The sequence below is a fragment of the Pristis pectinata genome, chromosome 13, assembly GCF_009764475.1.
Source record: "Pristis pectinata isolate sPriPec2 chromosome 13, sPriPec2.1.pri, whole genome shotgun sequence".
Classification (NCBI taxonomy): domain Eukaryota; kingdom Metazoa; phylum Chordata; class Chondrichthyes; order Rhinopristiformes; family Pristidae; genus Pristis; species Pristis pectinata.
In genome coordinates this window covers 45306683-45368485 of record NC_067417.1, presented here as the reverse complement: position 1 = coordinate 45368485, position 61803 = coordinate 45306683, and the positions used below count along the sequence as shown (strand labels likewise).

General features: G+C 44.3%; 1 protein-coding gene across 3 annotated transcripts; it reads right to left on the bottom strand.

Annotated features, from left to right (window-relative positions):
- Nucleotides 1-8361: 8361 nt before the first annotated feature.
- Nucleotides 8362-46400, bottom strand: LOC127577292 (endonuclease/exonuclease/phosphatase family domain-containing protein 1-like). Of its 3 annotated transcripts, none has more exons than XM_052028370.1 (8): nucleotides 46268-46400; nucleotides 38581-39503; nucleotides 33786-33837; nucleotides 24463-24573; nucleotides 21991-22125; nucleotides 17358-17478; nucleotides 14742-14933; nucleotides 8362-12032 (listed from the first exon to the last, which is right to left on the bottom strand). In XM_052028370.1, exons 2-8 carry the CDS (start codon nucleotides 39492-39494, stop codon nucleotides 11917-11919), a joined length of 1641 nt encoding a protein of 546 aa, XP_051884330.1. In that variant the 5' UTR covers nucleotides 39495-39503; nucleotides 46268-46400; the 3' UTR covers nucleotides 8362-11916. The 3 variants fall into 3 exon arrangements, 2 of the variants coding, with proteins under 2 accessions (XP_051884330.1, XP_051884331.1); XM_052028371.1 differs by having other exon boundaries at nucleotides 46277-46356; XR_007957352.1 differs by lacking the exon at nucleotides 17358-17478 and having other exon boundaries at nucleotides 11897-12032.
- Between the last annotated feature and the right edge of the window lie 15403 nt (nucleotides 46401-61803).

The window sequence follows — 61803 nt, the reverse complement described above, 5'->3', positions numbered from 1 at the left end:
TATTTATGTTATCGATCCGGAGGAAGGAACGGTGTGTAAGGTCTCCAAATTTGCCAATGATACAAAAATAGGTGACGTTGTGATAAGGAAACTTTGATTCTGCAATGAGATATAGATAGATCGAGTGAGGGCCAGAAGACTGGGAAACGGATTTTAATGTGGCGAAGTGTGAGGTCATGAACCTTGGTAAGAGGAATCTAAAAGCAGATTATGATCTAAATGGAGGGAGACTGCGTGAGCGAAGTTCAGAGGGATCTAGGTGTTCTAGTGCATGAATCACAAACAGCTGGCAGGCAGGTCCAACAAGTACTTGGTATTGGTATTGGTTTATTATTGTCACTTGTACTGAGGTACGGTGAAAAACTTGTCTTGCATACCGATCATACAGGTCAATTCATTACACAGTGCAGTTACATTGAGTTAGTACAGAGTGCGTTGATGTAGTACAGGTAAAAACAATAACAGTACAGAGTAAAGTGTCACAGCTACAGAGGAAGTGCAGTGCAGGTAGACAATAAGGTGCAAGGTCACAAGAAGGTAGGTTGTGAAGTCAAGAGTCCATCTCACTGTATAAGGGAACCGTTCTTTAAGAAGGGAAACGGCATTCTGGCCTTCATTGCAAAGGGGTTGGAGCTTAAGAATAGGGAGGTTTTGTTGCAATTGTACAGGGTGTTGGGAAGGACTCACCTGGAATACTGCGCACAGTTTTGGTCCCCTTACCTAAAAAAAGATACAGTAACATTGCAGGCAGTCCAAAGGAGGTTCACCAGGCTCATTCCTGGGATGAGAGAGTTTTCCTACCAAGAGACACTAAATAGTTTGGGTCTGTATTCCTCGGAGTTTAGAAGAATGAGGGGTGACCTTATTCAAACATATAAGGGGTTGACAGGGTAGATGTTGAGAAGCTTTCACTAGTGGGAGAGTCACGAACATGAGGACACAGCTGCAAAATAAGGGGTCGGTCATTTAAAACTGACGTGTGCAGAAATTTTTTCTCACAGAGGGTGGTGAATCTTTGGAATTCTCTCCTCTGGCAGGAGGTGGAAGCTGGTTCATTAGAAGTATTTAAAGAGGAGCTGGATAAATATTTGATAGGTTGGGGAATAGAGGGGCATGGTACAGAAGGGAAGTTGAGGCCAGCATAGATCAGCCACGATCATATTGAATAGTGGGGCAGGTTTGAGGGGCCAAGTGGCCTACTCCTGCTCCTGTTTTCTTGCGTTCTTGTGTTCACTGCAACTGCACAAGTTACAGGCAGCCTCCCTGGGATAGTCAGGACCCAGTTTGGGAACACCACTCAGGTAGCTTCCTTTTAAGTTATTTGCCTACCTCAAAGGGATTATGGTAATTTGCACAAGTACATGTGTGCACAAGTGCAATAAAAAACTTCTTTGCAGCAGCATCACAGGCAGATAGCATGAGATAAGCAGCATTCACAAGAAAAACATAAATTAAATATAAATTATACTCAATTTTTACAAGAGAAAACAAAAAAAATCGAAGTCCATTTTAGTGCAACATGATCAAAATGGTCAAAGGGTTGCTAAACTGTAGTGATTTGGGTTTTACCGGTTGGTTCAAGACCTATTGGTTGAAGGGAAGTAGCTGTTCGTGAACCTGGTGGTGCGTGACTTCAGGCTTCTGTACCTTCTGCTCGATGGTAGATGCGAGAAGATGGCATGGCCCCGATGGTGGAGATCTTTGATGATGGATGTTGCCTTCTCGAGGCAGTGCCTCCTGTAAGTACTACTGATGGTGGGGAGGGATGTGCCCATGATGTATTGGGCTGAGTCCACCACTCTGTGCAGCTTCTTATGTTCCTGCACATTCGAATTGTCATACCAGACCGTGTTGCAACCAGTCAGGACACTTTCGACAGTACACCTGTAGAAGTTTGTACTGTTAGTGTGTTCAGTAATAAGGCAAAACTCCTTAACCTGCTCTCCTTCATACTCCACCCCTTCCAATTTCACACTTCTCTCTGATTTCCCCTCCTCCAACCACTGATCTCCAGATCCCTGAGTTATCTAGACCGCAATCTCACAACTCTCCAGCACCTTAATCTCATGACCCATCTCCTGACTGCCAATCTCAGGAGCCCCCTGACCAACCTACATAAGATTCCATCTGCCTCAGCTTTTGAATCTCACTCCACCCTAACTGACAACCCATCTCCACCTGTGGACCTGACTTCCCTTAGCAGTGGAGTGGCTTATCCAACCTAGAGTTCCTGAACTTCAGAAGGTTATGATATGGAACTTTCAGTGCTTTCATTTCCTTGAGGCGCGAGGGTGGAACTGACCTGGGTCTGGGAGTCCCTTGCTCTTTAGTGTCACTACTTTACCATGCTGTTGGACCATGGTGACTGGATTCTGCACTCCCTCACTAAAGTCAATGGCTTGAGACACAAGACACTGCAGGTGTTGGAATCTGGAGCAGAAAACAAACTGCTGGAGGACCTCAGCAGGTCAGGCAGCATCTGTGGAGGGAAATGGACAATTGACGTGTGGGGTCGAGACCCTTCACCTGGACTCAAACAGTAGAGGGGAGATTGTCAGTACAAAGGGCTGAGGGGGAAGAATGGCACAAGAGCTGGCAAGCGTTAGGTGGATCCAGGTGAGGAGAGGTTGATTGGCAGATGGAGTCAGGTGGGGGAGGGAAGTGAATGTTTTGAGATTTCCTCATCCTGCAACGTAGGGAATGTACAAGATGGGAATCCTGATCTGACATATAACGAGCACTATCCATTTTTCTACCTAAGCGATCCATAGAACTGTCAACACACACTTCCCCTTCTCCCTCTAACTCCAGAGTGGCATGGCTAATGCTCTAACTGTTCTCCTGACAGTTTTTGTCTTCACCTTCATAGATAGTATGTGCTTTGTTTGTGCCTGCTGGGCAGCGTCTGTTTCTGTGGATCCTCATTTTACACCTCTTGGTTCTCCCTTTGTATTCTGATCCTGCATCTCTCTTTGAGGTGTCCCTGGGATCTACAGCGAACTGCCCAGCTACTCCCCCGTCTCTCTCTCTCTTAGATGTCACGCTGTAGCTCAAGGTCTTGAACGTACAACCTGCTCCACTGATACTTAGTATTGATATTTCCCTTACTAGCATTATCACGTTTTTGAATATTAGATACACTAACTTGGTCTAGGTGCTAAAGCATTAGGCAAAACTTTGCATACTTATTGCCTCAAGCTTATGCAGACCTCAGCAGGTAATGGGAACAATCGACAGACCTTCCTTCCTGTGCTTAGTTCTCCTCTGATCAAATTCTCAACTTTGCCCTCTATTTAAGAAGGGCTCCAATGACACTCTGCACTTTAATTAAAACAAGATTACACATCATTACTGCATGACAATTGATGCTTCCAACTGCCTATTATGCATGGCTCTGGTCTGTACAAGCAATGCACATACTCCCGAGCTACACAGTTTGCAGGATGTGTGAGTAGAGATAAAAATGAGTGGATGGCATTGACGCAGTGAATCAGAGGTAAATTGGCACCCATTGCTCTGAATAAATGATTGTATCCGATCCTAATGCCGAGAGTTGGATGAACTATATAAAGAAGTGGCTGCTTTGGTTACTTCTGCAATATTCATGCAGTATGACATTACTCATTGCCTATTTATATAGTCCCCATCTCTTAACTATTTGTCATCATAAAATAAGAAGAGTCAAATTCCACTGCGGAAGGTTCAGTATATGATCAAGACTTTACTTGCCCTGCTGGGTGGATGTAAAAGGTACCAGAGGAATATTTCAAAGACATTTGGAGAGGAAAACTACTGTGGGTCTTTAAAATACTGAATGGCTTATAAGACAATGTAACGGAAAATGTACAGCAGATCAGGCAGCATCCATGGGGAGAGAAAGGGAACTTCAGGTCAGAGATGAAAAAACAAGGGGGTGAAAGATTACTGTAGGCAGGCAGGAATAGAAAACAGTGGTTACAATCACATCAGTTATGATCAGATAGGATGGCAGAGGGGCCTCCTGATGGCAGTTATGGCAGCAATGACTAAACAACAATTGAACTGATGGCAAACAAGGGGACAACTAGGATGGTGTTAGAACAGCTTTAAGCAGCCACAGTAGGAGTACAACCAGCTGTCTGAGAAAGCGATAGTTATGTTCTGAGATTATGAAACAATGCTATTCCTACAGCTTCTTTTGAGCTTTCCTGGAACAGAGGCAACATTGTTGAAGGCCAATGTAAGAATGGGAGTGGGGTAGAAAATTAAAATACCACACAACCGTAAGTCGTACTTGCATACCGGCTGGAAGTGTTCTGTAAGGCAAGTTGTCAACTTGTAACTGGTGTCTGCAGTGCAGGGGAGCTTGCTTCACAAATAGTATGGGGGAGCTGAGAGGACTGTTGGCAATTGCTGTTACCCATGTGGGAAGTGTTTGGGATCCCCAGTGTTGGGTTGGGAGGAGGTAAAAGGGGATGACTGAAGAGTGGACCAGGATTTTGCAGAGGGAATAATTCACTCAGAATGTTGAAATGGTGGGGGGGGGGGGGGGGGGGGCACTGTGTTGAAAGTGTGGAAACATAAGCACAGAACCTGATTTATATTTATCCTGACTCTTGCTGACATCAAGCCAAGGACTGGCCTCAGCCTTGTCTTCCAATGAATCATGTTGAGCTGTGCTCACCCCATTACGGTTTGACCACATGAGCACTCGGGATTCATGCCTCATCATTCTCATGAGATGTGTTGCTCAAATCTGCAGGCAGAGATTTCACAGAGGGCGCATCTTAAAGGATCACAGTTTTCATCAAAATGTGCACAGCAAACATAGGCTTTTACAAAAGGTACAAGGGTCCAATCTGATTCCCTGAACTGGATTCATTCTGTGCCAACTTGTCACTCCTGCATGACCTCAATCTGGCTTTTTCACTTCCTGTCCAAAACTTACACAGATTTATCCTTGTAGAAAGTGCCTTGAACCAGGGATGGTGAAGATTAAACTGCTTTATGGCCAAGCCTTGAGGCAGTGTAGATATGAGCTGAAGCTTCTTTCCCCTGAGAAAAGTAATGAATATGTAGATGTGACTTCCCGTAGAAGGGGATAGGGCTGAAGAATATATGGAATAAGTAGTTGCTTGGCACTGAGTAATTCATTGAACCAACTTCACTATTCTCTCCCAGTCCAACAGCTCTGGAATTGAGGCCCTGGTCATTCTCTGGCTACATTGCACTACCTGCATTGACACCAGCCTCAAAAAACAGACACTTTATTCTGAGCTCTGTCACAGAAAAGATTACCAGGTCGACAGATGTGGGTCATGAAAGCTACGTCAAATAAATGGCATCTGCCCTTGAGTTAGAGTAGAAGAGAAGGCCGATAGTTTGCCGCAAAAGTGTTTAGGAGTATCTTAAAAGAGGGAAGAGTTTTATGAAGGGAATTCTAGAGCTTTGGAGCTTAGCGTCTGAAGGTAGAATAGTGGAACGGCATTATGCCACATTCAAAGATGTGCTCAGATCTCCTTGAAGAAGAGCAACATTCCCATCGACTCTGGCTCATGACCGCTCAAAATGGAGAAGGAACATTGAGGATGGTATTGAGAACCTCAAGCACATGCGTAAGGACACGTCTGCATAAATGGCAGAGGGAACACACCAGCTCAAAAATAGCACCTGCCTTGTGCCCACAGAGCATTTCGAGGTATCTCTGGAAGAGTCTGCAGTTCCCACATTGGTCTCATCAGCCACCTGAGAACCCACAGAACCAAAGTGGAAGTAAGTCATCCTTGAAGCTGAGGGACTGCCCATGAAGAGGGTTAGTTGTGGGAATGTGTTTGGGCAAGGGAGTGTGAAATACCTCGAAGTGCTCTGTGGAGGACAAGGGTTCAGGTTTGACCACTGGAGATATGAAGCTGATAAAATACTTTGGAGGGTTCAGTTCTCCATTCATATCATGGTTTACCCCAGGATGACAGTATGTGATGTTCAGTCCATGTGCCGGATTCCTCCCACAAGCCCTTTAACCCAGCCTCTATTCCATCTGTTTAACTCTGACTGTAGGAACAGGCAGAAGGTCGACCTGGCTGTGTGGTCACCTCTGGTTAACTGGCTTCCTGGAAGTTTCATCACATGACCACTCATTGCCAAACACCCACCTTGTCTCTTATATTTTACGCTCACTGAAGAATTACACACAATAAACACACCGGGAGGAGGAACAAAGAGTGGCCAGAATGTACAATGCTTCAGAAAAATCTGAACCAATGAGGGCAGGCACGGTAGTGTAGTGGTTAGCATAACGCTATTACAGCGCCAGCAACCCGGGTTCAATTCCTGCCACTGTCTGTAAGGAGTTTGTACGTTCTCCCCGTGTTTGTGTGGGTTTCCTCCGGGTGCTCCGGTTTCCTCCCACATTCCAAAGACATACAGGTTAGGAAGTTGTGGGCATGCTATGTTGGCGCCGGAAGCGTGGTGACACCTGCGGGCTGCCCCCCAGAACACTCTACACAAAGGGTGCATTTCACTGTGTGTTTCGATGTACATGTGACTAATAAAGAGATCTTATCTTTTAATTCTAGTACTGGCCAAGGTACAGGCAACAGTAAAACCAGTGAAACAACTCTCTCACTACAAATACCAACTCCAACTCACCACATATCATTGAATAACTTAATAAAAATGAACTAGATCTGATGGAGGTTTATAAGATTATGAGAGGCACAGATAGAGTAGACAGCCAGTATCTTTTTCCCAGGGTTGAAATATCTAATACCAGAGGACATGCATTTAAGGTGAGAGGGGGTAGGTTCAAGGGAGATGTGCAGGGCAAGTTTTTTACACAGAGAGTGGTGGGTGCCTGGAATGCTCTGCCACGGGTGGTGGTGGAGGCAGATACGATAGGGGCCTTCAAGAGGCTCTTAGATAGGCACATGAATATGTGGGAAATGTAAGGATATGGATATTTAGGCAGAAGGGATTAGTTTAGTTGGGTATTTGATTGCCAATTTAATTAGATCGGCACAACATTGTGGGCCGAAGGGCCTGTTCCGTGCTGTATTGTTCTATGTTCTAGATACAATATTACATTATGTTTGCATTGGTTGATATTTATATCTATTATGTAGTTTATTTTTTTCTGTTTTATAATGAAGATTGTACAGTTTTGAACATCTTGTGGAAGAGTTGAATAGTCTTCTAACTGCACCACTGCATTTTCCACTCCATTTACTGTTCCACTTTAAGACTATTCCTTCACTGAAGATAATGAGTTATTGCCAGAACATAGTTCAAAGGAATCAGATTCGCTTCCCGCATCCAAGTGGACGCTGTTTGTTATTCTATTGAAAGGGAAAGAATCACAGTTGACTCCTTAGCTAATGTCCACCAACATCTTCCAGCAGTCATCATGGTTTGCAGTCAGCAGTGAGATCCATGGCCAATTCCCCTCGCTCTGCTCCCACACTGAGCCAGGACTTTAAGCAGACATATCTCATTGTGACTTTTCTGCACCTATCTAACAAATCAAGATTTGCAGCTAAGCTTGCTGTCTAAGTCTCAACACGTATTGTTCAGTGAGCCTGAACAATGCTTACCAGGACAGCCCCATGGTTTATTACCTGGTTTTGTTGAGGTTGCTGATCTCAGTCAGGCCTCCAAAATGGACAACAGAGTGGCGCAGCCAGTAGAGCCACCACCTCCCAGTGCCGGAGACCTGGGTTCAATCCTGACCTCGGGTGCTGTCTGTGTGGAGTTTGCACATTCTCCCCGTGACCGTGTGGGTTTCCTCCCCTATCCCAAAGACGTTTGGGTTGGTAGGTTAATTGGCCGCTGTAAATTGCTCTGGCAGTAGAATCTGCGGGGGAGTTGATGAGAAGGTGGGAGAGATAAAATTCGGATTATTGTAGGATTGGTGTAGCACTCAGTGGGCTGAAGGGCCTGTTTCTGTGCTGTGTCTCTCTATGACTCTAATGAACTCCGTCACTCCTGAGTGTTCGACTGAGGGTTTCGATCCCGATTACTATCCAAAAACCTCTGACACTGTTGCTGGGTTCTCCCCCCCCAACCCCCACCCCAACACAGATTGTCACCACTCATATCCAGGAGTGCTGATGGAGGGTGATCAACTGAGTGAGGGACCAGGGCATTGACATCGTTTGCTACCACCCCTGTTCTGAGGGACGGAGAAATAAAGCTACTTATACCAGAACTGAAGGTGGTTCATTTTCAATAAGAATAAGCACCCCACAAATTACTTTATAGATGCAAATCCAGGAGATTCTGTGTTGTTTGTGCCATGCATATATCACCAGGGACTTCAATCTAATTCAGCAGTCATTTGCAGAAATGCCTATTTTCTAAAGACTGGTGTTTGCTGAGCATTTGTTTGAGAGGGCCGTGTGCCTTTAAGACAAGTCCCCCGTGTAATCTGTGCCTTCAGCTTGGTGCATAACGTCTCACGGGAACGGTGAGTCATGGAGCTGGAGTGCTCATGTGGTCAAACTGTCACAGAGGTCAGTCTGATTTATTGGAAGGCAAGCCCGAGGCCTTCAGGCTGAGTGGTTGGATGTGGGTGACCGTGCGAGCTGGATTAAATGTCAGTTGTGTCCACACAGAGGCTGGTGAAAACTAGGAACAGAGGAAATAAAAAGGAGAATTATTGCGGGTTCACATCAGGATAATGGGCGGGAATGAGCCTTGGCGATATTTTCTATAGTGCTCTAAAGAAGTACAGGCCTGGCCCATAACACTCGAAACTGTTTTTGACCACAAGAATCTCCTCATGGGATGTCCTGTTGCTAGTGGTCAATTACTAAAGGTCTCAGATATAGAGTGGTTGAAAGTGAGAGTTTAAGGCGTTGGACAAAAACAGCAATTTTCATTGATACAGTGCCATTTAACATGGTTAAAAATGCCAAGATGGGTTGCAGAAGCTACGTCAAATAAACGGCATCTGCCCTTGAGTTAGAGTAGAACAGAAGGCCAAAAGTTTGCCGCAAAAGTGTTGAGGAGTATCTTAAAAGAAGGAAGAGTTCTAGGAAGGGAATTCTAGAGCTTTGGAGCTTAGCGCCTGAAGGTAAAATGGTGGCATGACATTATGCCAAAATTGAGGGGAGAGCAGGTGGTCTCAAATTTCTGGTGCAGAAGGTAAAGCAGTGAGAGGAAGGGCGATGTGAAAACAAGGATGAAGGATGTAAAATTGAGGGCCAGGAAGCAGAGTCGGAGAGTAGGCACGGAGGAATGGGTGAACAAGAGTCATACAGTAGGGGAACAGGCCCTTCGGCCCACTGAGTCCACATTGGCCATCCAGCATCAATTCACACCAATCCTATACAAATCCCATTTTATTCTCCCCACATTCCCATCAACTCCTCTCAGATTCTACCACTCACGTAGGCACTAAGGACAACTTACAGTGGAAAAATTAACCCACCAAACCACACCTCTTTGGACTGTGGGAGGAAACCAGAACTTCACACAGGCAGCATCCGAGGTCAGGATTGAACCCAGGTCAATGGAGCTGTGAGGCACTTTGAGCCAGTCAACAAAAGGCCAGCTGTGTTTTGGATGACTACTACTTTGTGTGGAGGAGACATCCAGAAAGTATTGGAATACTTGTCTTGAAGTAGCAAAGGCTTGTATTCAATAAAGAAAATATGTTTCCATGTACTTGGTGGTGATGGTGACAATAGCTGACTTCCTCACTACATGTCACAAGCAGCAATTGTACCAGCTCTGCAGATTAACCCTTGAAGTTGTCAATGTTACAAAGTCCAGTATCTCCCCCACTGTCCTCCTGAGCCAGGGCCAAAGCATAGAGTCGTACAGAGACACAGCACGGAAACAGGCCCTTCAGCCCACTGAGTCTGTGCCGACCATTAACCACACTAAGAATACATTAATCCCACACTCTCATCAACTCCCCCACGATTCTACCACCCACCTACATACGAAGGGCAATTTGCAGTGGTCAATTAACCTCCCAACCCACATTTCTTTGGGACGTTGTTGGAAACTGGAGCACCCGGAGGAAACCCACGCAGTCGCAGGGAGAACATGCAGACTCCACACTGACGGCATCAGAGGTCAGGATTGAACCCGGGTCTGTGGTGCTGTAAGGGTAGTGGCTCTACTAGTTGTGCCACTGTGCTGCCCCTTCAAAGGAAATAAATCAAGGTGGTTCCTACAGTGGATGCCTGGGTGAAAAGATAAAAATCTTGGATTCACGGTCTCTTTTCATTGGTTTTGCTTTAAAATTGAATGAAGAATTCAAACTGCCTTTCTTCAATGTAGCTTATCCAACTTTTAGTTTAATGCCTATATACAGTTCACTATTTTACACTGGGCCAAAAAGTTTTCTCTCAGCTCCTCTTTCCAAGGGTTAAAAACTCAACCTTTTGCCAGAATTCCTTCGGTTGTGACTCCGTTTTTTAAAAATCTGTTAAACAGATATAATGGTGCTTTTAGCCAAATGAGCAGTATAAGGGTTGCTGATTCCACCTTTGAACTACCAAGGCAACTCGAGTGATCCTGCAAAATTTCAATTTACCACAGGAAATGGAGACGGTGCAGCTCATAAGAATGGCATTTCCTGTTGATCAGGAGTAGATTCTGCTTATAAGAAGACACAAAGAACATGCTTATAGAATGATCTGCAACAAATTCCTGTCCCTGATTGAGGCTGCAGATTACACAGATTTGAAAGATGTCTCTATAGCTGAATGCATGACACGATATACTGTATATGCAGATCAAGCATAGTGACATTAATATATCTGGAAGTATAACCCACCATGAGCCTCAATGCAAAGGGGTTTGGAGAGCCTTCCCAGTTCAATGACCAGGCACAACTTGGGATCAGCCTACAAGTGCTAACACCCAGCCCACGTAGACTGATCCCAGGAAATCAGCTTGGTCAGTGGCCTTGGTTTCCTGTGGGACAAGTGGCCTGTGTTGGTTTGCCCTGACCAGGCTGATGTCCGGCAGAAAGCCTGAGGCAGAGTTAAAATGGCAAACATAGATTAAAGGCAGCAAGTAGATTCCAAGTCGGAACCAAGGCTGCATGACATGTTTGAGTCAACTTCCGATTAGAATTTGTAAAGTTATACAGCACAAAAAGAGGCCCTTCGCCCCATCATGTTCATGCGGAGCCACCTACTCTAATCCCATTTTTCAGCACTTGCCAATAGCCTTCCATGCTTTGGTGTTTCAAGTGCTTGTCTAGATACTTCTCATGTAGATGTTGTGAGACTCCCTGCCTCTACCACCTCCCTTAAGGCAGGTGGGAGATGAGGTAGGAATTCAGCCAGATTCAATTCACTATCTAGGGCAGCACAGCGGCAGACCTGGTAGAGCCGCTGCCTCACAGCTCCTACGACCCTGGTTCAATCCTGACCTTGGGCGCTCCCTGTGTGGAGTTTGCACCTTCTCCCTGTGACTGCATGGGATTCCCACGGGTGTTTGGTTCCTTCCCACGTTCCAAAGCCATGTGGGTCGGCAGAGTAACTGGCCGCTGTAATTTGCCCCCTAGTGTAGGTGAGTGGTAGAATCTGAGGGCAGTAGTTGGGAGAGTGGGCAGAATAAAATCGATTAGGCTAGCAGTGTAAAATTAGGTGCCTGATGGTTGGCACTGACTCTATTTTCCATCTCCAAGATGAAAGTGAGGATCCAGGATATGAGTGACTCCTGATTTTTTTCCCCCAGAATTTTGCAGCCATCAAAATTATAATGGATAACCTTTTGGAAGAAATCAAGAGGAGAGAGATGCATGAATTAGAAGGATCAGCTGACCCAACAGATTTTGCAAATGACAGATTGTGCCCCACAGTTGAATTACTTTGTTGGCTTGGAAGCAAACTGAACAACTGTTTCGAGTAACTCAGTTTCTGGCCATTCTTAAAGCAGATTTGTCACACAGTCCAGAATACTATTTCTAGTTTGTCGCTAATCAATGAAGAACTCAATCCAGACTGGACAGTGCTGAGATACATTTCCTCCCCATTTCCATCCATCTGGTATCCAGGGATTGCTGAGGCCTTGCCGGATCACTCCCCATCTCCCTGTGAAGAGAGGAAAGAAAGAGATGAGCTGCCTCCAGTAGGCTGAGGTGATTGGGAGATTACATTCAAGGCTCTACATAGTACTCTGTCAAGTTCATGACATCAATTAACTTAATTCAAGTCATCACTCTGAATCAAAGGCTTCAAGGCTCAGCCAGACACGATGCCTTAGCGCTTCGGGGCAGACGGCATTCCTTGGACTGTTAAAGAGTAGCATGTTATTGTATCTTTCCATTCATTCCTCGAAGAGTGATGTGAAGTGGCAGAGATTTGTAAGCTGATTAATGGTCCGAGATACAGGTACAAAAGATAGAGACGAACTGGAAAACAGAGGCAGCATCACGGATGTCTTGTACAGGACCCTTAGCCAGAGGAAAGAAGGTCTTAGAGCATAATTTTCCATCAAACAGTTTCCTTTAAAAGTATCTGCATCTGGTGAGGTGTTGTATAAGTAGTGCAGAGCATGGCAGGGAATGATGCAAACACTTCTTCCTTAACCATAACGATCTCTATGCCAACTAATTGAGTGATCAGCCCATCAGACCAGATAGCTTTAGAATCTTCTCCGACCCATATAAAGGAGAGGGACCACCCATATCTACTGGACGAGTGTCCCGCTGATGTTAATCTGGAATTCAGAGGTGGGAGTCTAGTCCCTGAACTCCACTTACCTGGAACCCTGCACCTTGTGACTGAGAGGTGAGGTGCCACCACGCAGCTGAAGGCTTGTTCCAGAATGACAATGAAGATGAACACTTGTGTTTGTGCATCTTCAGGCTTTGGTGTGAAATGGGCGATGAGGGAGAAAGTGACAAGAGTTCTTACTTCTCATCAAAACAGTTTTCAGTGAATGGACAACATTCCCATAATCTCACTGACTGAGCTTCAGTGTCTGTACAACATCTCACCAGATGCAGGTACTTTTAGATGAAGCTGTTTGATGGAAAATTATGCTCTCAAACCTTCTTATCTCTGGCTAAGGGTTCTGTAAAAGACATCGGTGAAGCTGTCTGTTATCCAGCTCATCTGTCTTTTGCACCTGAATGCTGGAATGACAAAGTCAGGTACAAACTGGAGATCAGATCCCCTCCCCACTCTGTCTCTGGATGTAGTGGTGACCCCGGTGGCAGAAACTCACTGGGCTGAGGGACCTGATACACTTCACATCTGGCCCCTCAGCCTCACACAAGGGATGGCTGGCGTATGTAGCCAGTCCCATTCACTACATTGGGGTCACCAAGCTTCTTTAAAATGGTACTTCCAAGTGGAAATAAAAGGATCTCGTTTTGGTTGGTTACCGGTTACTAGTGGTGTGCCGTAGGGGTCGATGTTGGGACCGCTCCTTTTTACCTTGTACATTAACGATTTGGATAATGGAATAAATGGTTTCGTGGCTAAGTTTGCGGATGACACCAAGATAGGTGGAGGAGTAGGGAGTATTGAGGAGATAGGAAGGCTGCAGAGGGACCTAGACAGTTTAGGAGAATGGGCAAGGAAATGGCAGGTGAGATTCAATATTGAGAAATGTGCAGTTGTACACTTTGGAAGCAGAAATAAGTGGGCAGATTATTATCTAGAAGGAGAGAAAATTCAAAGTACGGAAGTACAAAGGGACTTGGGGGTACTCGTGCAGGATACCCTGAAGGTTAACCACCAGGTCGGATCGGTGGTAAAGAAAGCGAATGCTATGTTGGCATTCATTTCGAGAGGTATAGTGTATAAAAGTAAGGAAGTGTTGATGAGGCTCTACGGGGCACAAGTGAGGCCTCATTTGGAATATGGTGCGCAGTTTTGGGCCCCACATCTTAGGAAGGATGTGCTGATGTTGGAGAGGGTTCAGAGGAGATTTACGAGGATGATTCCAGGAATGAAAGGGCTTACGTATGATGAGCGTTTGTCAGTTCTTGGACTGTACTCACTGGAGTACAGAAGAATGAGAGGGGACCTCATAGCGACATTTAAAACGTTGATAGGAAAGGACAGAGTGGATGTGGCTAGGCTGTTTCCCTTGGTGGGTAAGTCCAGGACCAGAGGGCACAATCTTAGAATTAGAGGGTACAGTTTCAAAACAGAGATGAGGAGAAATTTCTTTAGCCAGAGGGTGGTGAATTTGTGGAACTCCTTGCCAAGTACAGCAGTGGAGGCCAGATCAGTGGGGGCATTCAAGGAAGAGACAGATAGATATCTAAATAGTCAGGGTATCAAGAGATATGGGGATGAGGCCGGAAATTGGGATTAGAATAGGGTTTCTTTTTCCCCACCATTCCCCATTTCTTTTTCCCTTTTCCTTGGAGCAGACTCGATGGGCCGAATGGCCTGCTTCTGCTCCCTTGTCTTGTGATCTTGTGATCTTGTGATGTGGTTTGTGGATTTTTATGCTTTTTAATTAATTTCCTGTAACTTAAGCTATTTTAAAGTTTTTTGGTTGCTTAACATTTTTAAATGTTTCTGATTCTCAGAGATTTGAAAGAAGTTCAAAAGGAGTTTGAAAACAATGCCAGGATCTGCCACCTGAGGCCTAGTCTCCGCAGGATCCTGCTCCATTTCAAATGGATGGTACAGCCAGACCTCGAGCTCAGTTGGAAGCACAAAGCTGCAAATAGCATATGGGGCTGGAGGGAAAAGTGGGCAGTCGGTGAGGTAAGTGTAGGTCGTGGGCAGGATTGAGCAGCACCGGTGCACTACCTGTCACTGATGGGGAGTGGGTACCTGTGTAGGCAGCCTGTGCTGGCTGGTTCCACCAGATATTGTCCCGAGACACATCACCATTCTTGTCCTTGCTGATGTTGGTGAAGGTGTCACTGGGTACACAGTGCTGGAAGTGGTGGTCTCTTAATAGGTTGAACTCAGTGGCATCGGGCTGCAAACCAAAGTGTCCCAGAATGATGAGCTGCTTCTGTTCTGGAAGACAGAAGAGAATATTGCTCACTTCAATGATGTAATTCAACTAGAAGAACCAGTCACAGCATCACTTAATAAAACCTCAAACTCAACCTTCAAAATTCTTTGACTGATTTATCCCCAAGCCCCAGCTCTTGCTGCACAACATTTGGAAGTTATTATCACACCCATTTCTCTCATCTTTTCAGGCTGTTCATTCCACAACAAATCACGTCTTGGTGCACGAGACAAACTCCGCGTGTGCTGCCTCTGGTTATCGTAAATCTTTAACCTTTTTATCTGCAAGTCTGATGAGCGTGTCGCAGACCTGGGATCAGGTTTGGTGTTCACCTTTTGTACCCAGAGAGCAGCGAGTACCCGGAACACACTGCCTGAGAGAGTGGTGGAAGCAGAGTCACCGACAGCATTTAAGGAGTGGACAGACATGCACATGAATCTCCTGGGCATAGAAGAATGTGAACCAAGGAAGATAGGATTAATGTGGAATGGTGCCCATTGGTTGGCGTGGACGTGGTGGGCCGAATGGACTGTTTCCATGCACACGACTCGATGACTGTGTATCTATGAGGCAGTGTGACAATGGGAGTCAGGGGACCCCAAAACCCAATCCGTTCTCCCTTCCCCTGAGAGCTGGTAGTGGCAGAGATCCTCACGCTGATCACTACATATCAGTCAAAATTGCAAAGCTTGTCTGATGTTTCCCTTCTCCACCCTGGCGATTCCGTGGCCATCTGTCTGATCCTTATCGCTGTGTCGTAAGGGTGTAGTTAACAGAACTCAGCTTGAACTGGAATCAACATTGATTGGCATGAGCACTGAATTCTCCCACTTTAGGTAATCCCCACCCGCCTTCCCCACAAACCCCCCCACACCACTCTTCTTCTCTTCTTCCCTTTCCTAGCCTCTTTTTTTTCTACCTTTTCTTTCCCTCTCTCTCCTTACCTTTGAGCCATCCCCCGGTGGATCTGCTCTCCCCTCCTCCCCCACACCTGCCTCTCACCGTCTCTTACCTGCACCTACCTATCACCACCCTGTGCCCACCCCGCCTCCCCTCTTTGTCCACCTATCACTGCTCTGCTTTTTCCTCCTATATATTGGGCTTCCCCTTTTCCTATCTTCAGTCCTGAAGAAGGGTCCTGACCCGAAACGTTGACCGCCTGCTTTTCTCCACGGGTGCTGCCTGGCCTGCTGAGTTCCTCCAGCATCATCATGTTTATCACCTGGATTCCAGCATCTGCAGTCCTGTGTTTCTCTGGAATCAACCTACTCTGTGTGGTGGTGGGATGGACTTATACTCCAGGCCACAGAAACATGCAGACATGTGTTGATCCATTGGATGAGAACAGAGGCGAGGAGATAACAAAATTCCAGTGCGCTTTTGGAAGCAGACCAAAAACTTCCAGAGAAATGACACCGATCTCGTTCAGCCACTTACACAGTATTGGATTCTGACCATCTCCAGTTTGGGGATGGCAGAACCCCAACTATTTCAGCTGGTGCAGCTACACTGCTGTTGGAGGGGTTTGGGATAGTATACGATGTTTGGGTGAGGAAGAGTGCGGAATGGAGGCTGGACGTTTGTGGTGTGGCACCTTTATACAGTAATGAATAAATAACAAAGATGCAGAGGTCAAATCACTTAGTGGCCATCTGTCTATGAAGGAACTAAATTTTAAATTTGATTTGAGTGACAGCCTACGAACATTGATTGGCAGACGACAGTGTTTATTGAGCAGTCTAATTTTCTGTTTCTGGCATCCTATGCTCGATGATGGCAGATCCCTTTACGTTTCAATAAAATCAGAATTCGTACCACAGAAGGAGGCCGTTCAGCCCATTGGGTCTGTTCTGGTTGGAGAAAGCCCTCCAGCAAGATCCCGCCTTCTAGCACAAGATCTGTAGCCTGAAGATCACAGCTGTTCAAGTGAACATCGAGGTGCGGATTAGATATGCTGAGGGTCTCTGCCTCCTCCACCCTTTCAGGCACTGAGTTCAAGACCCTCACTCCCCTCTGGGTGAAAAGCAATTTTTCCTCACCTTTCCTCTAATCTTTCTACTAATTACTTTTATCTCTCTGCCCCTTGACTCTCTCCCAAAAGTTCTTCACTATTCTCGGAGCCTCTCACCTTCACACCTTTTCACAATTTCCATCTGCTTTTAAAATCTTCTCAATGCCCACCTCTCCTGTAACTCCTCTTAACTCACCACAGCTCTGCTCAGGCTGTTCCTTGCTTCTTTCTGTAAATTATACAAGCTATTTAAATGTATCCCGCTGTGTTCTCCACTAAACACTGGGCTGCTCCAGTCACCAGACCCATCATGACTCCTTCATTCCCGAGTGACGTAGTGAAACTGGCAGGACCTTTGCTTAATTTTCTCCAAACTATTCTCTATTCCCATTTTCACGGAATGGATGGGAAATACCTGTGAGGTGTGGCCGGAGGGTGTCCATGTCCAAGGCTTTGTTACCGGTGCCTGTCGTGACTCCAAGTGTCTGGTTTGCCCTCAGATGGACATTGATGAGGTTGAGTGGGAGCTCTCCCATCTGCACAAGTCAGACCCAAATCAGACAGATGGAAAGTCTCCACTAATCCTTGAGAACCAAAGACTCGACAAAAACATATGCACTTTACTGTAAAGATAAGAGGCCCCAAATTTCCATGGATGGGAATCCTGTTAATTCTGCTCACAACTGTCCACCAGCCCACCAATCAAAGTTTGCCATATGCCAGGGTAATTTGAACAGCACCCCTTTTACATGGGTACAACCACCATCTTGAGACTACCTTTCAAGGATGGCCTACCCTTGCCGATATTTTAATGAAAGCAATAACCATTTCCACCACCCTTTCAGACACCGAGTTCAAGACCCCCACTACCTTTTGGGTGAAAAGCAATTTTCTTACCTCCCCTTTAATCTTTCCGTCAATTAATTTTGCACTGTCTACATCTTCCTGCTGCCTTGGGAAAGCAGCCAACATAATAAAGAATCCCTCCCAAACCAGTCACTCTTTCTTCCCCCTCCCATCGGGCAGAAGATACAGAAGTTCGAGAGCATGAACCACCGGGCTCAAGGACAGCTTCTACCCCGCTGTTATAAGGCTATTGGATGGACCTCTTGTACAATAGAGATGAACTCTTGATCTCTCAATCTACCTCATCATGGCCCTTGCATTTTATTTGTCTACCTGCACTGCACTTCTTTCTCTGCAACTGTAACACTATATTCTGCTTTATTTTTTCTTTTGTACTACCTCAATATACTTATGTATGGAATGATCTGTCTGGATGGCATGCAAACAAGCTTTTCAATATATAAATTGGTAAATTGGTTTATTATTGTCACATATACCAAGGTACAAGGAAAAACTCTGTTTTGCATGCCATCCATACAGATCACTTCATCACACCAATACATCGAGGTAGTACAAGGGAAAACAATAACAGAATGTAGAATATAGTACTACAATTACAGAGAAAGTGCAGCGCAGACAGACAATAAAGTGCAAGGCCATGATGAGGTAGATTGTGAAGTCAAGAGTCCATCTTATTGTACAAGAAGGCCATTCACTGGTCTCATAACAGCAGAGCAGAAGCTGTCCTTGAGCCTGGTGGTACGCGCTTTCAGACTTTTGTATCTTCTGCCCATTGGGAGGGTGGAGAAGAGGGAATGTCTGGGGTGGGTGGGGTCTTTGTTTATATTGGCTGCTTTACTGAGACAGTGAGAAGTGTAGATGGAGTCCATGGGGGGGGAGGCTGGTTTTTGTGATGTGCTGAGCTGTGTCCACAACTCTCTGCAGTTTCTTGTGGTTTCGGGGCAGAGCAGTTGCCATACCAAGCCGTGATGCATCTGGATAGGATGCTTTCTGACGGTGCATCTATAAAAATTGGTGAGGGTCAAAGGGGACATGCCGAATTCCTTTAGTCTCAATAATCCGCTGCGCGATCATTTGGAAATCCTGTTGGTTCAGCCTCTGACTCAGCAAGTGATGTTTGTTGCACTTCCTACCAGCTCACCGGGCCCCAGTTCCTGGCTCCCCTTCCACTCACTGGGCACTAGTTCCCGCACTCCCTTCCCACTTACTGGGAGGCCACTTCCCCCAGTCCCACTCCCCAGGGCTCCAGCTCCTCAACTCCTTTTCTACTCAGTGGAGCTCCAGTTCTCAGCTCCCAGTTAATTCAGCATCACCACGGAACCCAAGCTCTCTTTTAAGTTAACCAGTGTCTTGTTTCCCGCACTCCCTCTAATTTTATCAGGTTCACTAGGAAATTTATCATAATACTGTGTATCATCTAAAAAAAGTGAACTAAAAATGTATTGGGGTGTTAATAGGCATCTAGTAGCCCAGAAAATATGCTAGTCCAGTTCCATCAAAGCCCCAAGTGTACCGGATTATCAGAGTTTTACTGTAAATAGAAAGCATGGAATTAGCAACAAGGGGTGCCCAAAGTACACCAGTAATAAGGGGCTTTTGCAAATCGGCAACAGGACTACAGGACATTAGATTGGTCTAGACTTTTCCCAAACCTGGGAATGACCTGATCCACCTGTCGGTTAAGGATCTGATCCGGGGAAAAATGTTCTTCCTCTTTGTGGACACAAACTATTTGCGAAGCGGTTAGAGGGTGAGAATATAGACAACATAAAGTAAACAAAAAACATGCAGGAGCTTGCCCACATTCTCACTCTCTAACTGCTCCCAGTCACTCACTGACCAGATAACTTTGATTACACCTTATCCCCATAGTCACCTCGGTTTTATACTATCAGAGACATCCCCCTCCCCAAACCTCCCTGCAGGCAAATGAGCTTCTTTCGTTTCCTTCCCAGTCTGATGAAGGGCCTTCAACCTGAGATATTAACTCTGTTTCTCTCTCCACAGATGCAGCCTGACCTGTTGAGTATTCCCAGTGTTTTCTGTTGTTATTTTAGATTTCCAGCACCTGCCGCTTTAAAATTTTCATGGGCTCCCTCTGTACTTTCTTTATACAAACTGTACGCAATATCTGCCAACTTTACAACTTCACTGTAGTTGATACAATTAATTGCCTATGAAGTTTTAGTTTTTTTTGAGAGAATTAAGTGCTGTGAAAGCTGAAGAATTTCCTTTCTCCCTTCATGTAATTTTCTTGTGTTCCAGTAGATGGCACCATCCACTGATGGTCCGTCCTACAGCAGTGAATGGGGGTGGATAATCGTGTCACAGAGTCACACATCATGGAAACACGCCCTTTGGCCCAACAAGTCCTCGCTGACCATCAACCTCCTGGTTACACTAATGCCTTTTTATTCTTCCCACATTCCCATCAATTCCCTCCAAATTCTACCACTCACCTGGACACTGGGTAATTTACAGCAGCCAATTAACCTCCCAATCCACAAGTGGGATGAAACCGGAGCACCCAGGGGAAATGCGCACACTCACAGGGAGAATGTGCAAAACTCCACACAGACAGTACTGGAGGTCAGGATTGAACCTGGGGACGCTGAAGCAGTGAGGCAGCAGCGTTACTAGCTGCGGCATTGCCAACATGGGTGGTGCTATTGTGGTTAGTAATTTAGCACTGTTGTGTTATCGTGTTTAATACGTTAGATTATTAAGGAAAGGATTCCAGTCATTCAATGTGGGTATCAACAGCTAATGAAGAACATTATGGCATCTGCTGTATACACCAACAGATACCATGGATAAATTTTGATAATAATGAGCTTTAAACATAGCTTACAAAGCAAAACATAGCTTACCTAGCTTACAAATCAAAAACATAGTTACAAAGCTTTAAACATAGAAATATGCTTGAAGATAATTCAATGAAGGACAATATTGAAAAGGGGCCAATATCAAGCCATGACAGCAGAGAGAGGAGAGGTAACTGCTTGAAAGTTTAAATTGAATGGATCCTTAGGGACAGAGAAGCAAATGGTGAGGTGGGTGGGGTTTCAGGAAGGAATTCCCAACACTGGGAAGGCCAGAGTGAGGGGATACGGCTGGGAGAAGTGGGCGAAAGATTTTAGGAGGTTGAATAGGTGTTGTGAGGCCAGACCACTGGGGGGATTAAAGACGAACGTAAGGCCTTGAAACTCCTTGTGGTGGTCAGTGAGAAAATGGGGTAGGCTGAGAAGCCATGAATGTTTAGGGCATAATATAGAACAGTAAGGAGGTGGCCAAGGTTAAAGTTAGAGGACAGGCAAGAAGGAGAGTCTTGGAAAAATCCAGCCTACAGGTGAGAAACTAGGGAGCAGGGCTAGGAAATGAATACGGCATGTATGGAGGTTCAAATATGGTTTTCTGCCCTCTCACCCTCTGATGCCATGATCAGGGGTGGACAAGGTGATGATGCTACTCAGGTATACTTCAAGATGCACCCCCTCCTCTACTTCCTCAGAAGGCTAAGGAAATTCAGCACGTCCCCATTGACCCTTACTAATTTTTACAGACGCACCATAGAAAGCATCCTATCCGGATGCATCACGGCTTGGTATGGCAACTGCTCTGCCCAGGATGACAAGAAATTGCAGAGAATTGTGGACACAGCCCAGTCCATTACAAAAACCAGCCTCCCCTCCAAGCACTCTGTGTACACTTTCCATTGCCTTGAGAAAGCAGCCAAAATAATCAAAGACCCCCCTGTCTTCGGGCACTCTCTCTTCTCACCCCCCCACCCCTTCCATCAGGCAGAAAATACAAAAGCTTGCAAACATGCACCACCAGGCTCAAGGACAGCTTCTATCTCGCTGTTATGACTCTTGAATGGATCTCTTGTATGATAAAGATGAACTTTTGATCTCACAATTTACCTCGTCATGGCCCTTGTACATTATTATCTGCCTGCACTGCACTTTTTCTGTAACTGTAACATTATACTCTGTGTGTCATTATTGATTTTCCCTTTGAATGTTTTGAGATGATCTGTATGGATGGCATGCAAAACTAAGTTTTTCCACTGTGCCTTGGTGACAATACTAAATCAATTACCAATTACAAATTACCATACCATTCCTTGATGCATAGTGGATGGGCCTGATAGCAGCAGGGCCTCTTAACCAGAACCTTACCTTGAAGCATGCCAGCACAGGTTGATTGTAAGGCTGGTTTCCGTTGTTCTGCTCCAGCAGCACCTCTAGGCTAACCGCCTGGTTGAGCTCAAGGCCTGCGCTACTGTCCCAGAGAAAGGCCACACGTTCTATCTCCTGTGGGTGTGGTGGAAGAACAATTGAGATCGCCACGCTTTTTCTTAAAAATAAAACATCGGAGATGGTTTGCAGAGAGTGGGGCTCAGATGTCTGTCTGATGAACAACTGTTGACCACATTACTTCTAATGACTTTAGAACCTTGAGGAACTCATCTGCATTCTCTGTGGAGGCTTCGTCCCTAGATTTCCACCCAAAGGAAGAAAGTTGAGAGGCAGATGGTGTCTCAGAAAGGTAGCAGCAATGACAGAACACATCCATGTACAATAAGCACGAAATAACATTGAGTATTATAAACCTACGGAATTAAATTTAAAGTTGGAAAGTCAGGAGTTTCCCTTCAGTGGCAATCAATGACCCTTTGCCATGGACTCTTCCTAAAGTGAGGAGAATGGAATTGGATACGAGGCTGCAGTTGAGGTGGGTGTTTTATGAAGATTAATCATACTTTCCTTGCTTTTGTACAAAGGACCTTGATTTATGAAGACCAGGAGCTCGCCTGTGTTCTCAACCTGTTCTACCATCTTCAAAAATTTGTGCACATAAACACCCAGTTTTACCTAAACCTGTATTCCCTTCAGCATCCTCTATGATGAGCAGGACCCAAATTAGCCTCATTCTTCCTCCAATTATGTGTCTGCCCATAGAAGGCCTATCGGTTTCCTTTCAGAGTCACAGAGTTATAGAGTTGTACAGCACAGAAACAGGCCCTTTGGCCCATCACAGCCATGTTGATCTTTTTGCCCTTCCATACTAATCCCATATAAGGACAACATCCTTCCACGTCTTGCCTATTTAAGTGTCTGTCTGAATGCTTCTTAAACATAGTAATTGTATCTGATTCTGCCACCTCCTATGCAGAGTGTTTCAGATATCAAGCACTCTCTGTGTGTTAAACTTAACCCTCAGATCCCCTTTAAAACCCCTTCCTCTCATATTGAATCTATGCCCTTTTGATTTTGATACCACTACCATGGGAAAGAGATTTGGACTATCTATACCTCTCATTGTCTTATATACTTCTATCAGGACAACTGTCTGTCTCCTTCACTCTAGGGAAACCAAGCCCAGTCCATTATGTTAGCCTTGCATTTATTTACTCTCTGTGTCCTCTGTACTTCACCAGGTTCTCACTTGTACTATCAACCTGATACCCATCGACTTTCCCTTGTTCTGCACATCTTACTCTCTCTTCTTCTTCAACCAGGGAGCTGCAGCATTAGTTACCCTTGTGCAAATGACCCATCCCCTTGATAAAGGATGCTCATTATCCATTTAGTATCGTCCCTGTCAAATTTTCATTCCAGTGTACTTTGGCTGGGTCTAATATCAACTCTCCTAGACTGGCCCTCCACCACTTAAGTATTTTTTTTATGCTAGGTTGCTCTGCAGACATTTCTATTGCTAACCTAAACTTTGTGATACTGTAACTACCATTCTTTATATGGTTCCCCCACTTGAAACTTGTTCCATTTGACCAACCCAATTTCAGCACATCTTTCTTCCTCGTGGGTCCCGTTAAGAACAGACCAGAAGTCCTCTCCTTTCTCTGATCTTTATACTATTACAATCCCAATGTAGATTAGGAGAATAGAGGTCCCCATTACATCTATTCTATAGCTGTTATAACTCTAATTTGCTTTAACATTTGCTCATCTGTATCCTCCTGACTGGTAGATGCCCATTGAATACAATGACATTGTTTCTTAACTATATTCAAAGAGATTATTCCTTTGAATGCCTCCAGGACATTGTCGCTTTGGCCTTGAGCCACCTTAAGCTCTAAAATTCCCTCCTTAAACCTTTGGTCTTTCTACCTTCCCCTTCTGCTCTTTAAAAGAGTTACTGCCTCACAGCTGTATGGACCTGGGTTTGATCCTGACTTCTGCTGTTGCCTGTGTGGAGTTTGCATGCTCTCCCTGTGACTGTGTGAGTTTCCCCTAGGTGCTCCAGTTTCCTCCCACATCCCCAAAAGACATGGTGTTTGGTAGGTTAATTGACTAAATTACCCCTAGTGTGAGTTGGTGGGGCATTGATGGTGGTTACAAGGAAATGTGGGGGGAATGGGGCTGATGGGATTGCTCTGAGAGCTGCACGGACTGGATGGGCCAAATGGCCTCCTTTGCTGTCATGAGGAAATATGATGATGTAGAGCCTGTTACTTCAGTGCTTTCCCTATTATGACTTTACATGGATCAATGTCAAACTTTATTTGATAATGCTTTTGCCTTAGTCCATTTTACCACATTAATTTTCTAAATAAAGACAACATGTTACTGTTTATTCAATTAGGTGGAGCTGATAATTTAGGCGAATAATTTTAACCTTGACAGTACCTTTTCCTCCTGTCCAGGTGGGTTTTCCAGCACAACATACTTCCAGCAGCCACGGCTGTCTTTCCATTCCTGCAGCGCAGTGATGGTGGGCTTCTCGAACTCCAGACATACCTGGGGAAAGCAAACACTGGAGTCAATTAATAATGTAACACACGTGGGAGGTGGTGAAGACCGCAGTAAGTGAAGGAGAAAAGATCAGATGGAACTAGAGAGGGTACAGAGGAGCATATAGGAAGTAGGGAGATGAATCAATCATTTCGCCCCAAGGGCCTGCTCCATCATTCAACAAGACCATGGCTGGCCTACTTCAGACACCATTTTCCAGCCTTATCCCTTGATGCCTGTAATAGCAAGAGATTTATTGATCTCTGTTTTGAATGCAATCAGTGACAGATGATTCAGGAGGATGCTGTCAACACTGGAGAACTTTACTGACGAGGAGAGATTGGCTAAGCTGGGGTTGCTCTCTTTGGAACTGTGGCAGCCAGAGTGTTGCCAAGTATCCCACCAGGCTTTGGGAGGATACGCTGCATCGTAGGAAGCGATGTTGGAAACTACAGAGCAAAGAGGCACGGTGAAGGAAGTTCATGTCATCAACATATAGTCAGTATCAAGTGAGAACATCGCTGAGACAGCTTTACAGCCCTGTGGACTATCCCATCGTAAACATCCCACTGTGGGCTATCTGGAAGACAGAGCAAGCAGATGGCGGTGCTTGGGACCTGACATCTTGTGGAAAACTATGATTTGATAGATTACAAATCTAAAATAAACACTCTAGTAATTTAGGAGCCAAATGGTTAAAGTAATTGAAGCATGGCACGAGCAGCAATTTGAGGAAACACATGGTTACATGGATAGGGATTGGAATGAAGGATGTACAAGGCAATAAAGGACAAGGCAATGATTGGGAGGTATGTGAGGAAATGTATAGAAAGTTGCCTTATGAGATGACCAACAGCAGCGACCCTGGAAGCCAACCTCTGAAGAAGACGACCCTGAGTCAGAGACTCAGAGAACAACTCCCCAAGATCAAACCCCGGCCAGGCTCATCAAGAGTGGGTGATATCAGAATACAAGTAGTGGGTTTTGGGAGTTGTGAAAGTAAACTAAAGAGTTTGTAAGTAATTAAGTGAGTTGTGAAAGTAACAAGTTAATCAGTCTTGTTTGAAACTATGTAGGGTAGCATGGTAGTGTAGCAGTTACTGTAATGCTATTACAGCGCCAGCGACCCAGGTTCAATTCCCGCTGCTGTCTGTAAGGAGTTTGTACATTCTCCCCATTTCTGTGTGGGTTGCTCTGGTTTCCTTCCACATTCCAAAAGACGTACGGGTTAGGAAGTTGTGGGTATGCTATGTTGGCGCCAGAAGCGTGGCGACACTTGCGGGCTGCCCCCAGAACAAACTACGTAAAAGATGCATTTCACTGTGTGTTTCGATGTACATGTGACTAATAAAGAAATCTTACCTTAGTGAATTTTTGAGTTGTTTGAATCAATCGTAATTAATAAAGGGAGATTGTAGTTAGGCAAAGGCTCTGTCTGGTGTGTTTTATTGTGTGCTGCATTTACTTGGCAACAGAACAAAGGAAGTTGAGAGAGGATTTAACTGAGGTGTATAAATTATGAGAGGGTGAACAGGAAGCACCCATTTCCCCCCAGCTAGGGATCAATAACCAGGAGACACAGACCGAAAGCACTTGGTAGAAAAATTAGAAGAGAACGGATGTCATTGTGGGGGTCTGGTACTCAGTGCCTGAGTAGGTGGTGGACGTAGAAACCCTTAACACATTTAGAAAGTACTGGGATGAGCATTTGAACAACTAATCTGCAGGACTATAGGTGAAGTTCTGGGAAGTGGGATGACCTTCAGGTACTCTATTTGGCCAGCATGGACATAACAGCTTCCTCCGGTGCTATTTTCTCTGATTCTATGGAAGTTTTGTCTCCCTGGAGCTCTTTAGGTTTCCCTCACAAGCAATTTAGTTGCAGTACAATCACTTTTATGGAAGGAAACAAGGCTCACACTTTGCAAACAGCAAATTCCCATGAACAGTGGAGAAATTAATCTATCTTAGATAACAAAAATCTGTCTGTGTCAGAACTGGCCAGTCCTCCTCTAATATTGGCTCAGTTTTTCTCAGCCTGACCTGCTGGGCATGTCCTACAGCCCTACTCTTCACAACTTTTATGTTCCTTTGTTTATGTTTTCTCTCTAACTGCCCTTACTTTGTAGCTTTTAAGCTTCTGTGTTCTTTTATGCTCTCGTTCTCTCTAATTCTCACCGAATCAGAGAGATTCTCTTTTCCCTATCCAGTCATACTCCCCACCTTCTTAGCAACTCAAAACCAATTGTTTTCTCTCTTTGCAGTTCTGCGGAAGGGTCTTCAATCTGGAACACTATTTCTCTTTCCATAGATGCTGCTGCCTGACCTGTTTCCAGCATTTTCTGTTTTTAAATCGCATTTTGATAATATTGGTTTAATGGATCAATATAGCTGGTTCACTAGGAGGACATTCTGGTCTTCTTTGAATGAATGGGTGCTATCAACCCAAAAGGATAGTTAGGACCTTGCTTTAACTTCCCTTCTTAGGATACTACGTCTGCCAGTAATGCTCTAGAGTGTCAAACTAATTTAAATGTGCAGAATATTCAGATATGGAGGCAAGATTGCTGCCAAATCTCTGTTGTCCAATCACCAGCATCAATCCACCTAATCCTTCTTGTCCAATCATTGACTCAAACCCATTCACAAAATCCCTCTCATCCAATAATTGACTGTAATCAATCCACCAGACCACTCTTGTCCAATCACTAACTAGCACCAATCCACCGAATCCCTCTTATCCAATCACCAGCTGACACTGATCCATCAAATCTTCCTCCATTCTCCAGAGGGCATTGATCCACTATGTCTACCACAAATAACCAATGAACTAAGAAAATCTTGTCCAATCACTGATTAGAACTGACACACTAAATTCTCTTGTCCAATCACTTACAGGAATTGAGCCACCTTACCCTTCTCATCTGATCACCAGCAGGTACTGAGCCATGAAACCCTTCTTGTGCAATTGCTGACAGATATTAATCTGAAGAATTCCTCCCTGCCATTGGGAATTTTATTTGTTGACGATCAGACTAATATTTATTTCTCCTTACCTCTCTGGCCCTGTCCCACTCCCACAAATCCTGACAACAGGACTGGAGGGTGACCTTCTCCAAGACCTTTTCCAGTGATGCTCTGTAATCGGTCAGAAAAGGAAAAGCTGTGAGACAGCAGGAGAGGCAAGGAGATGACTTAATCCTAAGAATTCCCCATCCTTTGTGGGTGGAAATGTCTAGTTTCTACTCCACAGTTCCTTATGCCAACAAGATTAAGATTCAGATTTGTGGTGGCATGAGGAAAATGTAACCGCTGAACTCACACTGTGGAGGTTCAGAGTCTGCTAGGTCACTCCATTGTATGTTAATATCTTACAACACTCAATAATAAGATTCCTCCTTAGCTGGGCAACACCCTCACTGTGTCAGCGCCACTCTGCATACACCTCTGGCAACACAGTACCTCACAGTGACCTTAAGCCCCAGTTTGATTTAAATCCCCTTTGAGGAGAGATGAAACTTTTAACAAGGGGTAAGAAATAGGGAAACTCATCCCTGGCCACAGCCTGAACAGGTCCACTGATGAATGTTTGCTTGCTGAATAGACTTGCCACCTCTCTCACATTGTTTAGTGGGCAGGCTACTAGAGCTGGCTAACTTCCATAGAAATATAGAGAATAGGAGCAGTAGGCTGGGTCTGCTGCACCATTCTATGTGATCAAGGCTGATCATCCATATTTACGGTAGTGTAACGGTTAGCATAACGCTTTACAGCGCCAGCGAGCCCGGTTCGAATCCGGCCACTGTCTGTAACGAGTTTGTACGTTCTCCCCGTGTCTGCGTGGGTTTCCTCCGGGTGCTCTGGTTTCCTCCCACTTTCCAAAGACATACGGGTTAGGAAGTTGTGGGTGTGCTATGTTGGCGCCAGAAGTGTGGCAACACTTGCGGGCTGCCCCCAGAACATTCTACGCAAAAGATGCATTTCACTGTGTGTTTCAATGTACATGTGACTAATAAAAAAGATATCTTATCTTATATCTTAACTTATCCCGTGTTCCAGCCTTCTCCTATATCCCTTGATCCCTCCAGCAATTAGAACAGTATTTACCTCTTTCTTAAACATATTTCATGTTATGGCTTCAAGAGCTTTCTGTGGTAGAGAATGCCACAGGTTCACCAATCTCCAGAAGAAGACATTTTTCCTTAGTCTAAAATGGCTTACTTCATACCCTTAGACTGTGACCATTGATCCTGGCCCTCAGGAACATCCTTCCTGCATTGAATCTGTCCAGTCCTGTTAGAATTTTGTAGGTTTCTATGAGTTCTCGTCTCATTCTTCTCTTGAACAAAAGCTGAATTGACCCAATCTCCCTTCATACATCGTTCATGCCAACCCAGGGATCAATCTGGTGAATCTTATTTGAATACCTTCCACAGCAAGAACATCCTTCCTCAGAGTAACTCTGCTAATAACTTGAACCTCAACACACAAACTGCATAAAACTTTGACCTGAAGCCAGGGAAAGACGAGGTCACCGTCTCTCAGGAACTGTGCGGGAAGGAACTCTGTGTTTTGGTACGGCACCGATGGCATTTCCTGTTCAACCATTCACAAGTCCAGACTGTTTGTGGTGCGCTGCATGGCTGTCCATGTATCTGTTTGCAAGTGGATTTTGTTTTATGCTATTTCAGCCCTTCTGGATCACATGTGCTTAGCTGTAGCTCGCCTGCAGGTTTCCCCTGAAATAGGGAAGGTTTACCCAAATCCTGGCCACTGGTCAAAGCCTTCTGCTGGACAAGTGTAGATGTTAGATGAAGCAAATGGCTGCAGATCTGCAGATCCACTGAGACTCACTGGATAGACTAACTTGTGAAGAACAGTCACTCATTCAGAGTGCCAGAGGATAGCTGGTGCTGGTAGAATTGCACCCCCACAACAGGGTGTTGGTTAGTGGAGGAGCTGAACAGCAACACAAGTGTTACAGCCCGGATTTCCCACTTTAGTGGGGAACATGAGGAACAAAGATCAGGGAAACCGGTTCTCTGAATGGTGGATCGCAGCCTGGGAGTCTTCCACAGATTGGAATCTGTGCTCCAGGGAATGCCGAATTGAAAGACTGAGGCCTCTCCTGCTCACTTCCTCTTTGAAATCATTCTAACTGAGATAATGAGAGGAATGCAGCTTTGGATTCCAGGAATTAACTCAGGAATCAAAGGAGAAGAAGTAAACAGCTATGGTAGATGGCAGTAAACACTGCGCAGTGCTTCAAAGGTATGATAACTATGTTGCATCTGAATTTAGCACTAGATTGAGTTTCAGAATGTGCCACTAATGCTGGAAATCCAAATAATTACAAGGAGAGCACATTCAGGGGCAGGGGTGAATGACCTGAATTCTTGCTGGATATTTTTACAATGAAGTTGTTTTGGGTTAAATGTGGATCACAGATCTTAGGCCATCGAGGTCAGAGTTCAAAGAGAAAAATTTGTGCTGACCAGAGGTTAGGATGGAAGGAATGTGAAATGAAGGCAACAGATGAGGTAGTTGGGGAGTTTGTTTGTGTAGAACACGCCAGGGTGAGACGTTAAACTCAGAAAGGTCACTAACTCCATCAAGCCCATTCCTTCTCCACTGTCATTCATTTACTTCATTTGTTCAGAGACAGTTCTGTTTGCAATGCTTACCAAAGCCTGAAGCAAGATATTTCTTTGTTTCTTACTTTTTAAGGTTGCTTAATTGCACATTCCGGTGTCCCTGATTGATCCAGATACACTGGGCTGGAAATTCATGCGCACTGGACTAAAAAAGTGTTGCGAATCGCATCATGGCAGAGTGAAGTACTTTTCCCATGTTTCTGGGTTCCCAAGTGCTGTCTATCCAGTGTTAAACTCACCCTAATGACACTAACAGAAACACAGCACCCAAAATTTCCTATCATTGAGATTTTGAATCATATTATTCTGAAAGTGACAGTTGTTGTTCAGTCACAGAAAGATCCAGCTCCTGGGGGCTGTGGGCTCAAAAACAATGGTGTTTAAAGGGCCAACCACACAATACAGGCATTTATAATCAGACTGCCACACAGCACTTCAGCTCACAGTTTACTGTGCACACTGCTCGGACTGAAAACTGAGCCTTCCTTGTGTTTCGAAGCACTATGCTGCAAACAAAATTGATTTGCAAAGGGCATGTGTCTGGATCTATCATGGATGTCATGCACCTGGAACACCTTCCATGGCGACCACCTCAGCACCCAACAACTTTTCCACTCAGAGGGAGCTCACACTCAGCAGAGAATACAACGTCAGGAAAGCCATGCAAGGACATTAGTTCAGAAACAACCTAAGTCGTGAGTACTTCCCTGGTTACCATCCTACGGTACAAAAGTAGATATAAGCATTAGAAATGGTGCATAGGAGATTTATGAAGAATTGCCAGAGCTAGTGAATTATCGTTATGAAAAGAGACTGACAAGGCTAGGATTACTTTCATTTCAACAATAAAGAGCAAGAGAAGATTAAGGTGAGATGTATGAAGTGATGAGATGCAAAGGTGGGACAAACAGAAAAGTTCAGAGGTCTCAATGGGACACAGATTTATGTTAATTAGTGGAAGAATTAGAGGGATGGTAAGGAAATTTCTTTCAGCCAAGATGTACTGGGTAACTGGGACTCAGTGTGCCTGAAAACCCCTCCACATCTAGAAGGTACCTGGATGAGCACCTGAAGATCTATTGCTTTACAAGGCTACAGAACGAGGGCCAGAACGTTTAAAGAGTTTTACTTTTGGCTGGCTTGGACACAATGGGCTGAATGGCCACTGTCTAAACTGCAAATCCTGCCCCACTATGGATTCTTTACTCATCCTTTGAACTCTGTACTATTCCCCCTTTTCCTCTATTGCCTCTCTCTCCTCAAGATTATCTACCCCCATCACTACCCTCCATAACCCAGAACAGTTCACCTCTTTCAAAGTTGTGCTGCCCATTGGACTGCTTCTCTGTAATCCCCTTTCCCAGCTGCCTCTCTTAATGCTTTATGAATGCCCCCCCACCACATTCCCCAAGGATTACCTCCTCTCTTCCCTGAAATCGTGCCTTCCTGGAGACTTAAATCAAACTGAAGCTTTCAGTCATAATGAGACAACTGAGTTCCCTGGATCCCCTCACCCCAAGTCAGCTGAGATTATACATAGGCCCTCCTCCAGATGCCACCCTCCTTCTGCAGACTCAAACTGCAGAGCGTCTCAGTGTGGGAACTTGATGCACGCCATTGAAATCTGAGCTTGTAGATGGCCCAAGCTTCCTTGGAGCACCTCTGACAGGGCAACACCTCCTCTCTTCGAACTTCAACCACTGCTTGTCCAGAACACAGAATTAGGTATTTTTGAACTTCCAGGAATAAAGGTTTTGAAACTAGAAAAAATTTACTTTGTGAATGCACTTCTCATTCAGTGAGAGGTCATTGACAAGGCTCCCCTCTGATGTGATGTCCATCACAGTTTATTCTGGAGCTGAATGTTGCATAGTTCAAACAGAACTGCCAGACAGTCAAAATTCACTGTGTAATAGGTGAACATTACTGACTAGGCAAAAAAATAACAGAAATGTTTTTTGCAAAGTGTTATACCGTGATGTCCATGCATAACCTCTCTCTGATACTGGGGTGCTTGGAATAAGATCATAAGAACTGGGAGTAAGAAAAAGCGATCTAGTCATTTGAACCTGCTCTATCATTCTTCACTCATCCCTTGGACAATGTACTATTCCCTTGTATCGCCTTTCTGTCCTTAAGATCACCTCCCCAACCCCTTCCCCCCATAACACCAGAATTGTCTTACGCCTCTCGAAGTTGTGCCACCCAATGGATCGCTTCTTCCTAACCTCCCACCCCAACTGCTCCCCTTAACACCTTAAAAATCACGTTTGATCTTCCATCTCTGTGCTATTTTACTGCACACACCCCATATCCCTTGCTTCCCTTATTGTCTAGAAACTTACTAAACTCTGTTTTGAATGCATTCAAAGATTGAGCCTCCACAGCTTTCTTGGATAGAAAATTCCAAAGATTCACCATTCTTTGTTAAGAAATTTCTCTTCAACTCAATCCCAAATGGATTATCTCTTACTCTGAGACTGTGACCCCCACCGGTTCTAGACTCCTTGGACAGAGAAAACAACCTCCCTGCATCCACCCTGTCGAGCCCCGTAACAATTTTGCGTTTCAGTGACATCCCCTCTCATTCTTCTGAGGTTTAGAGAACACAGGCCCATTCTGCTCCATTTCTCCTCAGACAGCAAATCTGCCATCCTGGGGTGCTGGTCTAGTGAAGCTTTATTACACTCTCTCCCTGGCAAGTATGTCCCTTTTTAAGATAAGACAAAAAGTGTACACAACACTCCGGGTGCAGTCTCACCAACAGTAGCTCAAGTTTCAAGCTCAAGTTTGAAACTTGAATGGTAAATATAATTGCAGTAAAACACCTATACTCCGGTACTCAATTCCTCTTGTAATGAAAGCCAACCTACCATTTGCCTTCCTTATTACTTGCTGGACCTGCATGCTAGCTTTCAGCTGTCTTGTGTACAAGCACACCCATATCCCTTTGAACATCTGCATTTCCTAGTTTCTCGGCACGTAGAAAGTGCTTAGCATTCTTGGTTCATGAGCCAAAGTGGATGATTTCAATTCCATGTGACCTCCTGTATAGGAACCTTATTGAGATTCTTCTGAAAATTTAAATACACTACATCCACTGGTTTCTCCTTATCTATCCTACTGTTCACATCCTCTAAGAACTCCAATAGATTAGTCAAATATGATTTTCCTTTCATAAGTCCATGTACAATCCTGTTAATCTTTTTTTCCAGGCATTTTGTTATCACATCTTTCATTATAGATTCTAACATTTTCCTCACTACTGATGTTAGGCCAACAGGTCAGAAGGTTCCTATTTTCTTTTGTCTTCCTTTCTTAATTAGATAATATCTCAATTTCTTAACTCCCATTACTTCATACTAGAGTGTACCATGTGGCCAAAAGCATGGAGATAAAACACCCAGCGAAAGAAAATCACAGGCTTCTTAGAATGTTTGCTGAGCAAGATTTCGCTTTCAACTGAGTAAGCTTTTGGAATATTTCCAAATGCAAGACCTTCTGTGTGTTTACAGTAAAAACACCCTATGTGTAAAACTAAGAAAGGCAAGCAAGTGAGGTTACCTTATCTAAAGCATCTTCATGCAGCACCTCCTGAATGGCCAATAGCTTGATCCTGCAACAGACATAACCTGACATTAGTCACATCAACTGACAGCCAACAAGTCCTCATCAAGTAAACATTCTCAGCATTGCAGAGAATACAGTCATTTGGCCCAAACTGTCCATTCTTACAGCATTTGATCCTCCTCCTGACCAACTTCATCTAATCTGATCAGCAAATCTTTCAATTACTTTCTCTCTTTTGTGATTATTTCCTTTCCCTCAAACGATTTCAATCCTATTCACCCTAAACAACCCTTCTTATTAATCTTACTTTTATTCTTGTTTAGTAAATAACTATATCCAGGACAATACTAGATCTCATATTGGGATGCATGCAAAGGGAGAAATTATTGAACATGCTTGAAGAACAGAAATGAAAATGATTCTGATATCAGAGCAGGTGTCAATTGCTCTGGGGAAGGGAGCGCACAACTTGAGCCGCATGCAATGCTCACAGCTTTAGAGGAGCTACATAGGGTCTACGTAAAGAATTCAGTGAATGGAGGGATAAGACGGAGATTGAGACTTTTCCTTCTCCTTCCCCTCACCTAAAAAGTTACCACAAGCTCTTCTCACTGCCAGTGAAACCCAGGCTTTATTCACCATAACGTTCAGTTTATTTGCTATTCTATTCTGCTGGTCTTTCGTGACAATACCAAAGCACCAGTGCCGTTTGGCCAGACATGTTGCATAGGTGCTACTTTCAGCCCCCTTGACTTTATTTACGTATAGAACGGAGGCAAAGAAATAACATTTTCCTTTAAATGATAACTAGTAACTCATAATGGAGGCCCAGTGGTTAAACACCAGAACTAATGCTCTCATCGTAGTACTGATGGAGAATGTAATCACCAGCAAGGAGAGGTTCAAAATATGGCTTGTCATCTTGCTGTTGGTTCCTGTGATGGGGGGAGTGGAGTGACCATGTCTGGTCCAGAGTAACAATAGAACTGGGCGTGATTGTGTGGCACATGAAGCCCAATAGCATGTCAGTCCTCACTGTACGGACTCACGCAAAGAAAACCAATCTATTAGACTACTGTCCATGGGACTATTTCGTGCAGACATGATATTCTTTGGAAAGGATGTGGGTAAGGAGAGTAATTCCGTTGGAATGCTGGTGGACAGTGGACCTGAGAAATAACAGCTAAATAGAACTTCCAGAAAATATGATCTTCATTTGTAGACTTCCCCAATAAACTAATGTCTAACTTAGTGTTTCCAAAGGCATGAAACTGGATGAGATTGCAGGTTATGAGAGGAATGCAAAGAGGCTTCAAGACAGATTCCTAACTACTAAGTGACTGAAAGCAAGACAGTTGAGTGATTGGGCAAATACACGTCAGATTCAGAACAACATATATAATTGTGAAGTTAGACTCTGGTAAGAAAACAAAAAGGTAGAGGATTATTTAAATGGTGATAGATTGAAAAAATGCTGATATACAAAAGGATGCAAAGCAAACATGCAGTGCAGCAAGCAGCTAAGAAGCTAACAGAATGTTGACTTTCATTGACTTTCAAGAGGTTTTGAATACAGTGGCGATGATGTCTTATTAAAATGGTACACATTTTTGGTGAGACTATACCTGGAGTATTGTGTGCCGTTTTGGTCTTTTTATATTATATTGAAAGATATCTATAGATATACGATGGAGAGCATTCTGACTGGTTGCATCATCACCTGGTATGGAGGCTCCAATGTGCAGGATCGCAAAAGGCTGCAGAGGGTTGTAGACTCAGCCAGCTCCATCACGGGCACAACCCTCCCCACCATCAAGGACATCTTCAAGAGGCAGTGTCTCAAAAAAGCGGCATCCATCACTAAGAACCCTCACCATCCAAGACATGCCTCTCCTTGTTATTACCATCAGGGAGGAGGTACAGGAGCCTAAAGACCTACACTCAACAATTTAGAAACAGCTTCTGCCATCAGATTTCTGAATGGTCCATGAACACTACCTTGTTATTCTTTTTGCTTTACACTTTTTATTTATTTTAGTAACATAGTAATTTTATGTCTTTACACGGTACTGCTGCCACAAAACAAATTTCATGTCATACAAATCAGTGATAATAAATCTGATTCTGATACCTAAGAAATAATGTACTTGCCATAGAGGACATGCAGCAAGGCTTCACTAGACTGACTCCGGGCACAGAGGAAATGTCATACAAGGAGATGTTGAGTCAACTAGGCCTGCCTTCACTAGAGTTTATACGAATGAGAGGGGATCTCATTGGAGCATAAAATTCTGACAGGGCCAGATAGACTGGAAGCAAGGAGATTGTTTCTTCTGGCTGTGGGTTCTAGAATGAGGAGTCACTGTCCAAGGATACTATGCAATACATTTGGATAAGGAGACGTTTCTTCATTCAGTGGGTAGCGAAGGGTCTGGAGGCCAAGTCATTGCATCTACTGAAGAAGGAGGAAGATAGATTTATGGACACGGAAGGTTTTAAGCTAAATAAGCTAGTAATTACTGGGTTGGCCTAGTTGGTCAGCTTACTTTCCGAAGAGCTGAATGAAGAAAGGGACACAAAGTACCACCAGGGAGGGCGTTCCAGGATGTTGAGGTAGTGGTGATGATGGGACAGTGGTACATATCTGTACGTTGCAAGAAGTTCTTCACTAAAATTAGTGATAATAGGAAAATACACCTTTGATTCACTCTCTGCACCTTACTAAGTAAATAGCTGCACGCCTTGAGTACCGGTAGCACCACACCTGCTTTATTGAAACAGTCACTCGATAAATATTGACCTTGAAACTGGTTTAAAAAGGACTGTTCAGAACTTTATGTTACCCAGATAACACTGCTTAGTCATAAAAGCAGATTTGCTTTCAGTCATTTAGAAGTTAGGAAATCAAATGCATTACCTAACATTGTTAAATCCACTTCCTGTAAAGGGAGGATTGAGATTGGTTACTGTTCAGTTGATCTAAACACTCACTCTCTGCCATTAGCTCATCGTGGCTGCAGTGTGTTCTAACCAAAGGATATACTGCAGCAATCCATCGACACTTTTTCACCAGTCATCACAGCTTCAGCTATCTGGGTTTGCTTCTGAACTCTGGTGCTGCCTGTGTGGAGTTTGCATGCTTTCCCGGTGACCATGAGGGTTCCCCCCTCCCCCCGTCTGAGTGCTCCAGTTTGCTCCCACATCCCAAAGACATGCTGATGAGTTAACTGACTGCTGTAAATTACCCCTTAGCATCGATAAGTGGTGAATCCAAGAAGGCATGTGAGAGAGAATAACTTGCAGGGACACAGGGAGCAAAGAAGAAGAATATAGGGGCTGATGGGATTGCCCTGCTAGGAGCTGCCCTGGTGGGCTAAATGGCCTCCTTTTATGTCACTGCAAGTAGGTACCTCCCAAACCTGCAGGGCTAGCAGGGACAGCATCTTTTACATATCGCATTATCCTGCCCTTCGCTACCACAGGGTCAAAATCCATAAGCACCCCTCAACTGCAGCCATTTAAGAAGGAGGCTGAACACAGCCCTAAAGATCAACCAGGGATGGGAAAAATCAATGCCAATACTTACACGGATAAAGGAATAATCTAACAGACCTTTGCTTGAGGTGTGACTGAAGTGTGTTTTTGGAGTTAAAGTAGTAGAAACTATTTTATGCAGGATACCTTTCAGAGTGTTTGCATAAATAATTTGCATTTGAGGATTGGAATAGTTTCAAAACTTGTGGATGATGAGTTATGCCTTATACAGAGGAGTGTGACAAAATGAAGGAAGACTAATGCATCTGCAGAATGGAAGCCTAATTAGGAATTGAACTGCAGTGTAAGTAAAGTGCAAAGTTTTGGAGAAGACTCGTGCAGAGAATAAACACAGGTGTGGATCTTTTGAACTGGATGTGCTTTTTCAGTGCTTTAAATACGTGAGAAGACTTCGTAATACTGTTTTCTATATACAAGGTAACATAAGAAGCTATTTGTCATAGGTAATGAGCTCTGCAGGCTTATGGCCAAACATTCCTCATTGTTAGATTAACACAATGTCCTCTTGATTTATAGTCATATAGTTCCCAACTGGTCCATGCCAACCAAGATGCCCATCTAAGCTGGCCCCTTTGTCTATGTTTGCCCCATATCCCTCTAAACCTTTCCTAACCATGTACCTGTCCAAGTGTCATTTAAATGTTGTTAACTTGCCTGCCTCGACCACTTTCTCTGGCAGCTTATTTCACATACGGACCACCCTCTGGGTGAAAAAGTTGCCCATCAGGTTCCTATTAAATCTCTCCCCTTTCACCTTAAACCTATGCCCTCTAGTTCTTGATTCCCCAACCCTGAGTAAGTGACTGTGTGGATTCACCCTGTCTATGCCTTTCACAATTTTATGCACCTTTATATGATCAACCCTCATTCTCCTATGCTCCAATGAATAAAGTCCTAGCCAGCTCAACCTCTCTCTATAACTCAGTCCCCAGAGTCCTGGCAACATCCTTTTAAATCTTTTGTGCACTCTTTCCAGCTTCATGGATCTTCCCCACAGCAGGGTGACCAAAACTGTACACAATATGCCAAATGCGGCCTCACCAACGTCTTGTACAAGCTTTGCAGCGAGGAGTCTGCAGACCAAGTTTCCAGTTGTCTGTTTTTAGTGAATTGACACACTTAAGGGGAAGCTGAAGGGATTCTAGGGATGTGCAGATAGAGTGAAGTATGAACACTACTATGGAGCTGATAGGTCATATGAGGTATTCAATGAATGAATGAAGTTATTACAAACCCGTGCTCGAGTAGGGTCATGCAGATGACTTCCCTTACTCCAGGGTTGTTGACCTTGTCCAAGTTGAGGCCCTGTAGGTTCCAGGTACCGACACGAATGACCTTCCTGCCACCAAAGCAGCCGGTGAAGGCTGCATGGGGGGCGAACAGCAAGGGGGTGCGAGGCCGGAGGCCGGGGTTCAGGCTCAGGTCCTGCAGACTGCAGAAGGAAGGTAGGGGGATGCACGGCTGTGGTGTGGTGGTGGTGGTGGTGGTGGAGGCAGGCCTCGGGAGGGCAGCGCTGAGCCTGGAGCTAATGGGGGTCAAGGAGAAGGCGTGGTGCCCAGTCACCCGCAGCAGGTCGTCGGCACGCCGGTACGGCCGGTGGTGGACGATGCGGCGGGCCATCTCCTCGGAGACTCCGAGCAAGGTGGTGAGCTGCTTCTCTGAGGCCAGGTTGATGTTAAGCTTGGTGCAAGAGAGGAGGTCGAGGTTGTCCATGGAACGGGAGCGCCCTCGGTTCCCCAAGCCGATCTCGGGCCTAGCCTGCGGCCCAGTGGCCCCCACTCCGACCTCGGGCCTAGCCTGCGGCCCAGTGGCCCCCACTCCGACCTCGGTCCCCGATTGCAGTGGCCCCGTGTCCCCCACGCAGATCTCAGGCCTCATCTGCTGCAGCCTGGTGGCCCCAACTCCTGTCACCAGTGCCAGGTCCTCGATCTTGCGGAAGCCCCCGATCCTGTTGCGGTACAGCACCATGTTGTGGGCCAGCGTCCGGTTCATGCCTGGCAGGGTCATCAGCTCCTCCTCAGTCGCCGTGTTAATGTTGACCTGGTCACTGGGCCGGCTGTCCGGGGGGATGGCTGGCTGCCCCTTCTGCCGCTTCCTCCCTTTCAGGTCCCGCTGGGGCCGATGGCAGCTCAGGGGGTAGCCCATCATGTAATCTTCCTGGGGAAATTCAAACACGCCATGGTAAGGACCTTCAACGTCTGTGACACTGGCTGCCCAGTTCAGTCAATTCATTAACACAGGCAATGATCTGAAAGCTTCACCCTGTTTCTCCACATATGCTGCCTGATCTGCTGAGTGTTTCCAGTTTTTTTTCCTGTTTTAAAACTTATTTAGACTCCTACAGTGTTGCTCTTCACAAAAGATCTACCTTAATGGTACTAGTAAAGTCTAGTTCCATTTTAGCAAGCAATGAAATGGGAACTAACAAGAAATGGTTGTTAATGAGCTGATTTATAAGTCACTTTCTCCTTCCTACTCAATTAGTCTTATGAAGGGGATGTATCCTGCTTCAGTGGTAACATATTTCAGATTTTCTTATGACAAAAGGAGGCCATTTGGCCCACTGATTCTACACCAATTCTCAGAGCAACCACATTCCCTCACATACTTCCCTCTATTCTGTCTCACATATGCCTCTCCCCCATCAGTTCCCACACCAGCCATCTACACTCAGGACAACTTTCAGGAGCCAATTAACCTACAAATCTCTGGGATGTGGAAGGAAACAGAAGTACCTGGAGGAAAACCATGCAGTCACAGAGAAAACATATCAACTCCACAAAGGCAACACTGGAGGTCAGGATCGAACTCAGGCTGCTGGAGCAGTGAGGCTGCTGCACTACCCACTGCAACATTGTGACACAGTTAGTGCAAATAAGAAAAGGTGGGGAATCAATTGATCCTATCTCAGGTCATCTGTCCTGAAGGATCGCATAATTTCTCTTCCATCTCATTGATTTTAAATTGATCTTACAAACATACAGATCAGGAGCAGGCCATTTGGTGCCCAGTCTGTTTTTCTATTCAATGACATCATGGCTGATTTGAATGTAAACATAGTTCTGCAGTCCTGCCTATTTCCTCTCTTGCTTATCAAGAATCTATCTACCTCTGCCTTAAAAGCAAATCAGAGAATTTTCTTCTACTTCCCTATGGGGATGAAAGTTTCAAACATTCACTATTCTCAGAGAGAAAAACAAATCACCTCACCTCTGTCTTAAAAGGACATCATCTTATTTTTAAACAAGCTTTCTAGATTCTCCCAGAAGAAAACATCTACCCCACTTGCAACTTGTCAGGACCCCTCAGTATCTTCCACTGTGGTACCAAAGCCCCATTCCAAAACTGACCACACTTAGAGCAAGTTTATTAACACCAACAGCAATACCAATATAGCACCTTCAACAGAGGTAACTGTCTCCCAAGGCAGTTACCATGCTTAAAGTGCAGAAGAGGTGCTCAGTGAGAACCTGAATTAAACATTTGACTCCTCTGACACACTCAAATGAAATTTGTTATTGGCCCTAAGATTTCTTTACAAGTTTGAGCCTTCATCCTTTGTTCTGCTGTCCTAGTGGATCCAATACCTTATAGCAGATAATCTTAGCGATTCTACTAAATCTACCATCGTTCAGGAACAAATAGGGAAATGTGTAGCTGATTATAAATATTTCTCCTTTTTTAAAAAATCAGAATCCTACACCAAAATCTTCTTCAATAAAAATAGACGTCCGATGACATGGTTGAGTACCTCAGGAGCTTTTATTTCATCTATCTGTGATGTAATTTTCTTAGGTTATATCCACAACAGAACTTCAATTTACATAGAACCTTCAACACAGCCAAACATCCCAAGGGACTACACAAGAGCATTGTCAAACAAAATTTGACATTGAACGATATAGTTTGATATTAGACCAGATGATCAGAGGTAAGTTGTAAGGGATGACGTAAAAGAGGAATTAGAGGATGTGAGGTGGAATAACTTAACAAGGGAATTGCAGAGCTTAGGAGCCAGATAACTGAAGATACGATAGTGGAGTGCTTAATTTGCGTAGAGAGCAGGAGTCCTGAATTGGAAGACTACAGATTTCCTGGAGGATTGTAGGATGGAGGTTCTTATCATGTGAGGGACGGAGAAGGCCTCTGAAGATTAAAAAAAAATGAGGCTTGCAGGAATGGATGAGATGAGACTGAGGTGGAGTCAGAGTCAGTAGCAAAGATGGAAATTGTCAGTTTCAGTTCTGATGAAGGGTCTTTGACCTGAAATATTAACTCTGTTTTTCTTTCCTAGGTGACTGCCTGATCTGCTGAATGTTTGCAGCATTTTCAGTTTTTATTTAGGATTTCAAACTTGTGAAGTTTTCGTTTTGATTTTCTATCTTAGTAACGATGTAGCTGTGTCAAGAGTTCATCTCAGATTCAAATATGACAACAAATTTATGAACAGTCTGTTTCAGTTTTGGAAAGTTACCACAGAGAGGGATGGATTCAATGGCCAGAGAACAGAACTTGCTGCAGGGACTGAAGACAATGGCGTTATTTTTCCCAGTATTTGATTGCCACTTTTAAAGGGTGTACGAGTTGCAACTCAGCTCCATCTGAGTCATTAAGTCTCCCAGATCCTGCAGAAATTTTTCACAGGGAGTAGCAGGGAGACACAAGAGCCTGCAGATGCTGGAATGTGCAGCAACAAACAATCTGCTGGAGGAGCTCAGCAGCTCAAGCAGATGCTGCTTGACCTGCTGAGTAGCAAGGAGGTTGTGCACTCAACCTATCAAGTTCACTCCTACAAAAAAAAAACACGTACACCTGTGATCATCTTCCTCGAACCTGATGACCCTTTCACGTCACGACCCCAACCCACTCCCAAACTTATTTTCCAGGACAATCCTCACTATCTGCAATACAGCAAACTGATAGAACAAAGGCCTATGTGCAGTCTTCTCACATACAACATCTTGGGCCCATGACTGACAGAATATTGTCATGTGGGGCCTTGCACAGAAATGTCATGGCCTTAGTATGTAGTGCTGCTTTAATGCACCATTTCAGGTGTGATATAACTGCAAGGCCAGTGCCTTTAGAATCTGTATTGTACATTGTTCAACATTAGTCAGCAACTTGTGCACTTGAGATTGATTTTCTTCTTGTCATCCATGGATTAAGCTGACATTGAGGGTTATCTGCCCAGGATAGAAACCTCACTAATTTACATTTCCAATGGTTTCTAGGTGAGATAGTAATAGATGGAAGGGTACAACGATTAAAAAAGGATGTGCAATGCAAAAAGGAGAGCGGAAGTGGAGTTAAAAGCCAATAGTATGGTGCAAGGATCTTTAATTACAGAAGAAGATAATGATCTTAATACAACAGGCACTGTAATTGTAGCTCTTGGACTGCATTCCACGATCACCTTCCTGCTCCCAGCTTGGTTGATAGACCAAGTGTTTGCTAATAAGTATTTCTTGACTCTGTAAGTTTGTTTATGTTGATCGCATTGCTACATTCAGTATCAGTTAATAATTCTTTAGCACCCTCATCCCAGACTCCCATGCACAACCATCATCACAATACAAATGAGCTCACAAGATCACAAGACAAAGGAGCAGAAGTAGGCCATTTGGCCCATTGAGTCTGCTCCATGAGCTAAACTAAAACTATTCCAACCTAGCCCCAATTTCCGGCCTTATCCCCATATCCCTTGATACCTTGACTAATTAGATACCTATCAATCTCCTCCTTAAAATGTCCCCAATGATTGGGCCTCCACACCTGTATGTGGCAAAGCATTCCATAAATTCACTACCCTCTGGCTAAAGAAATTTCTCCTCATTTCCGTTTTAAACGGGTACCCTCTAATTCTAAGACTGTGCCCTCTAGTCCTGGCCTCACCCACTAAGGGAAACAACTTAGCCACATCTACTCTGTCCAGTCCTTTCAACATTCTAAATGTTTCTATGAGGTCTCCTCTCATCCTTCTGTACTCCAGTGAGTACAGTCCAAGAGCCAACAAATGTTCATCGTATGTAAGCCCTTTCATTCCGGGAATCATCCTTGTAAATCTTTTCTGAACCCTCTCCAACATCAGTTACAGGAAATAGGATGGTGATGTTTTGATCTAGCGATTGCATGTTATTTTTTCAAGGCTCTCTTTTACAGACCTTCCTTTATTGACCCAAAGATAAAGTAAAGACCAACCCCAAGAGCTGTCAAAGTGTGGGTCAAGATATGCTTAGTTGGGTTAAGTCTTGCTTATTCCCACAATCCATTCTTGTCCGTATATTTAAGAAAACTGCTATCATTTTCAGATAGTGGTGAAGTCGGGTATGTATCGAGTTGAGCATCAGTCACTGTAGGTGCATGTATTTTGCAGTTCTTCTTAGGTGGTCCCTCATGATTGAGAATGGCTTAAAAAAAAGAACTAATTAGACCACCAATTAGCTACCGATGTACGAAGATGAGTGAAACCCACAAATAAAGCAGGTGACTGGAGAGAGATTGGAATTCCCTCCCTCTTGCTCCTGCGATTCCACCAACTACAAAGTACTGCAGATGCCGAAAATATGAAGTAAAAATGCCTCCCGCCACAGATCCCACTCAAATGGCTTGTACCCAAGGTGCTACCTGCACTCACGGTGCTTCAAAAGCAAGAAGAGAGTAGCCGTTGGCTGCAGTCCCTTTTATTGGTACTCAGGGCACTTGCCAGAGGAAGAGATAACAGCTCTTCCCCAGGCTATGAACTCTTTTGAAAGACTGGTGGGATGTCTGGGGATGAATTTGCCATTTGCTGCGGGGCTGCAGGCATCTTCTGCCGGGTGGGAACAGGACATTTCCTCATGCCTTCTCTCCGCACCCCCCCCATCCCTTCCCCCACCACGAGCTGCAACAATCGGGTTCTGGGTGGAGCCGAGCGGAGCTGGGAGCACTGAGCAGACTCGCTCGCTCACTCACTGAGTCAGTGAGGCTGGCTGGTCCACGCCTGCTCCATCTCTTGTCACCCCTGTCTCTGTGACCCTCTCCCTCACACTGTTGTTCATTTCTGCTTGCGAACAGTTTGGATTATGAACCATTCTTACGAATGGAACCCTGTTGTCACCTGAGGACTCCCTGTACCACCTGAAGTGAGGAAAAGACTCAAGGATGTGACCATTGCCACCTTGAAAAGATGCAGCATCCCGACTGAATCCTGGGGATCTCTGGCCTAGGACCCCTCAAAGTGAAGGAGCAGTTGGGATGGTATTGAGAACCTTGAGTCCATGCTTTGGGAACGCAGAGTAGCCTCTTACAATCAGCAGGTGGTGCACACCTCTTCACAAATCCCAGGCAAGCAAGTTGCAAACAAACATAGGACAATGTACGGTACAAAGGTGCATTAAAGTGAGTTTCACCTTGCAGAGTCAGGAGTCGGAGCCAGATTTGGAGCAGGACCTTTGAAAAGAGGTGAGTCTCTGTGCCTGTGCTTGTAGAATTGTGGGTTGGAGCGAAATTTGGAGCGGGACCCTTGAAATGGACAGTCAGAGACTTTTTCCCAGGGTGACAATGGCTAACACGAGGGGGCATAATTTTAAGGTGATTGGAGGAAGATATAAGGGGGATGTCAGGGGTAAGGTTTTTTTTACACAGAATGGTGGGTGCGTGGAACGCACTGCTGGCAGAGGTTATGGGGGCAGATACATTAGGGACATTTAAGAGACCCTTAGATAGACACATGAATGATAGAGAAATGGAGGGTTAGGTGGGAGGGAAGGGTTAGCTAGCAGGATAAAATGTCGGCACAACATTGTGGGCCAAAGGGCCTGTACTGTGCTGTAATGTTCTATGTTCTAAGGCAGCACTGCATACGAGGCTCACACCAATTCTGTGCAATTCCCCACATGACAATAACTCTGTAGGTCCCTCCTCCCTCATCTATGGAAGAGTATGTGATTCCCACATTGGTCTCATCAGTCACCTTAGAACCCACAAACCGGAGTGGAAGCAAATCATGCATGAACTCCAGGCTCTGCCCGAGAAGTTTTGTGTAGTACAGATAAAGGCTACACAATGCAATGCTGGCCCATGTTAGCCGAGCATTGTCAAAATAGGAGTGCAGAGCCAGTGTCCAGTTGTTTATCTGAGTGTATAAAACCTCCCATAGTGTCTCTGTCGGTCCCCACCTTTTTTAATAACAAAACCAGATGGCACCACACCCCGACGTAATTCAGTGAATCTGGCTGCTTAATCACAGTACCAGAACAGCTTGGAAATGTCAGCTAGTCTTTGAGAAATAGTAGTGAAGTCTGTTGAGGTTCCGAATTGCCTTCCCTGCATTATGAATTTTGCTGGATCTTTGTTCCTGTAACACTCCATGATTCAGGAAGTTCACAATGCCAGACTGATTTAATTACTAAACACCTCAACTAGAATTTAAAAAAAGATTCAACTCAACTAAACTTTCAATTACACCCTCACCTGCAACATTAATGTAAATAATACCAGTCACTTCTGACAGTACCAGGGCAGAGAGCTGGGACAATGCCAGTTTGTTAACATTCTGTTAAGCACCGGTTGTGACTGAGTTCCAATCCTCCATTTACACTCGGGATTGCAATTCTTTCTCAAATTAGCACAAGTTTTTTTTTAAAAGGCTGATTTCTATATTCTTCAAGAAGCTCAGAATTATGCCAGACATTCACCAGTCCTGAACTATCAGATCTGGTACATTTGAAGGAAGGTGAGGGGCAAGCATGGGGTCCTGGATGAACTGGGACCAGCTGATTGACCCAGACAGAAACAAACTCCTACAAATGACTGAAAAGAGAAATTTAAAGTGCCCCACAACTTGACCGAGATTTAAACCATTTCTCTGCTGGTTTTAACCTAAACCGCGCTGGTTTACTTTCTAACAAGTATTTCAATGTAACTAGTACAAAAGTTACCTGAGTCACCTTGGTATAAACAGTTGCTTCTTGGCTTCCTGAGCACAATGATCAGGTTCCAACCACTTGCAGGAAGAATCTATATTGCGTGCACACACTGACACATTTGTATAAATGCTCGGTTGCAATGTTGACCTACCAGATATCAAGCCTTAATAACTCTGTGGATATCTCTGTTTGTTTGGGATAGGCTCACACAGAGAGGTACTGCCTTGGGTCAAATGGCATCAGAGAGAAGGTGTGGTTTACAATCAACAATTTGATGTTTAATTTTTGAGGACTGCCCCTTAAAGGCACAGTTCTGCTTCATCTCTTAGGTTGTATTTTACGATCAGTTTGAAACTATTCTTCAGTTTCTAATTTCTAATCAAGTGAAGGATTGCTCCCACTTCATTCAAAAAGCAAAAACAAAACTGCAGATGCAAGAAAACTGAAATAAAAACAGAAAGAAAACCCACTGGAAATATTCAGCAGATCAGGCAGCATCTGTAGAGAGAGAAAATCAGATGTTTCTGGATACAATGAGATGGACTATGACCTCACGATCTACCTTGTTGTGACCTTGCACCTTAATGCACTGCACTTTCTCTGTAGCTGTGACACCTTACTCTGTACTGTTATTGTTTTTACCTGTACTACATCAGAGCACTCTGTACTAACTCAATGCAACTGCACTGTGTAATGAATTGACCTGTACAATCGGTATGCAAGACAAGTTTTTCACTGTACCTCGGTCCAAGTGACAATAATAAACCAATACCAATACCAATACCAATATCATTAGAACTGATCATCGGCCTGAAATATTAGCACTGTTTCTCTCTTCAGATATGCTGCTTCATCTGTTGAGTATTTACAGCATTTGCTGTTTTTAAGCTCCAATTTCATTACCCGGCTTTTATGGCTGCCCCTGCTCTGTGGTGGCTTATAGGCAGGTTCAGACTCCATCTGTAGTACTGACTGCATCTTACTTTACCTCGGAAATGATAGTTTGGCCTTGGAGAGGAGGCAGTGAGATTCACCAAAATTATACCAGAGCTTTGAGGGTAAAATTGGATAGGTTTGTGCTTGGAAGGTTGAAAAGAGATCTAGTCATGATCTACAAAGTACCAAAGGCATTTTCTCGGGTATATGGAGTCTCAGATTCAGTGGAACTCCTGCTTAACTGGACTGACTAGTTGTGAGAGTTTCCGGTTATGTGCCAGGGATCGTGCACAAGTTTAACCAATTGTTTACACCTTGCACCTTTTTCGTGATTTTCAGACCTGTAAACCACCTCACGCCATTGGTCTCTCGACACGTAAATTTGCATGTTGTTGTAGTAAGGTTTGCAAGGTCATGATAGAGAGGGTTAATGTGTGCAATCAGCAAAGCAAACAGGTTGCTGTGTAATGTAAGCAAATTCAAACAGGTGTCTGCTTATTTGAGACAGCTATAAATGAATTTCAGAATAAAACGCAGTTGTCAATCATCTATTGCCGCGGTGATTTCAAGGATCCCTATGTGATAATGGTGCTGTACAATCAATACTGACACCAGCTAAGGCAGATCGAAGTTAAAGCATTCAACTGGCACTGCATTGAGTAGCCAAACCCTCCTCTAATTATCAACCTGCACTTAGTGTACTCACTAATTCATGTTGGGATACAGGTTTGGCTTGTTTGACTGGTACCTTATCCAAGAGATCTTTATTCCTGTGTGTACTGAGATCATGGGAGGGGAAATTCCATGCAGTACAGAAATTCCAGTGAAATGGGGAAAATATCCACTGTGTTCTCTTGCCATTCCAATTTTAAGATGAATGAATTCTTTCAGACATATGAGGTGCCTACCTTCAAGTCACACACTATGCTACCTTGGAAATATGTCCCTTTTCCTTCATTGTTGCTAGCCGTAAATCAATTGTTCTCCTCTTGTGATCCGGGTATACAAATTCATTAATTCTATTTTGGGAACATTATGAAATTATTGCCATGGTGAGATAACCATGTAATAACTTTACAACACCCCAAAGATTTATGGAACTTCTATACAACTTTGTTGATATCAATGAGCATTGAGAAATATCACAAACTGTTCTGCCTGCTGGCAATAACAGATTTCAGCTTTCAAGTCATTTGGGTAATTTCATTGAGCGAAGTCTATTTCTAATTATTTTTTTGGGAAGGTGGGGTGGGCGTCACTAGCAAGGCCAAGTTCCATTGCCATTCCTGGTTCCCCTTGAGAAGCTGGTGGTGAGACTTTTCCTGCTGTCCTTGTGGTGGTGAAGGGAGCTCCTATTTTGTAGTTGGTGAGGGAGTTCCAGGATTGAGACCCACTGACGAAGAAGGACTGGTGATGGGTTTCCAAGTCCGGATGCTGTGTGCTTGGAGGGGAACGTGCAAGTGTTGGTATCCCCGTGCCCATGTTGGTTCTTCCTGTGGCTGTAATCCTTGCAGACATAATCATCAATCTTGAAAGTGAATTCAAAGTAGGCACAGTACTGAAGATTGTTAATGATGATAACTGAGTAAGCCCTTGAGGCAGTGAGAATTCAGCAAGGGAGTTTAATTGGCATTATTTAAGTTATTTCACTGATTGCAGTTATGTTTAGGTCTGTAATCCTTCTATTAAGTTTTCTGGTAACCTCAACGATACACCCCAGTGATCATCGTATTCATTGGGATCAAAAACGAAGATCACAAGACAAAGGAGCAGAAGTAGGCCATACGGCCGATCGAGTCCACTCCGCCACTTCACCATGAGCTAAATTATTCTCCCATCTAGCCCCAGTTCCCGGCCTTTTCCCCATATCCCTTGATCCCCTGACTAATTAGATACCTATCAATGTCCGCCTTAAACACCCCCAATGATCGGGCCTCCACAGCTTACGTGGCAACCAATTCCATAATTCCACGACCCTCTGGCTAAAGAAATTTCTCTGCATCTCTGTTCTAAATGGGTACCCTCTAATTCTAAGACTGTGCCCTCTTGTCCTGGACTCACTCACCATGGGAAACAACTTAGCCACATCTACTCTGTCCAGGCCTTTCAACATTCAAAATGTTTCTATGAGGTCCCCTCTCATTCTTCTGTACTCCAATGAATACAGTCCAAGAGCTGATAAACGCTCCTCGTATGTCAGCCCTTTCATTCCGGGAATCATCTTTGTAAATCTTCTCTGAACCCTGTCCAACATCAGTACATCCTTTCTAAGATAAGGGGCCCAAAACTGCACACAGTATTCCAAATGAGGTCTCACCAGTGTCCCATAGAGCGTCATCAACACATCCTTACTTTTATACGCTATTCCTCTTGAAATGAGTGCCAACATAGCATTTGCTTTCTTACCGCCGACCCAACCTGGAGGTTAAACTTTAGGGTATCCTGCACGGGGACCCCCAAGTTCCTTTGCACTTCCGAATTTTGAATTTTCTCCCCATCTAGATAATAATCTGCCCGTTTATTTCTTTTTCCAAAGTGAACAAATGCACATTTCTCAACATTGTATCTCATCTGCCATTTCTTTGCCCACTCTCCTAAACTGTCCAAGTCTCTCTGCAACCTTTCTGTTTCTTCAACACTTCCTGCTCCTCCACCTATCTTGATGTCATCTGCAAACTTAGCCACAAAACCATTTATTTTATAATCTAAATCATCGATAGACAGTGTAAAAAGAAGTGGCCCCAACAGCGACCCCTGCGGAACACTACTAGTAACCGGCAGCCAACCAGAACAGGATCCTTTTATTCCCACCCTTTGCTTTCTGCCTATCAGCCAATGCTCTCCCCATTCTAATATCTTTCCCGTAATTCCATGGGCACTCATCAACCACTTAAGCAAATGGGCTAAGAAATGATAGTCAACTATGAAGTAGAACTTTACATGGAGCACAAAATATACACACAGAGTGAGTTCAAGTCAAAATTGTCTGTTTGCAAACTTGGGAATATCGTGGCAGTGGTCGTTGAAACGTCCTCCATGAACATGAACCTGTCAACACGTATTGGAATGCATTTCAAAGTGATATAAAAGTAGTTAATCTTTAGTAAATCCATAGAATTTACTTCTCCATGGATTGTCACCTTGTCATGGTGGAGAACCTTATGTGGTCCTGAGATCCTGAGAGCGATGCCGTCTGGAGCTATGTTCCTGGTAGGGTCACCCATGACGATAAGGTCGATGGTGAGGTTGCTGACAAAGAACAATCCAACCAAGACCTCAACGGTGGAACAGGTGGACGAAGTTACTTCGAACTCAATGGCTGTGAAGGCGATGAAAGTTGAAACAATTCGTGGTTTCCATGCCATTGGAATCAGTTGGTTGATTTGTGAAGTATCATGTGCTTTTTGTCATGCAACATCAAGTACACGTTAAACAAATACACACACAGGCATCTTCGCTCTGTGGGCTACTTCTCAAGTACTCATAAGCCACTTGAGAGCCCACAAATAGATCAATGGAACTAAGACCATCATCCTCGACCTCAAGGGATAGCCACGATGATGAGTGGAATGATGATTTTAGAGATCATTCCTTCTAAAAGAACATTGCCTGTGTTGGTGAAGGTTCTTGATCTTACAGAATCCACTTATACCCAACAGGAATGATATCTGAAAGAGGGTTTGATTCAAACTTTGAAATGGTGAGCTCCACTAATAAAGTAAGTGTTGATAATTTATCATTGGCCATGAAGCAGGTCATGGGAAATGTGATCACGTTAGCCCTTAATGTGACAAAGCTGACATAACATAGGTGTATTGTGTTTTAGGCTTTGTTCTTGTTACAGCCTTTCTAGGGTTAAAAACTATATTTCTTTGCAGATAATGGCCTAGACTATCAGGCAAACTCTTGCACTCAGAACTAGAAATTCTCTTGCATAGCAAATTTCAGACTCCATCTGGAGTACTTCAGAGTACCTTTCTGTACTGCATGATAGATTTTTATATAGAATCTGCATTTATAAGCACTGGAAAAAAACTTCCAGATGTTTGTTCTCGTCCTCTCTCTGTTTCATGTCCACAAATACACAATTTTGGGATAATAATGCAAACCTATAAAATGGTGTACAACACCGACAGCCAATTTCCCTGACTCTTCCGCCTCTCTTAACCTAGCTCCTTCTTCCTGTGTTTGCCCTACTACCCACCTGCATCTCTGTCTTCAAACGCACCCTCAATTGTCTCCACTCAACAATCCTCCCACCTAGCTCCCTATCCCAGCTGCCACCCAATCCACTCCCCAGCTGATTTTATCTGGGCACTCGACTTCCCACAGTAGCCAGAGCTGACAGGCAGAAGAACTTTGAGCAAGGTCCAGTGAGTCGGGCCCTTTCTGGTGTGCATGACAGCTCAGAATTTCGCAATCAGGGGGACTTTTTATGAAATGGTGATATAGAAGCCTGCTTGACAACCCTATTCAACATCAAAATTTCTGCTGTAGGTATTACGGAGGCAATTGTACAGACAATTCCTTAATTAGTATTCATGTTTACTTGCTTCCGGGAAGTATGTACTAAAATGATTCAACCCTATAATATGCAGCAGCCCTGTAAGCAGTCACATGAAAAAAGATGGGAGGGCTTTCTGAGGGTTGCTGTTCCCACCACTCTTTGTAGCAGTGAGTTAAAGACCCCATCTACTTCTGGGTGAGAAAGTATCTTTCTCACTTGCGGGCTGCCCCCAGAACACTCTGCACAAAAAAGATGCGTTTCACTGTGTGTTTCGATGTACATGTGTCTAATAAAGATACTTCCTCGATTCTCTATAAACCTTTGACAGATACTTAACTCTGTGCCCCCTATTTATTCACCCTCCTCCCTCCACACTGCCTCTCAATGCGAAATAGGTCCCTTCTATCCATCTATCTAGGTCTTTATGCTTCTTAATTAACTCACTCTAAAGATCCCAATTATAGGTTATAGCTAGATTTCACCAGCAATGAGTGTGCGAGGTAGCCAGGCTAGATGCCTCAAAATGTGTTTGGAAATTAGAATTATGTTTCTAGGTGGGGCCCAGCCACTTAGTTCATGGGAAGGTTACTGCAAGCTTTTTTAAGAGCTTGATTGGCACTTCCTTGGTTTTTAAAGATATATGTTTCCTTTAGTTAATATTTTGCACAGTTTTGGAAATACTTCTTGAGCTAATTTTCTCCATGCTGCCAGTTACTAGAGTTTTTGGAAGAAAGAACTTGTATTAACACAGCTTGTATTTGCCAAAGCCTTTGAAACAGGTAGGAGCATTTGAACTGTAAATCATTCTGTAAGGTAGAAACACAGCAGCTTGGTCCACAATAGTTTCCTGGAACCAGTTGTGGGGTAGCTAACCAATGTTTGTTGGAAAACCTGGAGTAGAATTCCCAGCCAAAGTGGAAAGGCTGACCTTCCCCATCCAGTTAAGGCTCAGTGGGAATGTTTGTGATGACTTCCCACTGGTTTTGCAAAGTGCACACAACTTAAGGGCAGCTTCACAACAACGAACAATGTGCACTGTCCAGTGAATTTCTGCATTGTAGCAGGTATGGAGAGGAAGGTTGAAAGTGAGTGCTGTTTGGGAACTGGAGGCTGGAACTTGGTACAGGCTTGAGCATTGCATGACCTTCGTTCCTGAAAGATACAAATGCTTACAGTTCTAAGTGGCAAGTTGGCTTACAATCTCACCATACTGCTTACTCTCAGCTTTAATTTCTCATTGTTAACTCTTCTTCAATTCATTTTCTAGATGTGGCCATCATTGGCATTTCTCAGTTTTCCCTACTTTTTCTGGTCTTTTTAAAATGTTACCATCTTGTTATTCTTCGAAGTGTTTTGATGCAATTCTTAATTCACATCAGAGGCATTCAAAATTGGCTCTGCTGATATTGAACTGGAGTCACATATGCAGAAAGTTGGTAAGGATGTTCCATTCACTGAGGAATATTAGTGAACATAGGTCCTACACAGATACACACATATATTGAATTACTCCTGCATGAAAACACATGCCTCTATTATCAAATATACTGAATACAGAAAATACATTTAAAGTTACATCAGGCCTGTTGTCATCTGGGGGAAATAAAAGAGGTTGGGCTACTTTTAGTAAACCAGGTGCCTAGTTAAATATGTTAAATATTGACTAGATTTAAGGTTACCAATAATGTGCAAAAATAATTAGCTTACAGATTCTAATACAGAATTTTGGACTAATTCCAAGGAAAACTGAGTCAACTGACTTACACAGAGCCATTCTCAAAAACACAACAGGCCTTTGTGACAGATTGTCTCATTGTGCTACAACAAGCATTGAAATATTGCAGGAATCCTGTGGTTTATTTCAGTTTAATTGTTAGTTACTTGAAAAAGCCTTTCAGATAGCTCCATAATTTTCCTGGGAATTCTATGGAATTTATCATGCAACCCTAGTGTGAATCACCCTGTACAACATGGTACAACATTCCACATTGATGTCTGCAAAGGTATCACGTAATCTCTTTGTAGATAATGATACCATATCAGAAATCCTCTGGTACTCCAGCACACCAACAGCACATATTTTGGCTCAGTTTTTCTTTTCTCCTCTTTGTATAATCTAGTCTGCTGGGCGTGTCACACAGCTTTTACCATTAGCTACAAGTTACACAGACAAAGAAATTTAATCTGATTTTAATGCTCATTAACTGCCACATTGAGTCACCTGGTCTCACCCTATCAGAGATATACCCTTTGCTCTACCCACTGTCTTCCCAACTTCTCTGCTGCCTGAACTAACTTGCTTTCTCTCTTTTCCAGTTCTGATGAAGGCTCCTGCACATGAAACATTAATCGTTTCTCTCTCCACAGATGCTGCCTGACCTGCTGAGTGTTCCCAGCATTCTCAGTTTTTATCTCAGATCTCCAGCAGCTGCATTTTGTTTTTTTTTTTTGATTTTCACCCCTCTAGTTACTTTTTCCTCTTTTCATCCTACTCATTGCTCTCTCATGCTTTCTGTCTCCCACCTAGTTGGTGGGAACAATCACAGGGCTATGATCTCCTCCACATGTTCTGGAATCATATCAACCTACAACCCTGAAGTGGCCATTTTCCGATCACATCCACACTGCCTCACTGAAGTACTGACAGGTCCTATATTATTTTATTCCCTGTATTCCTGTAAGGTACTGTATATCAATTGTATATCCGGGTACTTTATAAATGCACTGAAGCGTTCTGCTTTCCACCACTCCTTTGTGGCTGTGAGTTCAGACTCCACCAGCTTTTGGGTGAGAAACCCCTCTCTAATCCTTCTACCAACTGTTTAACTCTATGTGCCTTACTTTGTTTTGCCCAGGGATCAATCACTAAGTCCTCTCAATCCACTCTATCAAGGCTCCTCACAGCTTTATATTTCATAATTAACTCAGTCTTGTTCTTCCAGAGTAAACAATGCAGGCTCCCAAGTGGACCTCATGGCTGGAATTTTCAAGTCCTGGAAAAACCCTCAAAAATACTTTCTATATCCTTTCCAGCACTATCACATTCTCCGTCTAATGCAGTGAGCAGAATTACGTGACTAACAGAGTGTCTTCTGCAATCCTAACATGGCCTCTGTGCTATCTGTGCCTTTGCCAATCAAGGGAAGCATCTGATCATGTTCTTAGCAAGTTATCTACCTGTCCTGCACCCGTTAGTGAGGTGTGGGCATACAATCAAAGGTTCTTGTGTTTCCTCTACACATCTCAGTGTCCCACCATTTGTTGGGTATTCCCTTGCGTTGTTTGTCCTCCCAACACAACAGCTCACTCTCCCTTTAAAGAATCACTCATGCCACGTTCCTGTCCACCTGACGGTCCATTGACACTGGCAAATGATATGCATTCTCCCTTTTTAGACAAGGGCACTGGTACCAGACATCCTCTAGTACTCCAGCTCAGCTGAGGCCAGAGAGGATTTCAGCCTTCACTATTTAACCTAGCAAAAAACAAACTTCTGGAACAGCTCAGTGGGTCAAGCAGCATCTGTGGATGCAAAGGATGGTTGCCGTTTCGGGTCGGGACCATTAGGACTGTTTCCTCTCTTTGCTTCTCTATCCTCAGGCACAAACATTTAGAATGTGTTCATTTAGATGGTTCAATCGACTTTCCCAGGTGCTTAAATCCCTTCATATTTTCTCTTCCTATGTTTATCTCATCCAGTATTTCATACTGCTCCTCCTTTTCTGCCTCTATGACATTGTTGTCCTCTGTGAAGATGGATTCAAGGTAAACATGTAGTTACCCATGCACTATCATCTTCACATGCAAGTTAACTTGTTGATCTGTAGTAGTTTCTACTCATTTATTCCTTTTCCTATTCCATTTAGAAAGAAATGTCCCCAGAATATAACTGGAGCGGACAGCACTAAAAGATCATCACTCCCTGAATGCAATAAGTACTACTGCTTTGCAGAATGCTGGTGCTGGATCTTCGACCATTGTTCTTCTACCATCTTTGGTGTGCTACTCACACTGTGAAAAGAAAAATTATCCCATCGTTAGCGCATGAGATTAGTTCACTAATGCACAGTCGTGTAGAACAATTCAGCAGAATCAAATTGGCACTATTACCCCTCTCTGACTTTCTTGTAAATAAGCATTTTAGTTTAAATGGGGAAAGTTCCCTGTATTTCCAAATTACTGACTTACTTTCTCTGTCATAACACACATTGGGGTTTATCTTTGATTCTACTGGCCAATATTTTTTCTTTCTCTCTTTCCCTTTATAATTTCCTTTTTAAAAGCCATCCCTGCTCCTCTATGCCTTCGATGGTCTTGAGGGCCCAGATGGTCCCCTGAAGGCATTGCCAGCATTCTCTCACCTGGCTGCGCAGATGCTTGGGATTGAAGGTGGAAAGTCCTGAACTTGTGCAGCTGGTTGTCCCTTAGAACAACGGGGACCGTCATTTGACTCTCCTTAAGGGTCTAGTGGAAGCACCAGAACTCCCTCAGATTTCTCTCCATGTAGGCTGCTGAACCTCAGGCATGTCCATTCATTTTTAATTGGAAGAAATGGCTGTGATGAGAAGCTGAAGGGCAAATTCATTTCCTTGTTGTATTTAGCTAGGTAGATTTAAATGCATTTAACTGTATTTAATTGTTTCCTTGTGTTTTAAATATTTTAAATAGTATTTTAAATGTTGATAGGTTTTGAACCAAGATTATTGGAGATGTACAAATTTTCAATCACCTTGACAGCTTAGATAGTTAGTAAGGTTGCAGGTGGAGTTTAACCAGCTGGGCAAAGCAATTACAAGGACAAAGACTGACCACTTTCAAAATAAAAAGGCTCTGCACTGTGCTTGTCCTACCCGGTCATCCAGTGAAAGATTGTGCCTGGGGACCCATTGCAGGTAATAGAATGTTTTGAGGTAAGGTGCGAGATGATCCAACGTAAACCTCCCTTTACAGACTTACTATACCTAGTGTACTCCTTGACATTAAGGAGGTTCTAAACTTCCAAATCACACCCTTTTCTTGTAGGAACATACTTGATCTGAACTTACACTCTATCCTTCAAGGCATTGAATCAAGTTGCGATTTCCAATACACTTTTTGCTAAAACACGTCTTAGCAAATCCTTGGTGTCCCTTGTTGAAAACTTTTCTCAGGGTCCATCCTTGTCCGTTTCCATAACATGCTAAAACTAACTGAATTATGAGCACAGCCACCAAAATCTTCTCTCACAGATACCTTTCCAGCACCCCAGCTTCATCCATAAAACAAATTCCAGATCTGCTTCCTCTTTTATGAATGGACTAAAAAAAAATCTAATTTTAAGATTTCTGTGCCCCCTATCTGTTTTACACTGATTTAGTCCCAGTTACTATTACAGCCTGATTGTTTCTGCACTTCTCTGAAGTTTGACAACATTCTTGCCTGTTGTTAAGATTAGTCTTTCCTACTGGTGGGGTTTTGGAGTCTCACTTGCTCATGTTTGGGGAGTCGAATCAGCTCGTGTGCATTCAGAGTCTTAGCTGCTGCTGTGTTCAAAGACTCACCTGCTGGTGGGTCATAGTATGGGAATCTCGCCAGCCAGTAGTGTAGGGAGTTTCTTCTGCTTGTGGGAATTTGAATCCCACCTGCTGGCAGAGGTAGGTCTTACCAGCTGGTGGGAGTTGGGAGGCTCTCCTGTTGTAGAGTTAGGTGTCTCTCCTGCTACTGTTTGGGAGTCTCTCCTATTATGGGGTCATAGATCATGGAAAACAGGCCCTTCAGGCCCTTCGAGTCCATGACGACCATCAAGCATTGATTTACACTAATCCTGCACTAATCCCATTTTATTCTCCCTACATTCCCATCGACCTCCAATCCTACCACTCGCCAAGACTCTAGGGACAACTTACAATGGTCAGTTCTCTGATCAACTCACACGTCTTTGGGTTGTGGGAGGAAACTGGAGGATACGTGGTCACAGGGAGAACATGCAAACTCCACACAGGCAGCACTGGAGGTGAGGATTCAACCTAGGTCTCTGGCGTTGTGATGCAGTGGCTCTACCAGCTGTGTCCCTGTGCCGCCCTGTTGCTGGGACAAGTTGACTCATCTGTTGGTAGCCTGGCCAGCTGGTGGAGGTTTGGGTGTATTGTGTTAATGTGGTTGGCAGTCTTGCCTGCTGGTGTTTTAGGAGGACACCTGCTGGTGTCATAGAGTTATACAGTACAATCCAGGCCCTTCAGCTCACCATGTTCATGCCACCCATTGTATCTATCTACACTAATCCCATTTACCCACATTAGGTCTGCAGCCTTCTATGCCCTTGCAATTCAAGTGCTCGTCTCGATGGTTTTTAAAATCTGCGAGAGTATCTGCCCCACCACCTCAGGTGATGCCTTCCAAACTCATCCACCCTCTCTGTGAAAAAGATTCCCTTTCCGATCCCCCTAAACCTCCTCTCACCTTAAACCGTTGCCCTCTTGCTTTTGACACCCCCCCCATGGGAAAAAGAGATTTTTACTGTCTACTGTATCTATCCCCCTCATTTTGCACATGAAATTGAAGGCCTCACCTGCTAGTAGGGTTGGGAGCCTTTCCTCTGGATGAGAGATTCAAAGCCAAGTTTATTGTCATATGCACAAGTCCATTTGTGCACAAGTGCAATGTAAAACTTACTTGCAGCAGCATCACAGGCACATAGCATCAGATAAATGGCATTCCCAAGAAAAACATCCACTTAAAGGTTTGATTTACCACTGGACCAGATTCATTCTCAGTTACTGCTTGGTTTAGGTCTCAGTCACTGGTGGGGAAACTCACCTGCAAGTGAGGTTGGAGGTCTTGCTTGTTGGTATTTTGGAGCCTCTCAGTGGTGTAGTTTGGGAGATTCACCTGCTACTGGGGATCATGAGGCTCCTTGGTCAAGGGTGTCCCCAGTGAGTTACCTTGCTGGTGAGGGTTGGAAGTCACTCTGGTGTTGTTGGGGGTGGGATGGGGGTATGGGTGCTGTTGGCAATCTCTTCTGCTTGTGAGGGGAAAGGTTGGAAGGGACTCCTTCTGGTAGGGTTATAGGCAGTCTACCTGTTGGTGCTTGGGACTTTCCTACTGGTGAGCGCTGGGAGTCTTACAGGTGCAGTGAAGAATCAGAATCAGGTTTACTATCACTGACACATGTCGTGAAATTTCTTGTTTTGCGGCAGCAGTACAGTGCAGGACATAAACATTACCAGAAGTTACAAAATAAAATAAATCGTTGCAAAAGAGGAAGAATGAGGTCGTGCTCATGGGTTCATGGACCATTCAGAATCTGATGACGGAGGGGAAGAATCTGTTACTGAATCATGAGTGTGGGTCTTCAGGCTCCTGTACCTCCTCCCCAATGGTAGTAACGTGAAGAGGGCATGTCCCGGGTGGTGAGGGTCCTTAATGATGGACGCTGCCTTCTTGAGGCACCTCGATGTGGGGAGTGTTTGTGGCTCTGATGGAGCTGGCTGAGTCTACAACCCTCTGCAGCCTCTTTCGATCCTGCGCAATAGAACCTCCATACCAGGCAGTGATGCAACCAGTTAGCAGGAGTCTCTCTGGCTTATGGAGGTATGGGAATTTCTGCTGCTGGTCGCAGGTTTAGAGTTTCACCTGATGGTGTTTGGAGACTCATGTTGGCAGGGTTGGCCTTCTCGATTGTTGGTGGGAGTTGCTATCGGTCAGGTGTCTCATGCTAGTGTGGGTCTAGGGTGTTTGGGATTCACCTGTTGGTGGGGATGGAGGTCTCACCTGTCAGTGGGTTGGGATCTTCCTCTTGATGGGGGTGGGGTGTAGGTTGGGAGACTCTCCTACTAGTGGTTAAAAGTCTCCACTGTTGTAGGGAGGTATTCAGTGTCCTGATCATTGGTGGGCAGTGGGGTCTTGCTAGCTGAGGGGTAGTTGGGATGGGACCAGAATGCTGGTTGGATATCTTGTGCTGACTATTGGAATTTTGGTTCTTGGTGACATTGACTGTCTGCTTTGGCCTGTGTACATCAGGAGTTCAGGGAAGCCCAGTGTATATATTTCATCAGTATTTCATTTTAATCAGCCCTGATGTAACTCTTAAATCATTTCAGGCCTGTGGACGGTACTTTATCTGGTAGTGCTCAGTTTGGGATGTTTTTTGCTTTGGGAACTCGCATGGACCCTAGCTACACCTGTCTTTTTGTTGGATACATAGGATAGTCCTTGTTCCTGGCTTATTGGGACCACTGCCCTAAATCCTTGTCTGATAAATTTATGACTGTTGCAACTGCACTGTGTAAATGTTAGTAGTTTTTGTAAAACTGCAGAAGAATTTCACATCAAAAAGCGAAAAAAAACCCTGCAGATTCCAGAAATCTAAAATAAAATAAAACGCTGGAACTGCTCAAAGTGTCACACAGCATTTGCGGAGAGAGAAACAGAATTAAAATTGCAGCTCAGAACAATGAAAGGTTTAAAATTAAACATATTAAGTTGCGAGAAGGAGGAGGGGCAGAGGACAACAAAGGGGAAGGTGCTGTGAGAATGTGAATGGAGGTAGGTGGGAGATGGAAAAGTGAACTAGGGAGTGACAGAGAAAAAGTCCTCGGATCGCTGAAAGGCGTGAGGAGGGAGAGTGTGTCTCATGGTGCATCCTCCGGGAAGTAGGGAGTTTTGAGGAATTTTATATGGTGGTGTAAGCAGTGAATTTTACATGGTGCAGGGCCCCCTCTGCTGACTGAGGGTAGGTATTACAGCAACATTCACATTGTTGGGACAACTGAGGAATGGTGGACGATGAATTCTACAGTCCCAAGTATGGATGTGGGGATCACAATGTTAATATACGATTAAACCATATGCACTGATTGCCTCATGATGCTTGCATTCAGAATAATCATTGTGTACGGCCCCACTGCTCATTGGCTGAAAATATTAGTTGGGGGTCAATAGACATCACAACCGTTCTGCTTGTCTTTGTTCTGACCAGAATATTTCTCTGATGGGATTTCCATCAGTCTCTTTCATACTGTTCACCCTCAGTGGTTTCTGTTCCTTTCCCTGTCTGCTTCCCTTCTTGTCTTTGATAAGTTTATGACCAAACTATTTCACCTTCACCATGGATGTTCAGTCCTTTACACCTCCATCCCACATTGGTAAGGTCTGAGGCCCCTCCATTTCTTCTCAGAGGCCCAACTATTTCCCCTCCACATTCATTCAATTGGTGGAAACTTGCCCTCAGACTTAACAACTTCTTCAATTCCACTCACTTTCTCCAGATTGAAGGTATAGTTTTGGAACTCTCATAGGCTCTAGCTACAATCTTTATGTTGAATCAACACACACAAAAAACACTGGAGGAACTCAGCAGGTCAGGCAGCATCAATGGAGAGAAATAAACAGTCAACATATCGAGTCGAGATCCTTCATCAGGACTGGAAAGGAAGAGGGCAGAAGCCAGAGTGCCCGACCTGCTGATTTCCTCCAGCACTTTTTGTGTGTGTTGTTCCAGATTCCAGCATTTGCAGAATCTCGTGTCTCCTTTATGTTGAATACATGGAATAGTCCTGTTCCAGGCTTATTTGGGACCGGTCCCCCAACTCTTTCTCCGATAAATTGACGGCTGCTCCAGCTGCATGGTGCTGCATCCTGCACTTGTACAGAAAAAAAATGTTATCCAGCTTGCTGCCAATTTCTACCCTGCTCTCACATTTACTGTATGTGGTCCATTTCTGACACTTCCTTTCCCTTTCTGGATCTCTCTGTCTCCATCTCAGAAGACAGACTAGCCACTAACACCTTTCACAAGCCCACCGACTCCAACAGCTACTTTGACTACCACATCCTCTCACCCTGTCTTCTGTAAGGACACTATTCCTTTTTCCTAATTTCTTTGTCTCCGTCACACTTGTTCCATGATGAGGCCTTCACTCCTGTGCCTCTGAAATGTTCTCCTTCTTCCTGAAACGTGGATCCCCTCTGCCATAGCGGACGGAGCTCTCAACTGCATTTCCTCTCTCTCCCGCATATCTTCTCTCATCCCTTTCCCCCCCGGAACAGAACAAAGATAGAGATCCCCTGGCGCTCACCTTCCACCACAACCCCTTTGCATTTAATGTGTTGTCCTTCGCAATTTCTG

What these genes read in the sequence shown, in the direction of transcription:
- LOC127577292 (XM_052028370.1), bottom strand. Translation starts at nt 39,494, where the DNA reads ATGATGGGCTACCCCCTGAGCTGCCATCGGCCCCAGCGGGACCTGAAA. An exon ending in ATGAAGATGCTTTAGATAAG is followed by an intron (nt 24,574 to 33,785) that starts GTAACCTCACTT and finishes TGCTTTCCCCAG; the next exon opens with GTATGTCTGGAGTTCGAGAA. An exon ending in CACCTGGACAGGAGGAAAAG is followed by an intron (nt 22,126 to 24,462) that starts GTACTGTCAAGG and finishes CCACACCCACAG; the next exon opens with GAGATAGAACGTGTGGCCTT.